Source organism: Chanodichthys erythropterus, chromosome 20, assembly GCF_024489055.1.
Source record: "Chanodichthys erythropterus isolate Z2021 chromosome 20, ASM2448905v1, whole genome shotgun sequence".
Lineage (NCBI taxonomy): Eukaryota > Metazoa > Chordata > Actinopteri > Cypriniformes > Xenocyprididae > Chanodichthys > Chanodichthys erythropterus.
The window spans coordinates 6,097,509-6,158,456 of NC_090240.1; the positions used below are offsets into that span (position 1 = coordinate 6,097,509).

At 39.0% G+C, this 60,948-nt stretch overlaps 2 protein-coding genes across 5 annotated transcripts; both read left to right on the forward strand.

Annotated features, from left to right (window-relative positions):
- The first annotated feature begins 763 nt into the window (after positions 1–763).
- LOC137008746 (netrin receptor unc-40-like) lies at positions 764–7,918 on the forward strand. Its single transcript, XM_067370466.1, has 6 exons — positions 764–878; positions 3,373–3,648; positions 4,627–4,881; positions 6,890–7,165; positions 7,532–7,668; positions 7,892–7,918. The coding sequence occupies exons 1-6, from the start codon at positions 764–766 to the stop codon at positions 7,916–7,918; spliced, it is 1,086 nt and encodes a 361-aa protein (XP_067226567.1).
- A 16,444-nt stretch (positions 7,919–24,362) lies between these two features.
- Positions 24,363–53,119, forward strand: LOC137009544 (Fc receptor-like protein 5). 4 transcript variants are annotated; one of them, XM_067371850.1, is made up of 22 exons: positions 24,363–24,447; positions 25,500–25,562; positions 25,931–26,014; positions 26,116–26,157; positions 26,244–26,507; positions 35,347–35,622; positions 36,085–36,339; positions 36,433–36,723; positions 37,023–37,277; positions 37,966–38,256; positions 38,574–38,828; positions 40,839–41,114; positions 41,481–41,735; positions 41,841–42,131; positions 43,031–43,282; positions 44,687–44,953; positions 45,172–45,273; positions 46,616–46,672; positions 47,009–47,062; positions 47,317–47,385; positions 50,565–50,612; positions 52,430–53,119. In XM_067371850.1, the coding sequence occupies exons 3-22, from the start codon at positions 25,984–25,986 to the stop codon at positions 52,435–52,437; spliced, it is 3,639 nt and encodes a 1,212-aa protein (XP_067227951.1). In that variant the 5' UTR covers positions 24,363–24,447; positions 25,500–25,562; positions 25,931–25,983; the 3' UTR covers positions 52,438–53,119. The 4 variants fall into 4 exon arrangements, 3 of the variants coding, with proteins under 3 accessions (XP_067227951.1, XP_067227952.1, XP_067227950.1); XM_067371851.1 differs by having other exon boundaries at positions 24,379–24,447; positions 25,838–26,014; XR_010892922.1 differs by lacking the exon at positions 24,363–24,447 and adding an exon at positions 48,203–48,321 and having other exon boundaries at positions 25,471–25,562.
- Positions 53,120–60,948: the final 7,829 nt, after the last annotated feature.

Genomic DNA, 60,948 nt, shown 5'->3' on the forward strand with positions numbered 1-60,948 from the left:
GTTGGACAACCTCTGTTATGTGGTCTAAAGCACACAAATAAATGGTCTGCTCTGTGGACATATGTGTCCAGTGGTCGCATCACGCTGACGCTATCACGCTGGGGGCGGTATCCAGTGACGCTATCACGCTGGGGGCATTCCCAAAGTGTGTCCAGTGCTCGCACTGGACACAGCAGATTCAGTTTCTCCTGGTCTGGGGTAACAAATGGAAGAGGACAAAAGGCTTGCAACACAATAGGCCTTAGAACATTAGTTAAAACCTTCAGAATATACCCAGGTTTGGGGTAAAGAAAGGCTTTGACCATCCCCGGAGCAAACTCAAGACAGGTCGGGGATGCTGAAAGGGCCTGAAGGTCTCCTACTTTCTTCAGGGATGATATGGCGAGAAGGAAGACAGTCTTAAGTGTCAGGAACTTATCTGAGACTGATTCAAGTGGCTCAAAAGGAGGTGTAGATAGGCCTTCTAACACAATAGCCAAATCCCAAGCAGGGACCCTCGTGCACATCGCAGGCCTCAGCCTCTTGGTGCCACGGAGAAAACAAATGACTAATGGGTTCTTCCCAACAGTATTACCATTCACAAGGGCATAGTAAACAGATATAGTCAACACATAACCCAGATGAGAAGCGGCACTGTAGGAACTCAAGTACTGAACCTATCGGGCAGTAGACTGGATCCAACTGTCGTTCTTGACACCAGGAAGTGAACAATTTCCACTTCAAGGTGTATAGTTTCCTCGTTGAAGGAGCTCTGGATTGAAGAATGGTCTCTAGAACCTCAGTTGAGAGACCAGCCTCTATGAGTTTGACCCCTGTAGAGGCCAAACCCACATTTCTAGATGGGGATGAAGAATCGCACCCCCCGCCTGAGAAAGGAGGTCCCTCCTGATCTAAATCTTCCAAGGTGAGCCATCGAGAAGAGCTATCAGGTCCAAAAACCATATGCGGCTCGGCCAGTGAGGTGCTACTAGCAATAGACTTATCCCTTCCTGCCGAACTTTCTCTAGAACTCCCGGGAGCAGAACAACTGGGTGAAATGCATACAGACGCAGCCTCAGTCACGTCTGTACCATGGCATCCAGTTCCAGAGGAGCTGGATGTGTGAGGGAGAACCAAAGTGGACAGTGCGTCGTATCCTGAGACGCGGACAGATCCATTCCCGCCTGGCCATAAATTTCCCATATGAGCTTCACCACCTCTGGGTGAAGTCTCCATTCCCCTGGCCTCAGCCCCTGCCTCGACAGAACATCTGCTCCAATATTCGGAGTCGCTGGAATATAGATAGCTCTCAAGGAGGGCATCTTCCCCAGAGACCACAGGAGGATCTGTTGTGCCAGTTTGTATAATGGGCGTGGCCCCCCTGCCGATTTATATACGAGACCACCGATGTATTGTCTGTTCTGACTAGCACATGATGGCCCCTCAGGTCTGGAAGGAAGAACTTCGACGCATTGAAGAAGCCATCATCTCCAGGCAATTTATGTGCCACGAGAGCTGATGACTCTTCCACAGACCCTGAGCTGAGCAGCCTTCCATTACTGCTCCCCAGCCTGTGAGAGAAGTGTCCGTCGTCAGAGTGACATGACGACATAGAGCTCCTAACACAGGGCCCTGGGACAGGAACCAATTTTTCTTCCATGGTCCATGATCAAGGCATGGAGATAGCGTCACGTGATCTTGATCATACGAAGTGGGTTGCCCCTTGGGGAAAACCCTTTGGTTCTGAGCCACCACTGTAAGGGTCTCATGTACAGCAGGTATCATATTGGACGCTGCTGCCATCAGACCCAACAGTCTCTGAAACTGTTTTACAATGCGTGACTGGCCTAGCTTTAATTCTTTTACGGCTGATAGAATAGCAGTGATGCGACATGGAGAGAGACATGCTCGCATTGTCACTGAATCCCAAACCACGCCAAGAAAAGTGGCCCTCTGTTGTGGAGTAAGCACGCTTGTCTTGGCATTCAGTCTCAACCCAAATTTCTGAATGTGTGCGAGAACAACATCTTGATGCCGAACCGCCATCTCCTCTGACTGTGCTAAAATCAACCAGTCATCAATATAATTCAGGATGCGTATACCCTACAGCCTGAGCGGGGCCAGCGCTGCATCTACACTCTTAGCCCGGATTTTATATTTACTTAAACTATATAATTACAATATACTTAAAATATTTAAGTTTGATTGCATTACTTATAAAATATAAGTATATTCTACTAAATTGTGGATGTAATTAGAATGTGTTAATAAATTTAAGTTAAATGCACTTAAATTATTACGTTTTTCTCCTGACCACGCCTCTTACACATTGGTTTACGGCAGGTAATGACGCCATTTTGTCGTGTTGTGTTTGAATTCAAGGAGCTGTTGATGAGAAGTTGGAACATTTGTTTTGGCAAGTTCTACAGACATTTTTTTCCAGACATTTGCCTTTTTATTGTTTCCCCCCCTGAGAGACTGTGAGCAGTAAAAATCGTTTGTTAAAGTTTAAACGACGGAACTGTTTTCTCCGGTTAGCTAGTGTTCTCTCTCGCGTGCGGTGGATCACCGTGCATGAACCCCTGATCGGCGAGTTCGACGCGCGTTATTTCGTCGTTTGTTTCTTTTTCACACGAGGAGCTGTTGTTGGGCGTGTAAACTTAGTTTGAAACCTCTGGCTGTCGGCGAACACAGCGGCCGCACCCGCGCCCGCGCTCCCAGCAGAGAGTGTCTGAAATGTCTGAAAAAAAGTGATGTTAGTTGGGTTCATGACCTCTGACTTTTGAACATTTTTTTTTTTTTTTCATTGGTTACTGTAAATGTGTGTTCTTTAGGATACATTTGTTATGTCAAAAAAGAAAAAGAAAAAAGAATCCAAGAAAAAGATGTGATCAGGTGTTGTTGGTTATGTTTTGATTAAGACATAATCGTCATGAACTGTTATCAAAAATGTATTGTATTAATGCACCTTAATTTTACATTACTACCACTGTGAAGGTACATAAAGGTACAAAAGGTACAAAAGATCAAGCAGTGCTGAGCAATCAGCAATGAAGAATTTTTAAATTCATAATTTACAAAAAAAAAAAGTCTACGGCAGCAACTAAACACACACAGACATCAAGAATCAGTGTATGAATCTCATCAAAATATAAACAGATCAACTCTAAACACTCTGACCAAAAATAAATTCTAAAACTTATATGCTAAATGTCTGAAAAAAAGTGATGTTATCTACAGCAAGAACAAAATGTCGTTGGGAATTACTGATTTTATCTACACATAACATCATCAACTTGGTCATAAATAGACTCAGTGTTAGTATTAGGCTCTGTGTTGTCTATCTGAACACATTCACTTTACAGTTTGGTTCATTTTCCTCTCTCCCTTTAGATCTGCCTGAAGCACAAGTCCAGTCAGAATGGACAGAAGCATTTCTTGGTGAAAAAGTGTCTTTGCAGTGTATGATTCCTATATCTGAAAACTGGATTTATAAGTGGTTCAAGGGCTCAGAAAATGTTTTCTCCAGTGATGAAAGAAGCATAAAAGACAACACTCTCACTCTCTCAGTGAAGTCCGGTTATGAAGGAGAGTATGCGTGTCAAGCTGAGCTGAAGGGCAGGACGGTGACAACCGCAAAAAGCAAAACACATTTGTTAACAGTTCATGGTAAGTTTAAAAAAAAAAAAAAAAAAAGAAAAAAGAAAAACTGTCAGTTTAACTAAAAGCAGCATGTCAGGACTAAATCATAATCTGTTGCATTGTGAAATACAGCCATTTTTAAAAATTCTTATTTCAGAACAGAGCTCTTTATTTTTTGCATAATTCATAACCTTGTTTATTACATAATGTCAACATTGTGATCTTGTGATTATTCAATATTGGGTTTTGGTACTGTTTATTACCAGCCTCAATTTAAGCAAACTTTCCAAAGGGCTTTCATTGAAATCATAATTATAATAAATGCCGGAATATAAATGTATTATTTTATAAATAAATGACCAGTTCTCTTACCTTATTACGGTGTTTATCTCTGCAGAGCCGCCTCGACCAAAACTGTCAATAGAGTCTGAATGGAAAACATTTTACCCAACTGAAAAAGTGACACTGAAGTGTTCAATTGATGGAGGTTCAAATGAATGGAGCTATGAATGGTTTAGAAACAGAGCCCGGCTTTCAGTTGATGAGGACATTTCCTTTTCTGGAAACACACTCTCAATCAGCTCAGCAAAAGCAAGTCATTCAGGACAGTATACCTGCAGAGGAAAACACTTGAAGAGAACACCAGTGACTACAGGACAAACAGAAGCTTTGCAACTTGATATTTATGGTAAAACTACTTATGAAAATATGATGTTCTATTATTGATAAATGTGAAAGAAAGAATAATTGGCACCCAAAAAAGTTCAGTGAAGAAGCTGTTTATATTTTAAGATATTTTTCATTTGCATTGGCCTCTATCAATGTACAGTGGTTCATGTCAGCAATTTCCTGCCTATTCTTGACAACAGGTTACAGAAGCCAGACACTATTAGCAGCATGTGTCAATTTAGTCTCAGATTATGAAGAATAACAACCATAAGCAACTCAGGCAGTTATTGTTTGAAGAGAGTGCATTATTACTAATTCTACCCCTGTGATTCTTAGATAACACACCAAAACCAGACATCACAAAACATCGGTGGTTTGATTTCTTCTACACTGGGGAGAAAGTCCAGCTTGGTTGTAATATGTCTGGTGATGGATGGAAGTATGACTGGTATAAAGGCTCAAAACCCTTGATCACAGATCCAACCTTCAATATCAGCTCAGCATCTCTCTCTGACACTGGTGTCTATCACTGCAAAGCAAAGAGAGGAGACTTCTCAGTGGACAGTGAGACTCTACGAGTGCAAGTTCAAGGTGAGTCCATAATTTACCTCTTTACAGTGATTTCTATTGTGGAATATTTTTCCCATTGTTCATTCATTGACTTTACAATGCCTCAGTAAAGTTCCCAGGAAATGTACAGACTGATTAAATGTAGGCCCACTTTGGAAGTGTCCGCCAAATGTGTAAATGTAAATAAAATGACAGAGTCAAGAGAGTTAAAGGGTTAGTTCACCCAAAAATGAAAATTCTGTCAGTAATTACTCACCCTCATGTTGATACAACCATGTAAGTCTTTCTTTCATCTTCGGATCACAAATTAATATTTTTGTGATTAAATATGAGCGATGGAATACTCCTCCATTGGCTTTAAGGGGGCACAAACTTGCCCGTCCAGAAAGTCAGTGAAGAAAATGTTTAAATAGTCCATGCCACTACAGTGGCTCAACCGTACATTTCTCAAGCAACGATAATACTTTTCGTGCGAAAAAAACAAACAAAAGAACGACTTTATTCAACTATTCATTTTCTCTCTTGTAGGCCTCTGATGTTAGTTCACGAGAGCTCCATGACGCATGCGCGAGAACTAAACTGACGACGGTTTTCTTCTACTACTACTTGTTACTGGCTGCTCACTCCTTAGGAGTATTACCGCCACCTAGTGTTCAAGATGAAGTGCTGGCATAGCCGGAAGCGCTAAACTTTGTTTACAAGCAGGTGAACGCGCACGCTGTATGTAAAAAACATTATTTGTAAATATGTCGGCAGATTTTGACGTAGATGAAGACTTGAATTTTTTAACCAACCTTACTTATTTGAACCTGAATACACAGACATTGAAATGCAAGAGATGGAAGAGGCTGCCGCTGCAACACAACCACAGTCTCAAGCTTCCGAAAGACAGAGAGCATTGGAGAGCTGGTGGTGTAAATGTAATCAGTGCCAGGCGATGCCAACTGAACAGGAGAGCATGTGCTGCATCGATTGGGACATTGTCATGCCACAGCTTGAAAGTTTGGATAACGCAGACAATGGGACAAGTGTATTTCGCTGTATAACCGAGGATCACGGTTTTCTGCCCCTGCTAAGTCGAAGTGTTTTAGAAGTGTTTTTTAATTTGCCTAAAGTGAACTGGAAGAGACGTCCGAGGCCAGAAGGACCGGCTGGCACTTTATTTATGGAGTAAGTAGGTTTGTTTTGACTGTAGAATAATTACACGTGCAGCCTAGCTTTTTACAATGTGTTTTCTTTATCATCTATCCTTATGTGTGTAAACACTTTCTATTTCTTTTTTTTTTTTGTTTACAGTCAGTACAGTCTTCATCTACGTCAAAATCTGCCGACATATTTACAAATAATGCTTTTTATATACAGCGCGCGCGTTCACCTGCTTGTAAACAAAGTTTAGCGCTTCCGGCTATGCCAGCACTTCATCTTGAACACTAGGTGGCGGTAATACTCCTAAGGAGTGAGAAGCCAGTAACAAGTAGTAGTAGAAGAAGACCGTCGTCAGTTTAGTTCTCGCACATGCGTCATGGAGCTCTCGTGAACTAACGTCAGAGGCCTACAAGAGAGAAAATTAATAGTTGAATAAAGTCGTTCTTTTGTTTGTTTTTTTCGCACAAAAAGTATTATCGTCGCTTGAGTAATGTACGGTTGAGCCACTGTAGTGGCATGGACTATTTAAACATTTTCTTCACTGACTTTCTGGACGGACAAGTTTGTGCCCCCTTAAAGCCAATGGAGGAGTATTCCACCGCTCATATTTAATCACAAAAATATTAATTTGTGATCCGAAGATGAAAGAAAGACTTACATGGTTGTATCAACATGAGGGTGAGTAATTACTGACAGAATTTTCATTTTTGGGTGAACTAACCCTTTAAATATGTATTTTAGATTAATTGATTTTATAAACAAGAAACAGTTAAGCTACACATAACAACATTAACTTTGACACACATTAGACTTTGTACTAGTATCAGGCTCTCTGTGAACACATCCACCTTAAAGTTTGGTTTGTTTTCCTCTCTCCCTTTAGATCTGCCTGAAGCACGAGTCCAGTCAGAATGGACAGAAGCGTTTCCTGATGAAAAAGTGTTTTTGCAGTGTGTGATTTCTGTATCTGAAAACTGGATCTATAAGTGGTTCAAGGGCTCAGAAAATGTTGTCTCCAGTGATGAAAGAAGCATAAAAGACAACACACTTACTCTCTCAGTAAAGTCTGGTCATGAAGGGGATTATGCGTGTCAAGCTGAGCTGAAGGGCAGGACGGTGACAACCGCAAAAAGCAAAACATATTCGTTAACAGTTCATGGTAAGTTTTGTCACAGAAGAATCTATTATCAGTTTAGATAAAAACAGCATGTCATGACTAAAACACAAACACAGCTCTTTATTTTTGCATAATTCTTAACCTCATACTTATTATATGTCAACATTGTATATCTTGTAATTATTTATTATTGAGTTTTGGTTCTGTTTTTTATCAGCCTCATTATAGACAAAATTTCCAAGGGGATTCCATTGAAATAATAATACATGTATTTTTAGTCTTTAAATTATTTTATAATTATAAAGGATGATTATAAGATATAATATATATTATATTGTATGTATAAAAACAATTACACATTATTTTATAAATAAATTATTATTATTGTCTATTTTTATCATTCTAAAGGATCAAAGCCAACAGTCATTCTGAAGCAAGATCCACCATACCCAGAGATCTACACTGGGGAACAAGTCAAACTCATTTGTACCATTAAAGAGAAGACATCAAAATGGCAATACCAGTGGCAAAAACATTCAGTGCTAGTAAACAGTAGTACTTACACTATCCTAAATGCTACACTCGATCAAAAAGGGGAATACAATTGTAGCATAAAAAGGAGAGAAATGACATATGCAAATTCCACAAAATTGAATATAAGAGGTAAGATTAATCTGTTTTATACATACACATAGATACATTGCATGCATAATACAATGTCAAAACATAAACAGTTCTCTTACATTAATATTGTGTTTATCTGTCCAGAACCACCTCAACCAAAACTGTCAATAGAGTCTGAATGGAAAACATTTTACCCAACTGAAAAAGTGATTCTGAAGTGTTCAATCGATGGTGGTCCAAATGAATGGGGCTATGAATGGTTTAAAAACAGAGCCCGGCTTTCAGTTGGCAAGGACATTTCCTTTTCTGGAAACACACTCTCAATCAGTTCAGCAAAAGCAAGTCATTCAGGACAATATACCTGCAGAGGAAAACATCTGAAGAGAACACCAGTGACTACAAGACAAGCAGAAGCTTTGCAACTTGATATTTATGGCAAGTGAAATTACTTCCTGAAAAATTTTGAAGACAGAAATGAACAAAAACTATTCAGATAGTGACAGCCAAGTGTCTTAAAAAGGTCAATGAGGATTTTGCTTTCCATAGAACATTTATGTTTAGCTGCTTTATTGTTGCACTGACCTTTGTATATATATAAAAAAAAAGATTACTGTCAGCATTTACAGCTTCTGGACTATGTTCATAAGATTTTTTTCAGTGAGAAAATTATTGTGCGTTATTGTTTGAAGGTGGTCCATTATTTCTAATTTACCTCTGTTGCTCCTAGTTGACACACCAAAACCAGACATCAGAAAACATCGGTGGTTTGAGTTCTTCTACACTGAGGAAGAAGTCCAGCTTGGTTGTAACATGCCTGGTGATGGTTGGGAGTATGACTGGTATAAAGACTCTAAACCCTTGATCACCGATCCAACCTTCAATATCAGCTCAGCATCTCTCTCTGACACTGGTGTCTATCACTGCAAAGCAAAGAGAGGAGACTTCTCAGTGGACAGTGAGACTCTACAAGTGTGCGTCAAAGGTAAGTTAGTCTCTTGTGCCCACATAAACTACTTCTTGTTGCAATTTATTTTATAGAATATGACCATGGCAAAACATTTAATTAAATGAAAATATGAGTTAGTTACATGGAGATTCTATTTGCATTTACTCACCCTCATTCCCTTAAGACTTCCTTTCTTCTGTGGAACACAAACTATAAACTAATTTTAACAAGGAAGTGCACTTTAAATAGTTAAAAAACTAGTAAAAGTGAAAGCACTGATATTATTGATTAGGATTAATTAGAAAGTTCAGTATGAAATAAATTTTATAACAAATTATTTATAAAATAACCTTTTGTTTTGTTGTAAGCACGTCCACCTGCAGTTCTGAGTCTGGAGACTGAATTGAGCGACATTATGTCTGGAAATATCCTGACCCTCAGGTGTAACATCTCAGATGGCAAACAGTGGAGCTACGCCTGGTTCGAGAACGGACAGAAGCTCAATGGGTCGTCACATATGTTCAAAGTGACAGCAACTGAAGAAACTATTAAAAGTGAATTCAAGTGCAAGGGAATAAGGACAGAGAGACCACTGTACTCTGCTCTGAGTGAGGGCTTCACAGCCAATAATATTAGTGAGTAATGTGAATAATAATTACTAAACTTCTTTCATACAGTGTATAGATGTGAATGATTTAGATATGAATGATTTCTGGATTGGAACAATGTCAAGTTATCAGGTTTTTCAAGATAAACATTTTAACATTGTGATAAGCATCCTGTTACCATGACAGACAACAACAACAACAACAAAAAACAAAAAAAAAACAAAAAAAAAAACTTTTATACAATTTCTATATAAATTTCTGTAGGGAATTGTAATGATGGGTCAACAGAGTGAGGATCCATTTCCAGCTTTTATTAAAAGCAAACACAGCAGAGAAGGGGTAAGTCAGAGGTGTAAACAGGGACAGGCTGAGATCAGGGCAGGCGGCAAACAATCAGAGTTCAAAGACAGGCAGAGGTTAGGGCAGGCAGCAAACATACACAGTCCAGAAACAGGCAATGGTCAGGGCAGGCAGCAGATAATCAAATGCAAAGAACAGACCAGTCAAACACAAGAAAAACAATCCACAATAACACTCAGAAATGATCACCAGGACAAATCAAGACTTTGCAATGTATGTATGTGTATGCTACTTATAAAGTGAGTGAGTGCAATGAGGTGCAGGTGTGTGCAATCAGTCCCAGGAATAAGGGCCTCTGAGAATTGAAGTCAGAATGAGCAATAGTCAATACTCGGGTGAGGGCTCCCTACGGTGGTGTGAGGAGGGAAGTGTGGGAGCCTCACTTGTAATAGGGAATTTCATTTAACTTGATTAACTTTATAATTTCCCTCATTATTACAGTATTAAAAAGAAAAATTCTGCTGGCCATCTCAGGATGTCTTGTGTGCTGTATTATAATTCTGATCATTGGATGCCTCGTTCTAAGATTCACCCGTAAACCAGGTACAAACAAATGACAATTCATACACTTCTGAAATTAAGCATTTTGATTGATGATAGTGGTCTCTTTATTAAAATACAAGCAGTGTCTATTTACACCAAGCACCAACAATCAGCCTTGTGTCACCCATTGCTCAGACTTTCTTCAAATGCTGTTTTGCACTTTATATATATATTGCTGTTTTTTTCTTTTGAATAGTATCCATCAATGGATGTAAACAGGATTCCATTTGTTGATATTGACAGTTGGTGTAAACAGTGTCTCCTATTATTATTTACACTCAGGGTAAACACTGTTTACCTTCTAGTACACCTAGTGTAAATTGGTGCTGCCTAAAAATATAAAATTGCTTTTAAAAACATAAGCCATTGACATTTGTTGTCATATAATGCCATTCAGTTTGGGTTTGGTAAGATTTTTGAAAGTTTTTAAAAGTGTTTTTAAATATATATTAATATTTTACATTTAATTACTTCTTACAAAACGTTTGTTTATTATCATTATCTTTAGAGAAAAAAGAAACAGTACAAGAGGACTTGTTTTTCTCAATGGCAGATTCCAAGAACCGTAAGTTTTCTGTGATGGGTGTGTGTGTGTGTGTGTGTGTGTGTGTGTGTGTGTGTGTAATCCACATTTATATTTATATGAGTCTTTAATTACTCTGCAGAAACTGCTTCACCCCTGGAGGAGTACATGGACAACAGTCCCATAGAGATGGAAGGTATAATGTGCTTTTTACTGTGTTTGGCTGACATTACAATTAAAAACACATTAATGTACTCATTTATTTTAACAAATGGTACTATTTTATATCGCAATTCTTATACTTTGTGATAATATATAAAAAAAAAAAAAAAAAAAACTATTAGTGACTCAACAAATAAAGTTTTCTGGCATTTTGCATGAATTTTCTTGTATTACAAGCCAGAATTATGAGTTTGGATTTTTAAATTAAAAGAAATTGCCAAACTCTCTGTCATTCAGAATGTGAGGAAAAAGAAGAACTGGTCAATGATCGTGTTTCAGCTCTTCATGAAGATGGTGTAATTAAAGGTAAGAGATCTAACAAACATCTACAAATGTCTATCATATAATAATATCTGTAACATAAATCAATTATTTCATTTTCAGTACACTCTAAAAAGTAAGTTGCGGGACCTTAAAAAGTTACAAATTCCAATTTATTGATGTGATTCTATATTATACAACAAGTTGTATATAACAAGTTCTGTTGACATAATAATGTTGATCATTACATTAACTTAAAGGTAGGGTAGGCAATTTCGGAGTGGCACATGGTCCTGTATTGGTCATTTAATAACGTTCCCGAAATGAGTTTAGGGGGACGTTCTATTTTGGTTATTTTATGGTCATGCAAGAATTTTACAAATAGGACATTTGGGAAGTTAACAGTACGTCCTCTAGTAATAGTCCCCTAAACATTCCCAGAACATCCTGAATGTTCCCTGAAGATCCACCAAATAATGTTCCCCAAACCTTAAAAGAACTCCACATCGTGACCATCTCTGAACGTTCTAGGAACGTTACTAGGTGACAGGTTACCCCGCTAGAAATTTTATGTTCCCAGAACATTCTCAGAATGTCCACTGGTACTAAGGATGGTCATGATGTGTGAACATTCAGGGCATTCTGGGAATGTTTAAGGGACTATTACTACAGGACATTCTGATAACTTCCCAAATGTCCTCTTTGTAACATTATTGCGTGACCATAAAATAACCAAAATAGAATGCAACCCTAAACTCATATCGGAAACATTATCATATGACCGTGTGGCAACATTCAGTTAATGTCCCAAATATCCCCTTTGTAACATTCTTATGTGACCATAAAATAACCAAATTGGAATGTTCCCCTAAAATCATATAAGGAACCATGAACTGCAGCACTTTCATTACCAGGATAAAGAGAACGTTTTATGTCCCAAATGTTCTGTAAAATGTCAGAATTTTTGTCACTTTTAGAGAATGTTTTGGCAAAGTTGTGCAAGGTCATGAGAATGTTGCCTTCTACGGGGTGTTTTATAGAAAATAATAAAGTTTGAACTCAGAGTTAATCGGTTTATCTGAAAATTTTGTCACCATTGTTGAGGATCATATGCAGAATCTTGATGTCTGTGTGAACCTACATGATCCTGTCTGAATAATTTCTGCACAATGATAAAACATGCATTATCACAGGACTATAATAACATGAGAAAATACAATATTCTGAGATCAGTGAATAAGGCCACTGTATAATGATATTATCATTAACAATGATCAACAAAATCCATTTGATCAATTTTTTTTTTTTTTTTTGTAACAAAGCTTTAGAAACACACAGTTAAAACAATTGGAGAAAAAACAAAGTCAAAACGTCAAGGGTCAAGAGCCCAACTAAAGCAAGCGCTTACCTCCGTAATGGTGACATCTATACATTTTGATAAAACATCAACACCTCATTAAGAAGATTTGTATGAAAGAAACAAGTGAGAGTGGTTTGTGAAGATGCAGAGATCTAGAGAGATCTGTTAGTGTTTAATGTTCTGTTTCTGTTGTCTGGGTTTTGTGAGGTTACCATTGTGCTGGAGAGTAGAGCATGTGCTTCAGTCAGTGATGATCCAGAAACACTGATGCTCGGCTGCTTGTTGCTTTATTTAACTGTAACTGTGTAGTTGCTGATGCAGTGATACAGCAGTTACATTAGTAATGCATGTGCTGTTGTCAGCTAATAACTTACTGCAAGAGATTTGCATTTTAAGAAAAAGGTTTCATAATAGTAATCCAGAAATTACCTGTACGTTTTTTGTTTGTTTTTTGTAAGACATTTAAGAACAAATAGTTTTTGTTTGAACAGCCACTTTTTGTTAGTCAATTTAGCTCTAATTTTCAATTAAATTTTTTTTGACAAGGGCAGCAGGGACATTCTGAGAATATTTTTAAATAAAGTATGGTTCCCTAAACGTTCAGATAATGTCTTGAATGTTCCCTGAAGGTCCACCAAATAACGTCCCCCAAACCTTAAAAGAACTCCACATCATGACCATCTGTGAACGTACTGGGAACGTTACTAGACAACGTCCTAACACCAGTGGGGACGTTCTGAGAATGTTCTAGGAATGTAAAATTTCTAGCGGGGATAACATTACAATAATAATGAACATAAACAACTCACAGAACTGTGCTTGTACCACCTGACTGCTTCAGATTAGTTTCTCCATTGATAATGTTGACATGGAAAAAAATAAAGGAACAGAGTCTGAGGAACAGCTCTGGGTAGAACATCATGGGTTGCCATCTCGTAATCACGGTTATGATGGTAGCATAAGATCGTTGTTTTGGTTCAAGAGGAACTGTAAAAGATGGCTGTTAAAAATTTGTGTTTGTTACAATTTTTTTATTTTTTTATTGTTAATTACATAATTTAATTCAAAGTTGTCATAAAAAGACTGATGAAACATGTTTTGTTGTTGTTGATCCAACACATTGTTTTAGAGTGTACATTACACTCTTAATAATAAAGGCTCCATAGTTTTTTTGTTTGTTTGTTTTGTTTTGTTTTGTTTTTTTTTACAGTGATGAAGAACCAAAGAACTTTTAATGATTAGTTCTTAAAAGAGTCATTTGTGTTAGTGTGGAAAACATTTTAATAAACTCATGAACCCTTTTTGCACTATAAAGAACCTTCAGCGCAACGAAAAGTTTCCACTGATGTTAAAAGTTCTTCATGGACCCATCAATGTCAATAAATAACTCTTATTTGTAGGAGTGTACATAAAATACTGGAGTATAATAATGTTTCTGAGCAATAATTACACAATCTCAGAAATCAGATCACAAATGACTTTCACAATTTTTCTCTTGAAGATGAAGACTCACCAGCTGCAGAAGCTAATGGCCTGACATCATTTAAAGGTAGTTAAATTTCACAAATTTTTTTTGGTCTTAAAAGTCTTACCTCTTGGTGTTAAAAAGTGTTTCACACTCAGTTAACATCTTTTAATCCTATGTCATAAAAACATAGTAACGTCATAAATAAAAATCAATGTTATTATCCCTGTAAATAAGTAAATAAAAGTCCCATCCAGGGTTTATAAATGTACAGAGTGAAATATCAAAACCTGAGATTTCAGGCCCTAGTCTAGATTAACAATTTCAAGTATGATAAACCCATAAAAAAGATTTTGAACTTATTGTCATATTTCTGCCTCTCCAGGGCTCTGAAGCATTATGTCAGCAATCAACATCATGATGGAGTTTCTATATTTGCACTGAGGCAGCAAAATGGCTTATATTAATTGCATTAGCACACCGCTTTGTCTAGTAGCAACTGCACTTTTGTATACTTTTAAATGCTGAAAACCAGATTGTTTGCAGCAATTATCAATTAAATACAATTATCAGAAAGAATCAAAGTTATAGCTGCACCTTTGTTTCATTTGCTACTTGCAAATACAAATATTACAAGATGACATAGAGTCTACTGTTGTCACAAACTTTTAGTTTAGTTTTCATTTTCATGGACTTTTAAATTATTGCTTGTCATTATTTCCTGTTCACATTTCCCACCACATGTTTGTTGCCATGGATATTCATTTAATCATCACTGCTGTTCATATGCGTTTGTTATCATTATATACTTAAAGGTGGGTGCACACTGTGCGATTTTGGCCACAATTTGGTCATCTGAGACAAATTTTGAGAATCCTAAAAGATTCCTATAGTCCTGGGTAAAAATCTATAGCCTTTAGTCGCTAGTTTGACATGTTCACCGACAGCAGATTAATGACTGTTGTGATCAAATTTTACATCCAACGAAATTCTGGCAGTTTCAGAAGATTTGGGGCACAGTCCTGCAGTGTGACTTCTCCTACAACAAATGTAAAATTGTCAGTTAATGCTAGAGATTTCTTTGTTAGCCACCATTTCAGTCCCCTGTGTAATGTAGCTCACTCACCAAATCTGTGTTGGTTGATGATGTAAAGCTCTGGACAAGTTTTCAAGCGCATGTCCGTTTTTAACAGGTCTTGACTGTCATACAGTCTGACATATAGGACAGCTGAGATCCAACAGTGTGACATGAGGATCATGTTCATACAGTCTGACAAGCAACAATCATAAAGGACTATTATAAATCGCACAGTGTGCACCCAGCTTAAGTTTCTGTGTTTCCTCAGTTCATGGTCGGTTATTATTTGTGTTTCACATGCTGTTACATTTCTTGTGGACTATCTAAGTGTGTTTGATTAAATACCTTTTTTTTTTTTTAATTAATCTTCCTTGGATCTCCTTCTGTGGACTTTATCCTCCCCCTGTGGACTTGGACCACTTTGTTGGTGGCATTGTTTGTGAACGCCTTCGCCTTCTCTTGCCTGCTCACTGTGGATTAAGCTCGCTTCTGGCCATTGAAGAGGCAACGCAGCAGACCAGCTGAGCCCTTGCACTCTGCCCACTCTTGAGCCACCCGCTTTGTCGCTTCCGGTTTCTCAGTGCTTCTCTTGCTGCCGTCCAGCGAGCGATTTTAAAGACCTATTTCCAGCAGTTTTAATCGCTTAGTTTCTCTACTCTACTCATTACGAGAGTGAGCTTATTCTGACTCTCAGCTGAATTTGACATGATGCTCTCCCCTGACTTAGGTGAGTCTCATGATACATATTCAGTCTGAAAGAGTACATTTCTCTGACGTTTGTTGTAAATGCCAAGTCTCTCAGAGCGTTGCTTGCAGGTACCTTTCTCAGAAGCCGCTTTCATTGAGAAATATGACATGACGCTCTTCCCCGACTCAGGTGAGACCAATGTTATGTATTCAATTTAATAGAGCATATTTCTGCTGTGTTTGCCGAATTTCTCAACGCGTCACTTTTGCTCCCGCAAGCTACGTTCACTGATAATGAGCGTTCTCACAATGAGGGTGCAAGAGCATATTTTATTGGCATTTGTTTTAAAATGCAGAGCCTTTCATAAGCGAGCTCAATGCTCACTTATGCTCAGCTGAACATGATGTATGCTCTCTGTTTATTATGCTGGATCTCTGTGCACGACTCTTGCTGGTCCCGCCCCTGCAAGCTGCGTTCATTGAGGAAGCGCGGTCTCACATCTGACACCACTCAGCTGAATATGACATGATTCTCTCCCGACTCAGGTGGTACTTATGATATATATTCAATCTGAAAGTGCACATTTCTGCTGTGTTTGCTGAGTTTCTCAGCGCGATGCTTGCCGGTTTTGCCCCCGCAAGCCACATTCCTTGAGAATGAGCGTTCTTGCAAAGAGTGCGTGAGAGCAGATTTTTCCGGTGTTTGTTTTAAAGGGCCGAGTCTCTCAATGCGTCACTTGCCGGCCCCGCCCTTGCAAGCCGTGTTTCATTGAGAGTGAACGCTCTCACTGACAGAGAGAGCGAGCTCAATGCTCATTTATGCTCAGCTGAACATGACATATGCTCTCTAATGTCTGTATTATGCTACACCTCTGTGCGTGTCGCTTGCTGGCTCTGCCCCCGCAAGCCCCATTCATTGAGGACATGTCTCACCTTTCTGCGTTCATGGAACACTTTTTCTAGAAAGTGTCTATCTCCCTTGTTTTCCTTTGTTTTTCCCACTAAGTGAGCACTTCCGGTCTGTTTCCGCGTCTCTCACTGTCACGGATGCACACAGACAATATGTTAGGATCCAGTTGCAGCATTTATTGGTGAATCCAAAACATAAATCCCAAGAAAGGCAAAGGTCAAACTCCACGTAGTCAGTTCACAAACAAAAGCCAGAAATATAACGTGCATGTAACAAAACAACGAACCACAACCAAGGACAGACACAACTCAGTATAAATAGACAGACACTAATAACATAATACAGTCCAGCTGGGTGCAATGAACATGGATAATGAGTCGGGTGAGTGTGTATGGGAATTGTAGTCCATGTAACGGGTGGAAATGAGAGTCCGGGATGGAGTGCCCTCTAGTGGCTGATAGGGAACTCTCACTGGTGATCGTGACATTACCCCCCCTCAAAGGAGCGGCTACCAGACGCTCCACCAGTCCAAAAAAAAAAAAAAAACACACAAAAACTCAGGAGGGAGATGGACAGGAGGAGGATCAGGGGGAGGGATGGCGGGCCAGATCCAGGGTCCCCAACTGATAGCCAGGGTGGTGCTGGAGGAACTGACCAGGCTGGTTCCAGCGGTTCTAGAGTCCTGGCTGGGTGCCAGGGTGGTGCTGGCGGAACTGACCAGGCGGGTTCCAACGGTTCCAACGGCCGGGGCAGTGGCAGCAGGGCAGGAAGCCTGGACGACGGTGGCAAGACAGACGGCTTGGTTGACAGCAGGGCTAGCCAAGGGTGCTCTGTGGTCGTATCAGGGAGAGTGGGCAGCTCGGTGACGGCCTCCGTGGCCGTATCGGGGAGAGCGGGCAGCTCGGTGGCGGCCTCCGTGGCCGTATCGGGGAGAGCGGGCAGCTCGGTGGCGGCCTCCGTGGCCGTATCGGGGAGAGCGGGCAGCTCGGTGGCGGCCTCCGTGGCCGTATCGGGGAGAGCGGGCAGCTCGGTGGCGGCCTCCGTGGCCGTATCGGGGAGAGCGGGCAGCTCGGTGGCGGCCTCCGTGGCCGTATCGGGGAGAGCGGGCAGCTCGGTGGCGGCCTCCGTGGCCGTATCGGGGAGAGCGGGCAGCTCGGTGGCGGCCTCCGTGGCTGTATCGGGGAGAGCGGGCAGCTCGGTGGCGGCCTCCGTGGCCGTATCGGGGAGAGCGGGCAGCTCGGTGGCGGCCTCCGTGGCCGTATCGGGGAGAGCGGGCAGCTCGGTGGCGGCCTCCGTGGCCGTATCGGGGAGAGTGGGCAGCTCGGTGGCGGCCTCCGGGACGGCAGCGGGCTCGGGCTGCTCCGAGTGCATCCTCCAAGCATGCAAGGCCGCCAACACATAAAACGTGTGGACAGCCCTCTTGGCCATCACTGGACTGATAGGGAGAGCCTGCAGAACTGGAGTGAACTCACTGGCTGGAACGGGCTCACTGACTGGCGTGGACTCACTGGCTGGAGCGGGCTCTGGAGTGGACTCACTGGCTGGAACGGGCTCACAGGCTGGAGTGGGCTCACTGGCTGGAGCGGACTCTGTAGTGGACTTACTGGCTGGAGCGGGCTCTGTAGTGGACTCACTGGCTGGAGCGGGCTCTGTAGTGGACTCACTGGCTGGAGCGGGCTCTGTAGTGGACTCACTGGCTGGAGCGGGCTCTGTAGTGGACTCACTGGCTGGAGCGGGCTCTGGAGTGGACTCACTGGCTGGAATGGGCTCACTGACTGGCGTGGACTCACTGGCTGGAGCGGGCTCTCGAGTGGACTCACTGGCTGGAGCGGGCTCTCGAGTGGACTCACAGGCTGGAGCGGGCTCTGGGGCAGACTCACTGGCTGGAGCGGGCTCTGGAGTGGACTCACTAACTGGAGCGGGCTCTGGAGTGGACTCACTAACTGAAGCGGGCTCTGGAGTGGACTCACTAACTGGAGCGGGCTCTGGAGTGGATTCACTAACTGAAGCGGGCTCTGGAGTGGACTCACTAACTGAAGCGGGCTCTGGAGTGGACTCACTAACTGAAGCGGGCTCTGGAGTGGACTCACTAACTGAAGCGGGCTCTGGAGTGGATTCACTGACTGGAGCGAGCTCTGGAGAGGCCTCCGGGTCTTGGGGGATGGAAGCCTTCCTCCTCCTCTTCCTCCTTTTAGATGTGGGAAGCGGAGACTCAGTGCCAACCTCCTCTGAGGCCTCTGAAGCGGATTCACGGGCTGGGACGCACTCATGGACTGGAGCAGGCCTTGGAAAGGACACACGGGCTGGAGCGGACTCACTGGCTGGAGCGGACTCACTGGCTGGAGCGGACTCACTGGCTGGAGTGGACTCACTGGCTGGAGCGGGCTCTGGAGCGGACTCACTGGCTGGAGCGGACTCACTGGCTGGAGCAGGCTCTGGAGTGGACTCACTGGCTGGAGCGGACTCACTGGCTGGAGCGGACTCACTGGCTGGACTCACTGGCTGGAGCGGACTCACTGGCTGGAGCGGGCTCTGGAGTGGACTCACTGGCTGGAGCGGACTCACTGGCTGGAGCGGACTCACTGGCTGGAGCGGACTCACTGGCTGGAGCGGACTCACTGACTGGAGCGGACTCACTGACTGGAGCGGGCTCTGGGAAGGCCTCTAGGCCTTGAGGGATAATTGAAGCCCTCCTCCTCCTCCTCTTACGTGAGTGAAGAGAAGATTCAGTGCCCACCTCCTCTGTGGCGGCTGGAACGGACTCACGGACTGGAGCGGACTCACGGGCTGGGAAGTCTCTTCGGTAGGGTTCAGGTTGACCAGGTGTAGCCCACTGGCTTCTATGACCGAGATATTTGATGAAGCCCCAAAAATCCAAAATCTGCAGCCCATCCATCTCCCATTGAGGCAGAGAGTCATTAAGACTCTGGTTAAATATCTCCTTCAGCGCAGCATCATTATATCTTAGCCCCACCGCCATTGTCCAGAAATACTGGGCAAAACACCCTACCTCCTCTTCTCCCTGTCGCAAGGCCCTCACCGTCTCCAGCAAAGCCACACGCTCCCTGCCCGTGGCTGGCGGAAGAACCCTCATACTGCTGGATCCTTGTAGTGGTGGTTCGTTCTGTCACGGATGCACACAGACAAGATGTTAGGATCCAGTTGCAGCATTTATTGGTGAATCCAAAACATAAATCCCAAGAAAGGCAAAGGTCAAACTCCACGTAGTCAGTTCACAAACAAAAGCCAGAAATATAACGTGCATGTAACAAAACAACGAACCACAACCAAGGACAGACACAACTCAGTATAAATAGACAGACACTAATAACATAATACAGTCCAGCTGGGTGCAATGAACATGGATAATGAGTCGGGTGAGTGTGTATGGGAATTGTAGTCCATGTAACGGGTGGAAATGAGAGTCCGGGATGGAGTGCCCTCTAGTGGCTGATAGGGCACTCTCACTGGTGATCGTGACACTCACTTTCTCTGCACCGAGGTATTTTCCAGTGTTACCACACTGACCGTGCTCAGCCAGAATGCTCCACTGACAGCTCTATGACATGACTAGCTCCCCTATAGCTATCAGGTGAGACTCATGGAATATATTTCTTCTAATAACATTGTTTCATCCTTTATGGTACATTATGAATTCTGGGGCACCGCCCCACAAGCCGCCTCCATGGAAGATAGACGCTCTCACACGAGTCCCTTACCAACATACAGTCCTTCTCCTTGGGCTGTCCCTAGCTCTGCTCACTTTTACAAAGTGTATGGATGCGACTCTGTCCCCTCTGAGTCATATGAGAATCTGTGTTTCGAATTACCTCGACGACTGGCTCATATTGACCCAGTCTCAGGATGAGCTAGCATACCACAGATCCGTGTTCCTCAGCCACTTGTAGTGCCTGGGACTCAGAGCTCACTGCTCCCCAGCCAATGTATACTGTTCCTGGGAGCTGTTTTTGACTCCAAATGATCCCCAAATGAGGTTGCACATCAACTACTTAGAGATGCAAGCAGTTTTGTTGGGCCCCCCCAAAACCTTCCTATAGGTCCTGATAAATCACCATGGCAGTCTTTCATCCAAACATATCTATGCACTCTTGGAATGGGTGCTGTCCAACCTGCGATCGCTGAGAGCATCGCACATACCGGGCAAAATGAACCTGGGAGCAGACATGCTGTCTCGGAGCAATGTCCCCTCAGACGAGTGGACACTCCACCCCTAGAGAGTTCAAATCTGGGAGTTCTTCAGAAGGCTGACGTTGACCTCTTCACCTTAGAAGACAACTCTCACTGCCCAATCTTCTTTTTGAAGGACAGGGATGCACTGGCCCACGTCTGGCCCAGCCTCCTCCTCTATGCTTTTCCCCCGAACACTCTGATCCCTCAGGTCATCAGACAAATCAGGGAAGAGAAACACAAAAGTTTGCCTGGTGTCCCCACTCTGGAGGAACCAGCATCGGTCCTCAGAGTGCTCAAAGGCCCTCCCTTTGAACTGCTGCGGTCAGCTGACCTTCAACCCCTATCGCTTAACACAGCTCTGCTATTGACTCTAGCACCAATAAAGCGTGTAGGTGATCTGCAGGCCCTCTCCATGAGCCCTGCATGCCTCAAATTTGGGCTTAATGACTCGAAGGTCGTCCTGAAACCCAGGCATGGCTACGTTCCTCAGGTGCTCTAGACTCAGTTCAGAGAGCAGGTAATAACCTCTTGGCGCTACCTCCCTCAGGGGACAAGCATGAGCTGGACTTACTCTGCCCTGTTAGGGCATTGAGGACTCACATTGAGCAATCCGCGCCCTTTCGGCAGTTGGACCAGTTCTTCATGTGGATGGTGGCCGCACCAGGGGGATTCCGGTCACAAAGGAAAGACTCTTGCATTGGATTGTGGATGCTTTGTTACTCCTCTATGGGCCTGGATCCACAAGAGATATGGTCTCCTCATGGGCCTGGTCTAGTGGTGTCTCCAACAAAGATATCTATGAGGTGGCTGGCTGGTCCTTGCCGTCCACTTTTGTCAGGTTCTATAACTTAGATGTTTGGGCGTTACACACTCGGGTCCTTTCAGTATGATTTGAGGGCCTCTAGTAGCCCGTCGGTCATGTTTGTTACTTAAGGGAGCCAGCTCCCTTTTTAGCATGTGTAACATGAGGGTACGACAGCTTTTGCATCCCTACTTATGCTCTGGGCCCCTCTGGTGCCCAACATAGGTTCAGTCGTTCCCTCCAATAGCACGAATGAAATATCGAAAGAGAACGTTCTCTGTCACGAATGTAACCTCGGTTCCCTGAGATACGGAACGAGTACTGCGTTTGCTGCCATGACATGGAGCTGTACGACTCAGTGTCGTCGCTTCAGTCGATTTACCTGAAATCCTATCGCGAAATTCTCGCTTATATAGCCAGATGCCCCGCCCATTCTGGCAGGCTTTGGCATGCTGCATTGCCATAGGCTCGTCATTGGTTCAAAAAGTTTCCCAGTTTGAACCAATGGCCGTGCAGTTACACTGCGTTATTGAAAAAGGCTTCAGTATCAAGGAAAAAGTTTTTCCCTAATGCAGTACTCGAGGTTACGTTTGTAACCAAGTATGTTTACTATGGGAGGAAAACACAACATTTAATTAAACAAATTGCGTTATATATCTGCATTGCTGTACATCGTATGCTTTATTATGATGTTTACTGAGTTTGGTCTGTTAATACCACTGTCTTAGCTCATTAAGCCATGTTAAGCGTTTTTCACTTTAAGCGTGAAACACACCCCAGCATATCCGGTTAAAAAAGTCACCACTATATATTTCCAAAAGGAAAATTGTTCACAAATGCTACATGTAGGCCTATAAATGTAGATATACTATGTTAGTATCAATACAAAGACTCATACACTAAAATCTATTAAGAAAACTGCAATGTCTTGCATACTCTGTATGTCATATAAAATAGTATAATATACATTCTAGAATAAAATAAAATTGTAAAACAGTCCTTGGAATCAATACTACTACTGCTACTACAACAACTAATATTATTAATAATAATAATAATAATAATAATAATAATCTTTTATTTCCCGTCTGCCAGCAGTAAATACTGATAATCCTCTTTCTCATTTGAGAAACCTTATTCATTTCAACAACAATAAAAGAGTAGACGTCGCCATCTAGCGGTGAAATACAGTAGCTTACAGAAACAATAAACTGCTAAATACTGCTTATTAATAGTTAGTAAGGTAATTCAGGTTAGGTAGGATTAAGGGATGCAGAATATGGTCATACAGAATAAGGTATTAATATGTGCTTTATAAGTACTAACAAACAGCCAATATCCTAGTAATATGCATGCTAATAAGCAACTAGTTAATAGTGAGACTTGGACCCTAAACTAAAGTGTTACCCCAAATTTATATACAGTGACTTGCGAAAGTATTCAAACCCCTTCTTTTTTATTGTGTTATGTTGCTGCCTTATGTTTAACTAAATTACTTTTTTCCACATTAATCTACAATCCATACACCATAATGACAAAGCAAAAAAAAAAAAAGAAAAAAAAAAAAGATTTTTCATTTGAAGAAGATGATAAAATATGCACATATTCACTGTGCTGGTTCATGAGTATATGAGATATGTCCTAAATAACTTAAATCTTACTCTGGTCCATATATGATCTATTATCCAAGTGGTGAGTGTTGTTAAACTCATTGCGTTGTTCCGCACTGAAATCACTATCATGCACGCTCCGCATTAACTTTCGTTTATGTAAAAACATAATCCACCGCATTTCATTTTCCCTGTTAACTCCATGATGCGATCTGCTCTAAACAGCTGGAAGCCCGGCAGATGTAGTGCGTTATCCGGAATAGCTTCACTCCAGATTTCAGTAAAGCACGATGTAACAGATTTTGAAAAGTCTTTATTTGTGCGGGTGAGGAGAAGTAGTTCATCTGTTTTATTGGGAAGGGACCAGAGATTCACTAGATGGATACTAGGTTGTGCTGCTCGGAAGCTGCGCGTATGGAGCTTATCCAGCTTGCCTCTGACCGAGCGTTTGAACAGAACCGTGGTCCCTCCGACTAGAATGTCCAGCAAAACTTCAGAATAATCAAAAATTGGAAAAATGTTGTCTGGTGTGTGTTGCCTAATGTCCAGTAGTTTGTCTTTAGTGAAACAAATAGGAAAAAAATGACTAAACAGAAAACAACAACAACAAAAAAACAACAACACAATAATCGAGGTGGCGATACACATCTCTATCTTGCCATATTTGATTGGCAAGGTTGAGGTCCATCATCATATGTGGAAATGGAAGAAACTTACAGAAGGACAAACATCACTCCAACACTCCACTGATCTGGGCTTTATGTCAGAGTGGCCAGACTCAAACCTTTCCTCAGTGAAATTTGTCTATCCCCTGGCACTGCTATGCTATTTTCGTTGCAGAACACGTTTACGTCCGAACGCAGGCTTGCATGCGTCGTGCTGCTCACGTGACCAGAGCCGGCCAATACTGAGCCCGTGTCTGGACATAAACACGGAAGCTCTGAAAACAGCATAGCAGTATGACAGGGGACAGACAGATTTGTTGAATAAAGTAATTTTTGTTTTGTTTTTGCGCACAAAAAGTATTCTTGTCACTTCATAACATTAAGGTTGAACCACTGTAGTCACGGTGATAATATCTTAATTTGTGTTCTGAAGAAAACAAAGGTCTTACGGGTCTGGGACGACATGAGGGTGAGTACTTAATGACAGAAATGTAATTTTTGGGTGAACTAGCCCTTTAACTTTGGCATATTCAGTGACATGCTAAAACTATTTGAGACATCATGATTTATGACATCATATATATATACGGATTATATTATATGGGTTCATATACTTAGTACTTAGTGGTATTTACTGTAATGTAAGTGATGTAAGTGTTATTTACTGTAATGTAAGAACTGGGTGTACGTGTTGGTTGACATTCAATAACCACAAGGCTACAGCTAACAAAACTACTTTAAAGAGTTAACACTGCATCATTGTGTTGACCCAGTAAAAATAATATAATATAATGTATAATATAATATAAATGTATTCAAACTACTGTTGTTCCCATCAGCCACTGGGTTTTCAAATATCAACCTCCTAGTATAAATTAGCTATTATTATTGACATCATTGGTGGGCTGTTTTTTGAGAAAACGGTTTGAGTTTATTGCAGCCCCACCTATAGCTGAATTGTTAAAGCCTCTGCTTACAGGATGTTGGTTCACCACATGTCACATCAGGAGGCTGTGACTTAGACAGACTTAGACAGAAAAATGACTTTCCCCCTTTAACTGTTTTAAAAAAACTTCCTGATAATAACTTCTGTCAGATATAATAATGTCAATTGTGGTTTAAAACTGAAGAAAGTTGCTATACAAGACATATTGTAATTTTATCTTTTTGTGTAAATGTGCTGAAAGTGCACATTCAGCTGCAGTACACTTCAGTACATCATTCATTTTTCAAATACATTGTACTGTGAACCTAAGTAACCTATTCTTTAAACTTTTCTCAAGTCCTTCCCCTCTATCCGTTGTTGATGTGTACACCTTTTAGAAAGGTACTCTTAATGCTCCTCAGGTTCAAACTGAAAGTATATCATAGCTAGAAATATTTGTTGTGATATTTGTTTGTGATTTTTGTGTGATACCGTTTTGAATGCATGTCATAATCCAGCAGGGCTATTTGGTACTGCAAGGTTGGAGAAAAAAGGAAGTTATAACACTGCATTCATCAATTTTTTTTTTTTAATAGTGCATTTAACCACACCCACACTGCTTAAAACAGAAACCAGAACAATACAGAACTTCCGAACTGGTAAGTATTTATAATTTAAGAATTTATATAATTTTACATTGGCACCAGGTGCATTCTAGAGATTAAAAATAGCTGCATGTAAATTGAAAACTTTTTTCATGTATCTACAACTAATTTTTGTTATAGAGTATACTGCTAGCTCACTATCTGCCTCTCACACACACAAAGAAACACACAACGCTTGGATAAGCACATACTTGCAAGGTTCACTGAACATCCTTTTATTACAATTAAAAACGGAAATAGGTGATTCAAAATATCAAAAATGTATTAAGCTTTGTAGGTGAAATGGAAGCAGACAAGACGTCATAATTTCCTGTCAGGTTTCCATTAAAAGTGGTTATACCAGGAAGCTATTCTTGTTGCAGAGACTCACGCAAGATCTGTGTTCACTGAGGCTGTACTTTCACTGCAGCTGCAAATGGAAACATTTAAAATCATCCTTTTGACAGGTAGGGTGCCTTTTTTAATATTAATTATATTTGAAACCAATAAAACTAGCAAATCACTATACTGTAACCCAGCTTTTCACTGAATCTATTTTAAATTATAGTGGCAGTCTGTGTGCAAGTAACATCTCAAGAGAGCACTGGAGGTATGATTTATTTTTATATATAATCTAAAAAAGTAAAAAAGTGTTAGTATTTAGCCACTCTAACCTAAGGATTATTCATCCTCTAGACTCTTCGACTCAGATTCCCAAGCCCAATATAACTCGCAATCCAACTCACAAGGTGCTGTACAGAACAGAGACAGTCACTCTGCACTGTGAGGTCCCTGAAGGAGCATCTGAGTTCCAATACGACTGGTACAAGGACTCCACTAATCTCGAAACTGACCATCAGTCCAACGTCACTGTGAAAGAAGGTGGAAAATATGAATGCAAAGCAAAAAATGGAACTTCTGAGTCTGAAAATAGTGATGCATACACTTTAACTCTACAAGGTGAGTGGATATCATAATATAAAATATATCTTCAGTAATATTTTAGTTACACTTTATTTTGATGCTCCCCAACAGGCATTCTACTGACTATAAGTAACTTTGCAACTACATGTCAACTAGCAGCCATTACAGTAATAGACTGTTGGTTGACTGTTAGGTTAAATAAGTTGTCAAATAAGTTGACATGTAGTTGCAAAGTTACTGAAGTAGAATGTCTAAATTGGACCATAGAAATTAGTGGTACCAATATTTTTATGATAAAAAAAATATGCAAGTGTGTGCTGACCTTTTTTTTTTTTTAAATTTATTCATTTTTATAGACTTTCTCATACGCTGTAATAGTATACTGGATATTTGCGTTTTAAATTTCTCTATTTACTATAGCAATCCCAATACCAACACTGACTAAACCAATGTGGACGGATAATTTTTTTTACTGCCTATTTTGGGGCATCATTTAATATGAGCTGATTTATGCTGTGCGGCCCCTTTAAATCCTGACGCTTTCCGCCCACGGAGCTTGCTCTTGCCTTAAACAGTGCCTAAACAAAGTTTACACAGCTAATATAACCCTCAAATGGATCTTTTTCAAAGTGTTCGTCATGCATGCGACATGCATGCGTCGGATTATGTGAGTGTTGTATACTGTTATATTGTTTACATTTGATTCAGAATGAATTTGAGGCTATGCTCCGTGGCTAACGGCTAATGCTACACTGTTGGAGAGATTTATAAAAAATGAAGTTGTGTTTATGAATTATACATACTGCAAGTGTTTAAAAATGAAAATAGCGACGGCTCTTGTCTCCGTGAATACAGTAAGAAACGATGGTAACTTTAACCACATTTAACAGTACATTAGCAAAATGCTAAGGAAACATTTAGAAAGACAGTTTACAAATATCACTAAAAATATCATGATATCATGGATCATGTCAGCTATAATCGCTCCATCTGCCATTTTTCGCTATTGTTTTTGCTTGTTTACCTAGTCTGATGATTTAGCTGTGCACATCCAGACATTCTGCCCTTGTCTAATGCCTTTCACAATGTTGGGAACATGGGCTGGCATAATATTGGGGGCGTATACCCCGACTGTTACGTAACAGTCGGTGTTATGTTGTGATTCGCCTGTTCTTCGGAGGTCTTTTAAACAAATGAGATTTATCTCACTGTTGTGTCATTTCCATGTACTGAACTCTTGTTATTTAACTATGCCAAGATAAATTAAATTTTTCATTCGAGGGCACCTTTAAAACATTTCTAATATATTTGTTACTACATTTATCTATTACTATATTAATATCACCAATAAATATTGTATCACTACAAAAACTGGTTTGAAAATCAACATTTATAGGATAGAATCCAGGATTTTGTAATAGTGATACAACTCTTTTAGGGATTGCACCAAAGATGATAGCATATTCTTTTGCCCTCACAGGAATCATAAATTTGTTGAGAAATTCAGAATATATTAAGAGTAAACCTTGTTCATTAAGCAACTGACTAACAGTAAGAATTCCATTGTCGTACCATGTCTGATTAATTATTGACTTTTTTTTGTACAAGATATCTTTGTTATTCCATATAAAGTATTGATGCAGTGAAAAGTTATGTTTATAGATTAATTGCCAAGCCAGCAATGCCTTGCCTGGCAAGCCAGACTGATATATCTTCTACAATTTGAGTTGATTTGAGTCAACTCCAAACAACTCCAAATGAGAGTTGTTTATTTCAGTGACGCAAACAGTGTCACTCTAGTGCGGCGAAAGTCCCTTCAATATCAACAAAGATTGCGCACGGGAGACCCGAGAGTTTGTTCTATTCAGCCGTGAATTCGGTTTTAAATGACCAGAAACACATTAATTATTTACTTTTCGCTGTTGAGTCTCTTGTCGCTTTGCTAACGTCATATCCGCCCTTCTCTGATTGGTTTACTCCGCTTCCTGTTTGCTCGGATTTGCTCCGCCCTAGAAATCAAATTGATTCAATGGCCGACCAGACTCATCCACTGGTACAGTGGTGAGGCTGGATTTTCCAGGCAAAGCAATGCCTGCTTATGAAAGTTTGCCAGTTTAGCTGGGACTTTTTCAACCGAAAAGTTACATTTTAAAAGAAAATGAATGCCACCCAAAGAGTTAAATATGTAATTGGGGAAAACATTCCATACACTATCTTTATTTTTAATAAATTTGATTATCCATTTTATCTTAAACACATTATTAAGATCTGCAAAATGTAACACTTCAAGGCCACCAAAGACTCTATTATTATTTAGTATATCTTTCCGTAAATAATGTACTTTCTTCCTCCAAATAAAATCATAAAGAATCTTATCTAATTACTTGACAGCATTGTTTGGAACATCTGCAGACATCGATATATAAACAGATCTTGAAATCCCTTCTGCTTTTGAAACAGAACATGTCCATTCAGGGACAGATCTCTCATAAGCCACATATTAAATCTGTTTTTAATTTTCTCAATAATGGGCTCAAAATTGAACCGGCTTCTTTGATTCTAATCTTTACACACCATTATCCCAAGGTATGTAACATTATCTTTGATTGGAATCCCACAAATTTCTTACAAGACACAATCTTTAAGAGATAATAGAGTGGACTTATTCTTATTCATCTTTAATCCAGAGATTCTAGAAAATGTTTCAATACATTTAATAACTTCATTCAATTCATCACTATTTTTGAGTTTAATCTCTTTTCCAAACACTGATATTCCTTGAAAACTTGCTTTTTTGACATGCGCAGCCATGACAACCAATATGAAAAGAAAAGGTGATATAGGACATCCTTGTCTTATCCCACGGCCCTCCTTGTCTTATCCCACGGCCATATCAAATCTCTGACAGGTACCGTGCAACAACTGGACTGAACTATTAGAACCATTATAAAGTGTACAAATTCTGAAAAAAATGACCAAAACCAAAGAAGTCAATAACTTTGAACGAATGTTCAACAGTGTCAAACGCTTTATAGAAATCAATGAATAATATAAAAGAATCATCTGGGATAAGGTGTCTATAATCAATTAAATCTAAAATTAATCTAATATTATTTCCAATATAACGGCCTTTCAGAAAACCTGACTGCTATACATCAATTATTTTATTACAATATTTCTTAAGTTGTTTTGCAAAGATTAAAAAAAAAAAAAAAAGTATCTGTTACGGTTGCTGGTGTATAAAGCACACGACGAGGAGAAATATACATAAACAAGTCTTTTACTGGAATATCCACAGGAGAGTACAGGAACAGGCAGGAACATACACCCAACAATACAAGTACAATACCGGACAACACAGGACTGGAAACACTGGGCTTATATACAAGGGATAACAAGCAGGGTGATAAGGAACAGCTGGGTGTGATGATTAGTTGCTATGGTGAATGACTAGTGGCGGGAAATAGGACAACAACAAGTCCAGAGTGAGTCCAACACAGAGTGCACATGTAACATATCGCCCCCTCCCGGAAAGGCGCGTCCTCGCGCCGTGGAGAGTGGAAGAAGAAATGGATGGTGCTGATGGTGTAGGAGGCGGTTCGGGAGGCGGACGGCTATCTGGGAGGAGGCGAAGTGCAGGAGTCCAGGGAGGTGCTGATGGAGGAGAAATCCAGGGAAGTACAAGTGGTGAAGTCCAGGGAGGTGCCGATGGTGGTGAAGTCCAGTGAATGGCCTTGAGCAGAGGAGACCAGATGTTGCTCCAGGCCACAACCAGGACGGCGACCCAAGGCGGCGTTGCTGGAGGGAGGAGCCGAGGTGGTGAAGCGTTCCAAACCACCTTGGGGAGGCGTGGAAGCAGCGCCGCCGAAGAAGAGGGACCCTTAGGCGAAGACAGAGAGCCGAAGGAGTGGAGTGATGCCGATGACCTCTGAGTCCGCGACGACGTCCTCGTGACGGCCCCCCGAGGCAGCAGCAGTGTACTGGAGGGCTGAGGTGGAGCTGGAACGACTGAGGGCCAAGGCGGAGTCTGAGGGAAGGCGGAGCCCAACGGAGCCGTAGGGGTTGAGGGTCGGAGAAACTCGAACGACCCGTAAGTCCGTGGCAAAGTGAAGGCGATGACTGACCCAGGCGGAGCTGCAGGACCGAGGGAGTCCAGTGGAGCCGAAAGCTCGATGGTCACTGCTGTAGACGAGGGTGGCAGGAGCAGAGGCGGAGGAGTCAGGACGATGAGTCGAGGTGGAATGACGTGATCTGAGGCCGGAGGCGGAGCCACAGGATCCTCATCGCCTGAGGCTGGCTCACAACAGGCCCCAGGTGTAGCCACACCACTGAGAGGAGGCTGGAGTAGAGCTGAGGGCGTGATGTGAGACAGTAAAGGCTGGGTAGCAGGCAAGGTTGTGGGCTGGAGAACAGGCAGAAAAGCAGAGGGACTAGGACAAACAAAGTCATTAACGGGGTTTTGGAGAGGAGGTCGGAGAGGGAGGCTCTGCGGGACCATTTCATCCAAAATGAAAATGACAGTCTCAGGAGGTACTAACACAGGTAAGGAATCTTCTTCAAAGTCATAATGGTCTATAGTGCTTGCCTGGAACTCACTCTCAGTGGCGGGAGTGTGGGCGGGGCTCCCATCCAACCCCTCGTCTTCCACACTGTCTCCCTCGGCAATGGTGACAGCAAACACACACACCTGGTCAGACACGCTGGGCTCCGTCTCCGCGGCGATGTTACGCTCAGTCGTTCCACTCATCGCTGGCTCTTGCATCACGATGGAGGCGGGCTCTCTGTCTTCGGTGGCGCTGCGCTGTCTTTCCACGCCCTCAGAGGGTTCCTGGCTGGGCACTGGAGTGGGAGTGGGACTGGCGTAGCTGTCGCAGAAATCCACGGTCATCGACGATCCACAGGACGCCAGTACCCACTCCACGTATTCAGGGAAGCTCCCTCGAGGTCCTTCCCCAGACAGCAGCGCTTTGGTGGCGGTGTTCAGGCCGGCAAACAGAAAGTTGCAAAGGCTGCTGTCCGGGAAATGTGTCGATGGTACAAGAAACAGAAAGTCATTCAAATGTTCCTCGAGGGAGCGGTCCTTCTGCTCAAGGCAGATTAACAGAAATGCGGGTGTGTACATAGTGACGGGGAAGAGGAGTGAAACATGAAAAACACTGAGACGGAAAACAACAAAACACTAAACACGCCGCAATCTGTTTGACTGTTTCGGTCCGGTATTCTGTTACGGTTGCTGGTGTATAAAGCACACGACGAGGAGAAATATACATAAACAAGTATTTTACTGGAATATCCACAGGAGAGTACAGGAACAGGTAGGAACATACACCCAACAATAAAAGTACAATACCGGACAACACAGGACTGGAAACACTGGGCTTATATACAAGGGATAACAAGCAGGGTGATAAGGAACAGCTGGGTGTGATGATTAGTTGCTATGGTGAATGACTAGTGGCGGGAAATAGAACAACAACAAGTCCAGAGTGAGTCCAAAACAGAGTGCACATGTAACAGTATCATTATTTAACAAACTAATTGGTCTCCAATTTACTAAGAATAGTTTATCTTTATTAGGCTTGGGTATAAGCGTAATTACCCCTTGTTTTAGTGATGCAGGCATTTCTCTCAAATCAATTGCTTATTTAAAAACAGCAAGTAAAAAGGGTGCAAGGTCAATACAAACAATTTTTATAGAATTCCCTTGTCAAGCCTTCATTTCCAGGAGACTTATTGTCTTTAAGACTATACAATTTGTAATTTCCACAATATTTAATTCTTTGTCACATAATTTTTTGTAATCTGATGTAATCTTATTAATATTTGTTGATACATTATTAAGAAAAAAATCTGCATCAGTTAGTTGATTATTTGAACTATACAATTTACTATAAAATTGATTAACAAAACAAGAAATATCCTTGGGATTATCATTAGTGAATCAATTTATTATTATTTTGTTTTCAAAAGTTATTTCTTTTTTCTAAACCAAAAAAGTATTTAGTATTTTTTTTCTCCTGCTTCTATCCATTTTTGTCTAGAACTAACAAAAGAACCCCTAGCTTTCTCTTTGTAAATATTATCCAGCTCATTCTGCAATGTAGCAAGTTTTAATAATTCAGTGCTTGACATATTTTGGTTATTTCTACACAAAAAACATTACACTTCAATAAACTATTATTTAACTTCAAATATCCTCGCTTAGCTCTACTTGATTGACAAACTAACACATTAATTTTAATATATATGCCCTTGTGATCTGTAAAAACCGATGGTTCAATAGTAACAAATTCAACTCTCTCTTTTATATGATCTGAAATTAGCCAAAAATCAATACGTGACTGTTGAAATATGTCCCTATTACTCCACGTACAACTGTGGATTTTTATATCTCCGTGTGTCAATTATGTTCAGTCATTAACAAACATTGCTTAATTCACTTGCCATATTGTCAATTCAAGGTGGCCATCTATCTTGTTTTCCGTCAAACACCGTGTTAACATCACCACCCCAAATTACTTCAGCAGAGGGGACTTTTGAATGTAAATGATTAATATGACCTTCAATATCCTGAAAGATGAACTCGTTTGCTTTTTTATTATTGGTGGCATATACATTTATAATAATAATTTTAACTTGGTTTGTATCAATAAGTAGAGCAATCCAATGACCTTGATCATCTGTTTTATGGCTTAGAACCATCCCTGAGAACTTGTCCTTTAAAATAGCGACAACTGCTGTTCTGTTTGATGCACCAAAAGAAAACCAAATGTCACAACCCCACTGATTCTTCCAAAAGACCACATCATCTTTGCAGGCATGAGTTTTTTGAATGAAACAAAAATCTGCTTCTTTACCTTTACAAAACAAAAACAGAGCTTTTCTTTTTAACATGTCTTGTATACCCTTGGCATTAACTGAAAATAAAGTTATTGACATGAACTTGAACAAGAAGAAAAGATAACCTTAACAGAACAGTTAGGTTAACTGATCAAATTAAGGTTGAAAGTGTTGAGAGTGTATAAAGGGTAATCTTACTCCCATCTTTTCGAGAATCAGTCACAGTTCAGTAGTCAATTTTTACATCCTGTTTGCTTCACTGAGTAAGAAACAAAAAATAAAAAAGAACCTCATGAAGTTGTAATTTCACATTACGAATATAAGCAGCAATAATAATAAAAAAACCTTTATAATTCGTTCAAGTCTTTAAATAATAATAGCCTAAAGCAAATAGACTTTTCATGTCACAGTAATTATAATTCAGAACCCAAAGTGAAGAGTGTAGTGGTTTACATTTTAATTTCTTTACCATCTACGATTGCCTTGATTCCCAGTCATTTCCCTTTGCTTCTTTCCATGTGAGGTCCCTCGCTGTTCTGGAAGTGAATCTTATTATCACTGGCCTTGGTTTCTTATCCTTGCCGCTATCTGCGCTGCGTCTTCCAACTCAATGAGCAATGTCCACATTGTTTGCCACAAAGTTACAATCTACCTCAACAACCACTGCTTTGCAGATTTCCATTACCCGAGTCTTGACATTATCCTCTGCGCGTTCGGTCAGCACCTCCAATCGAAGATTCCATCTCCGACAGTACCGATCCTGATAATTTATTCAGTCCTCTAAATCAGAGATGCACTTCAGGTTTGCTTCGTTTTTGTTTTTCAGATCTTTGTTCTCCTTCCGAATGTCGAAAATTTCAGAATGCACCACTTCTAGCGCTTCTTTCAACAGATTGATGCTGTTCGAATTTTCTTTTACCATGTCTTTTATTTCTCCGGATGACTGTCTAATTATTTGAATGATGTATGCTGTACCTGACTTAACGTTAGTTCGTCCATTGTATCACCTTTCTCATGCTTTTTCGACGGAGGCGCTTTGGATGGTGTATTTGGAGTCGAATCACAATCTCATCCCTTTTTCTGTTGACAAGTGTAAGAAAGAGTTTGGCTAATAAGTATTTTTTTCCGTCGTTCTTTGAAGTTCGATATCCATCTCTCCGTGGGCTGACAAGTCCATGATAACTTCTAGACTCTTCTAGATCTAGTCTCAATAACCCCTAACAAGTGTGACTTATTTCTTACATAAATATTTGTAAGAAATACCCTAAATTGATGTAAGAGCTATAACATGTGCGTCTAATCGAGACGCCATCTTGGAGCCCTCTCCCGTGTGAGTCCGCTAGAACTACTTTAGCCGTGCGTTTCCCTGAAAATAATTGCACACCTTATAACATTGGTCAACCAATCAGATTCGAGCATTCAGCAGCCCCTGTTTTATAAGCTGGAATAAAATGTTTTAAAAAGGAAAAAGTTAAAGTACAGTTATGAAAAATGAATACCTAAATAGGAACATAGTACTAATAAATAGTAAACTATAATTATGATCAATTAAGATTAATTAAGATCAATTAAGATTAACTTAATACTTGCAGTATAAAACTACTACTTTACTGAGAGTACATTTCAAAGTGTACTTTCATATACTAAAAATGTACTACGAGTATTAAAATAGTAAACTACTAGTATATTTATAAGTTCAGTTGTACAGATGAAGAACAAAAGAGAAATGTATAGTTGTGAACTAGTTGTGCACTTAAAGTTTACTACTGTTACACTTATAGTACACTTAAATTTATACTTTTTATATACTAAATTGGGCCAATTTAGTCCCAAGCAGTACTGAAATAGTCCATTTACAAGTCTACTACTAGTACATTGATACTAGTATGCTTACTACATAAAGTATAAAATATATACTTGAACATTACTTAAGTATACTTCATAAAATTAATTTGAATTATACTTCTTTTTCATGAGGGTAGGCTCAGTGTTAGTATTAGTGAACAGTTTGGTTTGTTTTCCTCTCTCCCTTTAGATCTGCCTGAAGCACGAGTCCAGTCAGAATGGACAGAAGCATTTCCTGATGAAAAAGTGTCTTTGCAGTGTGTGATTCCTGTTGATGAAAACTGGATCTATAAGTGGTTCAAGGGCTCAGAAAATGTTGTCTCCAGTGATGAAAGAAGCATAAAAGACAACACTCTCACTCTCTCAGTAAAGTCTGGTCATGAAGGGGATTATGCGTGTCAAGCTGAGCTGAAGGGCAGGACGGTGACAACCGCAAAAAGCAAAATACATTTATTAAAGGTTTATGGTAAGATTTGTCACTGAAAAAAAAAAAAAAAATCTGTTTTCAATTTAGTTAAAACCAACATGGCATGACTAAATCATAATCTGTTACATTGTGAAATACAGCCATTTAAAAAAAGAAAAAGAAAAAAAAATCTTATTTCAGAACACAGCTCTTTATTTAAGCATAATGTTTATTTTATAATGTAAACTTTGTTTATCTTGTAATTGTTTACTATTAAGTTTTGGTGCTGTTTATTACCACCCTTAATTTAGGACGTCCCAAAATTTATAATTATAAAATTATAATTATAATAAATGCATGAATATAAATGTATTAATTTTTAAAATTATTTTTTTAGTTATAAAGGATAATTATAAAATATAATACACATTATATGTATTAAAACAATTACACATTATTTTGTTAATTAAAAATAATTATTTTAATTACAATCTTTTTTTTTTTTTTTTTATGATTCTAAAGGATCAAAGCCAACAGTCGTTCTGAAGCAAGATCCATCATATCCAGAGATCTACACTGGGGAACAAGTCAAACTCATTTGTAGCATTAAAGAGGAGACATCAGAATGGCAATACCAGTGGCAAAATCATTCAGTGCTAGTAAACAATCACACTTACACTATCCCAAGTGCTACACTCGATCAAAATGGGGAATACACTTGCAAAATAACAAGGAAAGAGATGACATACACTGAATCCACAAAATTGAATATAAGCGGTAAGATTAATCCTTTTTATACATCAAGGCATAATACAATGTCAAAACATGTCTGGTTCTTTTACATTATTATTATGGTGTTTATCTGTGCAGAGCCGCCTCGACCAAAACTGTCAATAGAGTCTGAATGGAAAACTTTTTACCCAACTGAAAAAGTGACTCTGAAGTGTTCAGTCGATGGAGGTCCAAATGAATGGAGCTATGAATGGTTTAAAAATAGAACTCAGCTTTCAGTTGACAAGGACATTTCCTTTTCTGAAAACACGCTCTCAATCAGCTCAGCAAAAGCGATTCATTCAGGACAGTATACCTGCAGAGGAAAACACCTGACAAGAACACCAGTGACTACAAGACAAACAGAATCTTTGCAACTTCATATTTATGGTAAAACTACTTATGATATTCTATGATTAATACATATGAACGAAATTGACAGGCACCCAAAAGAAGCTGTTTATATTTTAAGTTGTTTTTCATTTACATTGGCCTGTATCAGTGTACAGTGATTCATGTCAGTGTTTGCAGTTCCCTGTCTATTCTTCATGACTTTAGCCAGACACTATTAGCACCATGAGTCAGTACATTTAGTATTGAATTATGAAGAATAACAAGTATATGCAACTCAAGGCAGTTATTGTTTGAAGAGAGTGCATTATTACTAATTCTACCCCTGTGATTCTTAGATATCATACGAAAACCAGACATCACAAAACATCGGTGGTTTGATTTCTTCTACACTGGGGAGAAAGTCCAGCTTGGTTGTAATATGCCTGGTGATGGATGGAAGTATGACTGGTATAAAGACTCAAAACCCTTGATCACAGATCCAACCTTCACTATCAGCCCTGCATCTCTCTCTGACACTGGTGTCTATCACTGCAAAGCAAAGAGAGGAGACTTCTCAGTGGACAGTGAGATTCTACGAGTGCAAGTTCAAGGTGAGTCCATAATTTACCTCTTATAAATAAGTAATTTATATTGTGGAATATTCTTCCCATTGTGCATTCATTGACTTTACAATGCCTCAGTAAAGATCCCAGGAAATGTACAGACTGATTAACCCACTTTGCAAATGTCAGCCAAATGTGTAAATGTAAATAAAATGACAGAGTCAATAGAGTTAAATATGTATTTTAGATTAATTGATTTCATAAACAAGAACAACATTCGTTAAAGGTCCATGGTAAGTTTTGCCAAAGAAAAAAAATCTGTTGTCAGTTTAGCTAAAAGCAGCATGTCATGACTAAATCATAATCTGATTCATTGGAAAATACAGCCATTTTAGAAATTTATAATTTTAGAACACAGTTTTTGGAATTTTGTATGTTTCATAAGCTCACTATTTTAGAATTTCAACACTGTATAGTTTTTAATTTAGTTTTGGTGCTGTTCCAGCCTCAATTTAGGCAAACACTTCTTGGCATTTTCATTGAAATCATAAACAAAACCAGCATAAATATTGTTTTACTAGTCTTTAAATTTTTTTATGATTATAAAATAATTATACATTATTTTTTATAATTATAAAGGCTCAGAGCCAACAGTCCTTCCGAATCATCCATCATTCACAGAGATCTACACTGAGTTCACTTTGTTACATTATTATAATTGTGTTTATCTCTGTAGACCCACCTCAACCAAAACTGTCAATAGAGTCTGAATGGAAAACATTTTACCCAACTGAAAAAGTGATTCTGAAGTGTTCAATTGATGGAGGTTCAAATGAATGGAGCTATGAATGGTTTAGAAATAGCACTCCGATTTCAGTTGATAAGGACATTTCCTTTTCTGGAAACACACTCTCAATCAGCTCAGCAAAAGCAAGTCATTCAGGACAGTATACCTGCAGAGGAAAACACCTGACGAGAACACCAGTGACTACAGGACAAGCAGAAGCTTTGCAACTTCATATTTATGGTAAAACTACTTATGAAAATATGATGTTCTATTATTGATATATGTGAAAGAAAGAATAATTGGCACCCAAAAAAGTTCAGTGAAGAAGCTGTTTATATTTTAAGATATTTTTCATTTGCATTGGCCTCTATCAATGTACAGTGGTTCATGTCAGCAATTTCCTACCTACTCTTGACAACAGGTTACAGAAGCCAGACACTATTAGCAGCATGTGTCAATTTAGTCTCAGATTATGAAGAATAACAACCATAAGCAACTCAGGCAGTTATTGTTTGAAGAGAGTGCATTATTACTAATTCTACCCCTGTGATTCTTAGATAACACACCAAAACCAGACATCACAAAACATCGGTGGTTTGATTTCTTCTACACTGGGGAGAAAGTCCAGCTTGGTTGTAATATGTCTGGTGATGGATGGAAGTATGACTGGTATAAAGGCTCAAAACCCTTGATCACAGATCCAACCTTCAATATCAGCTCAGCATCTCTCTCTGACACTGGTGTCTATCACTGCAAAGCAAAGAGAGGAGACTTCTCAGTGGACAGTGAGACTCTACGAGTGCAAGTTCAAGGTGAGTCCATAATTTACTTCTTTACAGTGATTTCTATTGTGGAATATTTTTTCCCATTGTTCATTCATTGACTTTACAATGCCTCAGTAAAGTTCCCAGGAAATGTACAGACTGATTAAATGTAGGCCCACTTTGGAAGTGTCCGCCAAATGTGTAAATGTAAATAAAATGACAGAGTCAAGAGAGTTAAAGGGTTAGTTCACCCAAAAATGAAAATTCTGTCAGTAATTACTCACCCTCATGTTGATACAACCATGTAAGTCTTTCTTTCATCTTCAGATCACAAATTAATATTTTTGTGATTAAATATGAGCGGTGGAATACTCCTCCATTGGCTTTAAGGGGGCACAAACTTGTCCGTCCAGAAAGTCAGTGAAGAAAATGTTTAAATAGTCTATGCCACTACAGTGGCTCAACCGTACGTTTCTCAAGCGAAGATAATACTTTTTGTGCGAAAAAAACAAACAAAAGAATGACTTTATTCAACTATTCATTTTCTCTCTTGTAGGCCTCTGACGTTAGTTCACGAGAGCTCCATGACGCATGCGCGAGAACTAAACTGACGACGGTTTTCTTCTACTACTACTTGTTACTGGCTGCTCACTCCTTAGGAGTATTACCGCCACCTAGTGTTCAAGATGAAGTGCTGGCATAGCCGGAAGCGCTAAACTTTGTTTACAAGCAGGTGAACGTGCGCGCTGTATGTAAAAAACATTATTTGTAAATATGTCGGCAGATTTTGACGTAGATGAAGACTTGAATTTTTTAACCAACCTTACTTATTTGAACCTGAATACACAGACATTGAAATGCAAGAGATGGAAGAGGCTGCCGCTGCAACACAACCACAGTCTCAAGCTTCCGAAAGACAGAGAGCATTGGAGAGCTGGTGGTGTAAATGTAATCAGTGCCAGGCGATGCCAACTGAACAGGAGAGCATGTGCTGCATCGATTGGGACATTGTCATGCCACAGCTTGAAAGTTTGGATAACGCAGACAATGGGACAAGTGTATTTCGCTGTATAACCGAGGATCCCGGTTTTCCGCCCCCGCTAAGTAGAAGTGTTTTAGAAGTGTTTTTTAATTTGCCTAAAGTGAACTGGAAGAGACGTCCGAGGCCAGAAGGACCGGCTGGCACTTTATCTATGGAGTAAGTAGGTTTGTTTTGACTGTAGAATAATTACACGTGCAGCCTAGCTTTTTACAATGTGTTTTCTTTATCATCTATCCTTATGTGTGTAAACACTTTCTATTTCTTTTTTTTTTTTTGTTTACAGTCAGTACAGTCTTCATCTACGTCAAAATCTGCCGACATATTTACAAATAATGGTTTTTACATACAGCGCGCGCGTTCACCTGTTTGTAAACAAAGTTTAGCGCTTCCGGCTATGCCAGCACTTCATCTTGAACACTAGGTGGCGGTAATACTCCTAAGGAGTGAGAAGCCAGTAACAAGTAGTAGTAGAAGAAGACCGTCGTCAGTTTAGTTCTCGCACATGCGTCATGGAGCTCTCGTGAACTAACGTCAGAGGCCTACAAGAGAGAAAATGAATAGTTGAATAAAGTCGTTCTTTTGTTTGTTTTTTTGGCACGAAAAGTATTATCGTCGCTTGAGAAACGTACGGTTGAGCCACTGTAGTGGCATGGACTATTTAAACATTTTCTTCACTGACTTTCTGGACGGACAAGTTTGTGCCCCCTTAAAGCCAATGGAGGAGTATTCCACCGCTCATATTTAATCACAAAAATATTAATTTGTGATCCGAAGATGAAAGAAAGACTTACATGGTTGTATCAACATGAGGGTGAGTAATTACTGACAGAATTTTCATTTTTGGGTGAACTAACCCTTTAAATATGTATTTTAGATGAATTGATTTTATAAACAAGAAACAGTTAAGCTACACATAACAACATTAACTTTGACACACATTAGACTTTGTACTAGTATCAGGCTCTCTGTGAACACATCCACCTTAAAGTTTGGTTCGTTTTCCTCTCTCCCTTTAGATCTGCCTGAAGCACGAGTCCAGTCAGAATGGACAGAAGCGTTTCCTGATGAAAAAGTGTTTTTGCAGTGTGTGATTTCTGTATCTGAAAACTGGATCTATAAGTGGTTCAAGGGCTCAGAAAATGTTGTCTCCAGTGATGAAAGAAGCATAAAAGACAACACACTTACTCTCTCAGTAAAGTCTGGTCATGAAGGGGATTATGCGTGTCAAGCTGAGCTGAAGGGCAGGACGGTGACAACCGCAAAAAGCAAAACATATTCGTTAACAGTTCATGGTAAGTTTTGTCACAGAAGAATCTATTATCAGTTTAGATAAAAACAGCATGTCATGACTAAAACACAAACACAGCTCTTTATTTTTGCATAATTCTTAACCTCATACTTATTATATGTCAACATTGTATATCTTGTAATTTTTTATTATTGAGTTTTGGTTCTGTTTTTCATCAGCCTCATTATAGACAAAATTTCCAAGGGAATTCCATTAAAATAATAATAAATGTATTTTTAGTCTTCAAATTATTTTATAATTATAAAGGATGATTATAAGATATAATATACATTATATTGTATGTATAAAAACAATTACACATTATTTTATAAATAAATTATTATTATTGTCTATTTTTATCATTCTAAAGGATCAAAGCCAACAGTCCTTCTGAAGCAAGATCCACCATACCCAGAGATCTACACTAGGGAACAAGTCAAACTCATTTGTACCATTAAAGAGAAGACATCAAAATGGCAATACCAGTGGCAAAAACATTCAGTGCTAGTAAACAGTAGCACTTACACTATCCTAAATGCTACACTCGATCAAAAAGGGGAATACAATTGTAGCATAAAAAGGAGAGAGATGACATATGCAAATTCCACAAAATTGAATATAAGAGGTAAGATTAATCTGTTTTATACATACACATAGATACATTGTATGCATAATACAATGTCAAAACATAAACAGTTCTCTTACATTAATATTGTGTTTATCTGTCCAGAACCACCTCAACCAAAACTGTCAATAGAGTCTGAATGGAAAACATTTTACCCAACTGAAAAAGTGATTCTGAAGTGTTCAATTGATGGAGGTTCAAATGAATGGAGCTATGAATGGTTTAGAAAAAGCACTCCGATTTCAGTTGATGAGGACATTTCCTTTTCTGGAAACACACTCTCAATCAGCTCAGCAAAAGCAAGTCATTCAGGACAGTATACCTGCAGAGGAAAACACCTGATGAGAACACCAGTGACTACAAGACAAGCAGAAGCTTTGAAACTAAATATTTATGGTAAAACTACTTATGAATATATGATATATTATATTATTGATATATGTGAAAGAAAGAATGATTGGCACCCAAAAAAAGTTCAGTGAAGAAGCTTTTATATTTTAAGATATTTTTCATTTGCATTGGCCTTTATCAATGTACAGTGGTTGATGTCAGCAGTTTCCTGCCTACTCTTGACAACGGGTTACAGAAACCAGACACTATTAGCAGCATCCAAATTTGTCAATAGCATCTCAAAGGAAAACATTTTTGTTTTTTTACCCTAATGAAAAAGTGACTCTGAAGTGTTAAGTTGATGGAGATTCTAATAAAAGGGGCTATAAATGGTTTAGAAACTTCTCAAGGATAAGGACATTTCCATTTGTAAAAAAAAAAAAAAAAAAAAAAAAAATGTTAATCATCTCAGTAAAAGTGAATCGGGATTGTATACTTGAAGAGAAAAAACATGGAAATGGAAATGAAAATGTGAAAGTCATTTCAGAACTTAACAAAATAATTCAGATAGTGACAGTCAGGAGCCTTAAAGAGGTCAATGATGATTTTGTTCTGCTTTCTGTTCACTCAAACAGTTATTTAGGTCTATGGATTACACGTTTTTAACACAAACTAACAAACTTAATGTGATGCATATTTGTCAGTCATACATAAATGAAACAAGTAAGAATGAGATTTGTGCAACATGATTCATGTTTTTGTGTGTAGGATTGATTTAGCTTCTTTACTGTTGCATCTTTGTATTTTCGAGTGGAAAGTGATTTTCAGTTGTAAATTCAGTTCATAGTCTTAGATTTCGTAGAATAACAAACATACTCAAAGTTATTGTTTGAAGGTGGTCCATTATTTCTTTTTTCCCCCTCCTTTATTTATTTTTTTATTTTTTTTATTTCTGTTGCTCCTAGTTAACACAACAAAACCAGACATCACAAAACATCAGTGGTTTGAGTTCTTCACTGAGGAGGAAGTTCATCTTGGTTGTAATATGCCTGGTGATGGATGGGAATTCCACTGGTATAAAAAGTCAAAACCCTTGATAGCAAAACCCAATTACACCATCAAATCAGCATCTCTCTCTGACACTGGTGTCTATCACTGCAAAGCAAAGAGAGGAGACTTCTCAGTGGACAGTGAGACTCTACAAGTGCAAGTTGAAGGTAAGTTAGTCTCTTGTGCCCATATAAACTGCCTCTTGTGGCCATTTATTTTATAATATATAACCCTGGCAAAGAACTCAATTAAATGAAAATATGAAGTTAAAAAGGATTAGTCCACTTTTAAATAAACTTTTCCTGATAATTTACTCACCCCCATGTCATCCAAGATGTTCATTTCTTTCTTTCTTCAGTCGAAAAGAAATTAAGGTTTTTGATGAAAACATTCCAGGATTATTCTCCTTATAGTGGACTTCAATGGCCTCCAGATGGTTGAAGGTTACAGTTTCAGTGCAGCTTCAAAGGGCTTTAAACGATACTAGACGAGGAATAAGGGTCTTATCTAGCGAAACGATTGGTCATTTTCGAAAAAAATACAACAAAATATCTTTATAAACACAAAATATCGCCTTGAACGTACTTCCGCTTTCCACATTCTTCAAAACGCTTACGCTGTACTTCTTCCCTATTCTACTTCTGGAACGAACGTGGCACCAGTTTCATTGTTTTCCGTAAGTAGAATAGGGAAGGCGTAGGACATACAGCGTAAGCGTTTTTAAGAATGTGGAAAGCGGAGGTACGTTCAAGGCGATATTTTGTGTTTATAAAGCATAAACAGTTGTATTTTTTTTTTTTTTTTTTCGAAAATGACCGATCTTTTCACTAGATAAGACCCTTATTCCTCATCTGGTATCATTTAAAGCCCTTTGAAGCTGCATTGAAACTGTAATTTTGACCTTCAACCGTCTGGAGGCCATTGAAGTCCACTATAAGGAGAATAATCCTGGAATGTTTTCATCAAAAACCTTAATTTCTTTCTGACTGACTAAAGAAAGACATGGACATCTTGGATGACATAGGGGTGAGTAAATTATCAAGAAAAAAATATTTAAAAGTGGACTAATCCTTTAATAGTTGTAATAATACTAATAAAGACATGAAAATCATATCAGTTTACTCATGCTTACTCACCCTCATGTCATTCCTGTACAACATTTGTTATTCTCTGGAACACAAAAGAAGATATTTTAAAGAATGTACTTATTTTTGTCCATACTATGAAAGTCAATGTGGACTAATGTTGTTTTGGACCCCACTGGCTTTCAAAATATCTTCTTTAATGTTCAATGGAAGAAATACAGGTGTGGAAGGACATTGGGGTGAGTAAATGATGGTAGAATCTTCATTTATGGGTGGACTATCACTTTAAGTGTAGTTTATTGCATTATATGCTTTGAACATACATGGTACAAACTGATTTTAACAAGTAAGTGAATTTTAAATAGTAACCCAAAGTAGTAAAAGTAAAAGCACTGATGCTTATTGATTAGAAGTGATCAGAAGGCCCTTTATGAAATAAATTTTAGAACAAATTATTTATAAAATAACCTTTTGTTTTGTTGTAAGCACGTCCAGCTGCAGTTCTGAGTCTGGAGACTGAATTGAGCGACATCATATCTGGGAATAGCCTGACCCTCAGGTGTAACATCTCAGACGGCAGACAGTGGAGCTACGCCTGGTTCAAGAACGGACAGAAGCTCAATGAATTGTCACATATGTTCAAAGTGAGAGCAACTGAAGAAACTATTAAAAGTGAATTCAAGTGCAAGGGAATAAGGACAGAGAGACCACTGTACTCTGCTCTGAGTGAGGGCTTCACGGCCAATAATATTAGTAAGTAATATGAATAATTATTATTAAACTTCTTTCATACAGTGTATAGATGTGAATGATTTGTGGATTATAAATCAACTTATAGTCAAGATTTTCAAGATCATACATGTAGATTAAAACTGAGGGGGGAAATGCATAAAAGTTACATTTCTACATAAATGTTTGAAGGGAATGTTCATTTCACTTGATTAACTTTATAATTTCCCTCATTATTACAGTATTAAAAAGAAAAATTCTGCTGGCGATCTCAGGATGTCTTGTCTGCTGTATTATAATCCTGATCATTGGATGCCTTGTTCTAAAATTCACCCGTAAACCAGGTACAAACAGAAAACAATTCATATACTTCTGAAATGAAGTGTCTTAAAGGATTAGTTCACTTTCAAATGCAATTTTCCTGATAATTTACTCACCCCCATGTCATCCAAGATGTCCATGTCCTTCTTTCTTCAGTCGAAAAGAAATTAAGGTTTTTGATTAAAACATTCCAGGATTATTCTCCTTATAGTGGACTTCAATGGCCTCCAAACGGTTGAAGGTCAAAATTACAGTTTCAGTGCAGCTTCAAAGGGCTTTAAACGATACCGGATGAGGAATAAAGGTCTTATCTAGTGAAACGATTGATCATTTTCGAAAAAAATACAACTGTATATGCTTTATATAAACAAATGATCACCTTGCACACGCTTCCGCTTTCTGTATTCTTCAAAAAGCTTATTCTGTATGTCCTACGCCTACCCTATTCAATTTACGGAATAAACGCAGTGCCAGTTCCATTTTTTCCCATACGTAGAATAGGGAAAGCGTAGAACATATACAGCGTAAGCTTTTTGAAGAATACAGAAGTGCAGTTTTGGCGGAACCACTTGGAAGGCGATCATTTGTTTATATAAAGCATATACATTTACATTATCTTCGAAAATGACTGATTGTTTTGTTAGATAAGACCCTTATTCCTCGTCTGGTATTGTTTAAAGCCCTTTGAAGCTGCACTGAAACTGTAATTTTGACCTTCAACTGTTTGGAGGCCATTGAAGTCCACTATAAGGAGAATAATCCTGGAATGTTTTTATCAAAAACCTTAATTTCTTTTCGACTGAAGAAAGAAGGACATGAACATCTTGGATGACATGGGGGTGAGTAAATTATCAGGAAAATTTTATTTAAAACTGAACTAATCCTTTAATTAATACTGATCTTTTCATTAAAAAAACAAGCAGTGTCTGTTATACCAAGCACCAACAACCAGCCTTGTGTCACCCATTGCTCAGAGGTTCTTCAAATACTGTACTGCTTCTATTATACTTTCTTTGAATAGCATCTGTCAATGGTTCCAGTGTAAACATGATTCCATTTGTTGATATTTACAGCTGGTGTAAACAGTTGCTATTAAACACGTAAGCCTTTGACGTGGATTCGGCCACTTTGAGTTGTTGTCATACACTACCATTCAGAAGTTTGGGTTTGGCAAGATTTGAAAGTTTTTGAAAGAAGTCTCTTATGCTCACCAAGACTGCATTTATTTAATCAAGAATGCAGTGTAAAAAAAAAAAAAAAAAAAAAACAGTAACATTTACAGTAGCTTCTGTGTTTTTACTTATATTAGTAACATTTTATATTTAATTACTTCTAACAAAAGTTTTGTTTCATCATTATCTTTAGGGAAAAAAGAAACCATACAAGATGACTTGTTTTTCTCAATGGCAGATTCCAAGAACCGTAAGTTTTCTGACCTTGTGTGGAAATTTTTTTGGTCCCTTTGAGGAAAACAGCTTATAAATTATATTAAGAGATGTTTTTTGAAAATGTAACAATGCAAAAAGTTTTCTGTGATGAGTAGCGTTAGGGTTAGGGGATAGAATACAGTTTGTACAGTATAAAAATCATTATGTCTATGGAAAGTTCCCATAAAACATGAAAACACAGTGTGTGTGTGTGTGTGTGTGTGTGTGTGTGTGTGTGTGTGTGTGTGTGTGTGTGTGTGTGTGTGTGTGTGTGTGTGTGTGTGAAATGCATCCACATATACAATTATATGAGTCTTTAATTACTCTGCAGAAACTGCTTCACCCCTGGAGGAGTACATGGACAACAGTCCCACAGAGATGGAAGGTATAATGTGCATTTTACTGTGTTTGGCTGACATTACAATTAAAAACACATTAATGTACTCATTTACTTTAACAAATGGTACTATTTCATATCACATCTTATGCTTTGAGATAATATTATATGAAAAACTATTAGTGACTCAAGTAAAGTTTTTGCTGGAATTTTGCATGAATTTGCTTGTATCAAAAGTCAGAATTATGATTTTGGATTTTTAAACTAAAATAAATCACCACACTCTCTCTAATATCATTCAGAATGTGAGGAAAAAGAAGAGCTGCTCACTGATCATGTTTCAGCCGTTGACGAAGATGATGTGATTAAAGGTAAGACCTAACAAATGTATATCTACAAATGTCTAACATATCATAATATTTGTAACAAATCAATAATTTCATTTTCAGTACACTCTAAAAAGTAATTCAGGGACCTTAAAAACTTTATTGAGTTAATTAAACATTTTAAGTTATGTTTACATAATAATATTGATCATTACATTAACTTAATATTGTCTGTAATTTAAACTCAAATTTTGCCGTTACTCAGGTAGTTGGAGTGAATACATTTTTTTGAGTAATCAACAAATTTGTGTTTGTATTACAAATTATTGAAGGTCCTCTACATAACTTCCTCAAAATAATTTCATTCAAAGTTGTCATAACTCAAAAATAATGATGCAAACTGTTGCATTAGTTGTTGAGTCAACACATTTTTAGAGTGTACATTACACTCTTAATAATAAAGGTTCCAAAAGGGGTTTTTCTTCTCAGTGATGAAGAACCAAAAATTTTTCTTAGTGTATTTTATTATTATTGTTATTATTAAACTAAAGATTCTTTTTCACTATAAAAAACCTTTAGTGCACTGAAAAGGTTCCACTGAAGTTCAATTCAATTCAAATTTACTTTTTTATTTTCACGATACATATCATTTCAAAGCAGCTTTACAGAAAATGGATGTCAACATTACAATTTAAAGAATGTAGTTAGCAAATAATATACTTTAGGTAATTACAATCACTGTTAGCAGTTTAACTGAAGGTAGAAGTAATGAGCTCCTGGAAAATGAATTACATTAACAATAAATTAGGATATAGAGATTGTGCAATGTGAATGTTGATCTAGATGATTGCGTCTCCTGAAGTCCTCGCAGGAGCTGGCGCCGTCTCTTCACAGGTGATGGTCATCTGAGGTCTTCTTAAGAGGCTGGATACAAACTGAAGCTGATGTACTCTCTAGTCACCTCAGGGCGGGTGTCCCGAGGTAAAACAGAAAAGCAAAAGGAGAACAATTAGCGTAGCTGCTGTTCATAACTTTAAGCAAAGATAGTCACGTGCAGTTGATCTGGTATGAGATGCGTTATGTGAACGCTTGGCTAAAGAGATGCGTCTTTAATCTAGATTTAAACTGGGTGAGCGAGTCTGAGCCCCGAACATTATCAGGAAGGCTATTCCAGAGTTTAGGAGCCAAATGTGAAAACGCTCTCCCTCCTTTAGTGGACTTAGATATCCTAGGTACAACCAGAAGTCCAGAGTTTTGTGATCTTAAAGAGCGTGAAGGATTGTAGGGCGATAGAAGATTGGTTAAGTATACAGGAGCTAAACCATTTAGAGCCTTATAGGTCATTAGCAATACTTTATAATCGATACGGAACTTAATGGGTAACCAGTGTAGAGATGATAAGATTGGTGTTATATGATCATATTTTCTTGACCTGGTAAGAACTCTAGCAGCTGCATTTTGTACTAATTGTAGCTTGTTTATTGAGGAAGCAGGACAACCAGCTAATAATGCATTACAGTAATCTAGTCGAGACGTCATGAAAGCATGAACTAACTTTTCTGCATCAGAAATAGATAACATATTCCGTATTTTAGCAATGTTTCTGAGGTGAAAGAAGGCTGTTTTTGTAACATATGAAATATGAAGTTCTTCATGGAACAATCAGTGCCAATAAAGAACATCTCGTTGCTGATGTAACCCTTGATCCCTGAAGGAGGGAACAGAGACGTTACATCAATACTGACATACTGGGGTCTCGCCTGGGAGCCCCATCACCTTCAACCAAGTGGTAACTAAATGGGCCAATGGATATTGGCCAGTGAGATTTGCATGCCAAACCACTCCTACCCAGACATAGGGGTATATAAGGTCAGCTCGTAATCACTCATTCATGTTTAGATTCGGATCCCGGCCATTCAGCAGTAGTTCAGGGTTTTGGCAGGATGGACATAACGTCTCCGTTCCCTCTTTCACATCAGTAACTGAGACGTTCCCATTCAGTAAGTTACGTTTAACATTATATCGATACTGACGTATAGGGGTCCCTATAGAAAATGCCACAACCACTGAACTGTGTTACGAGTATCTGCGACACAAATGCTGGTAAGATGTAGTGTGCCCTTTTGGCAACTTCCCTCACACAGTCGTAACCTAACCAGCGCCCCACGTAAGCCCTAGGAAAATTAGTCTTCCATACAAATGGAATGGAAGGGACAGGGCTTACCCTCGGGATGGTCGTATCTGCTGTTTCTCTTATCGTGATATTTCACGAGAAAGAATTCTTCAGTTCTCAATTCCTATATTGCTCTGCACAGGGGAGAGCTTGCTTTTTTCCCAGCTGACCAGAAGTCTCAGATGGCTGAGGTGCCTGAACACCATGTCCCTGTGTTCATATAACAGATCTCGAGAGGGAGCTAGAATGAGCTAGTCTTTAAGATGGTTCAAAATATCCACCTCCCTGAGCGGGGCAAGTGCAGCCCAAAGGAGAGGACCTTGTACTGATATTCTTGACTCTCGAAAGCAAAGCGTAGGAATGGTCTGTGCTGAGGTAAAATTGAGACATGAAAGTACGTATCATTCAGGTTGATGGCTTCAAACCAATCCTGGGGACGAACGCACATGAGGATGCATTTCTTCATGAGCATCTTGAATGGGAGTTTGTGAAGTGCCTGATTCAAGACACGCATATCCAAGATTGGCCGTAACCCAGCGCTTTTCTTGGGTACGATGAAGTAGGGCTAGAGGGACAGACTCTACTGTGACCTTCGTGAGCAGGACCGCCATCTCTGCATGCAGGATGGGGATGTCTTTGTTTGCCACAGAGGACTACAGGACGCTGCTGAATCTGGGGGGAATCTGGTCCGAATGAGCCAGCAGGATGGGCTGGGAAGTGATCACTGCTCGCCACTCTGCTCCGAAGCAAAGTATAAATAAATGAGCCTTATATTCCTGTATATTTGGGTAGGAGCGGCTTGGCATGCAAATCTCACTGGCCAATATCTATTGATTCATTTAGTTACCACTCGAAGATGATTGGGCTCCTTGGCGAGACCCCAGTATGTCAGTATCGACATAACATTCAAACGTGACTGACTTAATGGGAACCTTTATTTTGAAGAGTGTATATAAAATACAGGAGTATACCGTAATAATGTTTCTAAGCAATAATTACACAATCTCAGAAATCAGTTATCACAAATGACTCTCACATTTTTCTCTTGAAGATGAAGACTCACCAGCGGCAGAAGCTAATGGGCTGACATCATTTAAAGGTAGTGAAATTACACTATTTTAAAGGTGTTTTGTACTTTTTATAAATTGGTAGGGCTGGACGATTATGGCCTAAAATCAAAACCTCAATTACGATTAATGAACGATTATTTTGTTTGTTTTTTTTTGTTTTTTTGGGGTTTTTTTTGGCCCTCGTAGTTCACTGACAAGGTTTGTACTGTAAATATGATTGACTATTAAAAGGTGGGATATTTTTTCGTATTTAAAGAGTGATCTGACAGCTCACTTTCAGCAGTTATTTTATCTATGCTTCATAACATTTCTTACATATTTCTGCTCGTTGTAAATCAGATAAAGATAAATTAGCACAGTACCAGTACAAGTGATTGCGTGTGAATTAGTCATACCGTCTCTGTTGATTGTGAAGCTGTGGGTTGTAGGCTAAATGGTTACTTCAAAAGTAGAAAATATATGCTATAAGATGTTTTGAGTTTCTAAGCTAGTTTTGTGATAAATCACTGGACAGCGCTGACTACTTTCTACGTTCCTCTCAGTGTGCGCGATCTTCACGTTTTGCGCAGCTACCGTTTGTATGAGTGTTCACGCCACAATGCAGCTGCACAAGCACGGTAGCTCGGAATAATAATACATCTGATCGTCTAATCGCTTGAATGTATAAACCTTAAAACAAATACAACTGACAAAGTTTAGTGAAGACGCAAGGCTCACCGCTCGCGCGCCATCACTGTGTTGAACCGGTGTTCACCTCCGTGTTTTGCTTTTATGCCACTGACTGGATGGGCGGAGTTGTGGCTACACATATGGTAATGTTTTTAAGGGGAAAGGATTAAAAAAAGAAATAACCGACATGGGAAAATTACATCGGTTAGAGGTTCTGAATTTCGTTTCGGTTACTTTTCGATTAATAGTCCAGCCCTATAAATTGGTCTTAAAAGTCTTACCTCTTGGTGTTAAAAAGTGTTTCACACTGAGGGTGTCTCAATCAGCTCTCTAGTTCAGTAATCAGGGTACTGATCAGGGAGTTGGACATTTTAAGGGCTGTCTCAGTCGCAGAATCCTTCCAGGGCACTGAAACGTCTGTACCAGGAAGCATCGATGCTCACTATTCTCCCTTAACGGACTTTCTGAAGCACACACTTTAAATCACATAAGCCAACTCACTACACACAATGGTGCACAATAGATGTTTTTTTTGTTTTTTTAAATACAAACCATTATTATTAGGCTATATTTCAGCATAAATACAGGTAATTAACATAATATAGCAAACACTTATCATTTATTTATGAAATGTTGCACGTATACTGTATGTAACAAGCAAAGTATTTATTTAAATAACATTACAAGTAATATAAGAAAGAAATCAGCTCTGCTTTTGTTTATAAATACCAGTAGTGATGTTGTACAATGAGGATGTTGTCACGTCGTCGTAAATAGAGTCATCAGTGTCCCAATGTATAGTGAGCCAGCGTTCTTAACTGTCCTTACTAGTCCTTGAATTTGTGTACATATTGATTCTTGAGCTCAGGAGCTAAGGAGCTGATTGAGACGCACCCTAAGCCTGTGTTAACATCTTTTACCTGGGTCATAAACTGCCTCAACGCTTTATTAAATATCCATGCACTTTGTACAGTAATAAAAACATAGTAACCTCATAAATAATAATCAATGTTATTATCCCTGTAAATATGTAAATAAAAAGTCCCATCCAGGGTTTAAAAATGTACACAGTGAAATCTCGAAACCTGCGATTAACCATTTCACACTCTAGATTAACAAATATGATTAAGTATGATAAACAGATTTTTAACTTATTGTCATGTTTCTGCCTCTCCAGGACTCTGAACCATTATGTCAGCAATCAACATCATGATGGAGTTTCTATATTTGCACTGAGGCAGCACAATTACATGCTTATATTAAAAAATATTGCCTTAGCACAGCACTTTGTCTAGTAGTTTTGTATACTTTTAAAGATGGAAAACCAGCTTGTTTGCAGCTTGAGAAAATGTAGAGAATGTTGAGAAAATGTAGACAGCTTACTGCCTTAAATGAAGACAGTGATTGTAGAGGAAGATAAATAATGAACAGAAAGAAATTATAATTATCAAAAGTAATCAAAGTTATATCTGTTATATCTGTCTACCTACTTTTTTTCTTTTTTTTTCTTTTTTTTTGGGGGGGGGGGGGGGTGTTACCTGTAAATACAACTATTAACATGACATCATAGAATGATTGTAATACAAATCTACTGGAAAAATGTTTTGTAATTTTGTAATTTCTTTGCATATTGAACAAAAGTGTTTTTTTCTTCTTTTTTTTTTTTTTCTACTGTTTGAGTACCACCTTCTGAAAGTGCCCCTATTGTGGATTTTTAAAAATTACCTTTCATGTGTGTAACATAGCTCTAAGTGAATGAAAACATCCTACAATCAGTGCACCGTATATAAAGTTATTGTCTCTTAAATGAGTCGTTTGTAAAAATGAATCCAAAGCTGTTTCGTTGTGACGTCACAACAAAACATTAGCATACCACCTGCCAATTAATTGTGCGGGCAGACACCAGGGAAAATTCATTTTTTCAACAATACCACAGCAGTACAATCTTTTGTTGTGTTCCCATCATTTTTTTCTGACTGCTTCTCAAACCTCTGGGAGTTTAACGCAGGATTCACAAAACTCTTGGTCTTAAAATATGGATCAATGGCAAGTTTATTTGGACCAGCTTGCTCCTCTGAAACTCAACCTGTAAGTATGATTAATAATTGATGTTTATATTTTCTAGCGATCGTTCAAAATTCGTAGTTTTATATGTTATGTTGTGTAACATACACCCTAGTCTGTATGTTGCCTGCTAACTCACATTTCTGTTGTTCTTCTATTCAGATGTGGATCCAATGTTGTCTAAAAATGTGTTGATTAATGCAGCTTGCCTGTCTTATTACTTGGAGTAATGATCAAGGATGGAGCACGACTTTTGTTTAATGCATTATTAGCTATTCACTTTTGTGCTCGGCTAACATGGGAGTTTACAGCATACAAAACAAACTGTTTTTCCTCTGCATTTTTATTATTACAGTAGAGTGGAGTGCTATCTGTATTGTAATAGGATGTTAAGATGCTCGCTAACTAGTTGAAGTATTCTTTCTGTAAACGGTAAACACCCATTGTAATGTCAAACAATGATATAGCCATTTTTCTTTGTTAATAGTTATGATGAAAATGTCTGTGTACACATCTGGCCTAAATGTTTATTTTATGTTAGAGATTTTCAGCTTCGCTTGGCATTCTGATACAGTTCCCACAGGTGCACCTACATAAAGTATAACAATGACACTGCTATCACGTCTTATAAATAAAAAACTAAGGTGACACTTACCATATAAGAAATGTCTACTTCAGTCGTGATTGTGAATAAGTTTCTGGTTGATCGACTACTTCAGAAGTTTCATTGGGCTCGAATTGATATGGTAAATTTAATGCTATCTTTTCTGTCGATACATTTCTGTCCACCATTGCAATGTCTTGTGAACTGATAGCTGTCATTCAGTTATGGCAATGGTTGTGCGGTGCTCACAGTAGACCAAGCACAAAAGATTGGGCTAACTGACTCACGGAGAGGAGGGGTTTAGAGAGATTTATTCATTGAACTGCTTCAAGTGAATCATTTACCAATCTTTGGTGAACTGAGGTGAAATTAAATGTATATTATGAGAAAACAAAAGTGTTTTTTGACCCTGCATGCATGTAAACCTGTTGTAGGAGACTCCCAAAACAATAGGAACCTTAAGAAAAGCCATAATAGGGGCACTTTAAAAATGTTGTACTTTACACATATTTTATATTGTTTTTGTGTGTGTTTGTGTATTCTGTTTTCAGTGTGGTGTTCTGGATTATTTACATTCAAATAAACATGTAAGACTAACACAAAGTTATACTTTCAATTGATCATCCAATCAGCTGGTGTTGAAAAGCCAAATACTCTCATTTTATGTGTTCTGAAGTCAAACTATGAGAATTGTTTGTGCACAGAAACCAATAAGTCCGTTTTAGTGATTAAGCATGCAGTATTCAGGTAAGGTGACAAGGCTGCTAGTCACTTCAAAAAGATGCGCTAGCTGAGGGGAGTTTCATAAAAGCTGATTAAAAGGCCGCGTTCACACAGAAGCAGAATACGGTTGTCAGTCCTGTATTTGAGTCCTTAATACGGTTACGTTCACATGCAGTATTATTATTATTATTATTCATGAGAGTGACAACTGCATTCTATAACCAGTCCCTCCAGAAAAACACAGATTTTTTTTGTGATTGTTGCGGGCAAAAATCCTTGATTTTGCGGCACGTTTTCTTAAAAAATGCGATGGAATATGCAGGATATTTTTGCAATTTTATGCTATGAAATTGCAGGAACTTGCAAAAACTGCGGTTTGATGAAAAGAGAAAAAAGGTGATTCCCCCAACACCCTGTTCTCACTAGGCTACTACCTTAATGTAAAGAGTAATTTCTTATTACTTCCTATGATAAGCAAGCATGCTAAATCACAGAATATTTAAGTTCTCATTCTGTTTTATTTCAGACCTTAATTAACACATGGCTCAAACTTCCGTCTGTGGTCCAACACGCAGTTGCACGGAGTGCAAAATAATTTGCCCCCACCGGGAAACTGCTTCACGCGGTCTTTTGCGCTTATTTTTGTTGGCAAATGAAAATGATTTGCGTGCTTCATCATGGTATCACTGGTTTCACCACAGGGTTTGCAAATGATGTTCACGTCACGTAATTACGTCACTTCATAAGGTTCCCATGGCAATAGGGGGGAAATAATGGCGCTTTACCTGTGTGAAGTAAATGCAACATTTTTCAACTTTCTGCTAAGATATATGTGACTTTTTTGCAGCAAAAATACAGGCATTATTATGAAATCATGCTGGCCCCACATATTTTGCTTGCTGAAATCTGCAATTTATGCGGCGAAAGTTCTGCATATTTGAAAAAACGCGACCCCCGCATAAATATGCGGACTTTGGCTGATTATGCATTAAATCAGGCGATCGCATAATCGCGTTTTTCTGAAAGGACTGTATTAGGGATCGACCGATTTGCATTTTTCAGGGCCGATGCCGATACCGATTATCACAGATCAAGGAGACCGATAACTGATATTTTGAACCGATATGTGTCTAGTGTAAAAATGAAAATTAATGTCAAAATTAAGAATAAAAAGGCCTCTGACAAAGACTCTCTTTAAATTATTTTAACACGTATTTAATTCTGAGAACTGTTCATAATAACAACATTAATATTAATAATAACAACAAACATAAAAAGTGCTGGGAGCATCCATCAGCAGCATTCTGTAAACTAAGTAAAACTGCATAATTCTGAATCTGTATGATAAATTATTTTGCAATCATGTTAGAATAAAGCAATATTTCTCCAAATATGCGCAATTTTTTTGACTAAGAGCCCTAACGGAACGGACGCTTTTCAGTGAAGCTATGTGAACAACACAAAAAAACCCCGCAGCAGACATGAGTGAATTAATTCGTTTTGATAATCTATTCACAATATAACGTTAAGTTGGCCGAGAGAAGTAGGTTTTAGTTTCACTATCTCAGCACTGCAGTGATATGCTTTAACGGATCATCACATCAATGACAGACATTGACCGGGAATTCACAGTATAATAACTGAACGGGGCTGGTCATCATAAATCGATTATATTTAGGTGTTTTGCAACTTCAGTGTAGTGATTTATTGCAACTTCAGGAACGTTTACTGCATTCTTACCTTCGAGAGATAACTTATTGATGTGTGATGATGCTCACTGAAGCAGCTCCTGTGCTTTCGGTGTGAGAGCGGAACATTTTCCAGCCGCGCCAGCCGTATTGATTGGCCAGGCTCGTGACTCCCAACAAATCAGACGGACGATGGGCGGGGCTTAGTCTAGGCCACAGAGCGGTGCGCTCTGACCATGGCTCTGACTGAGGTGGCTGGATCAGTGCCAGATCGCACATTTCAAAATAAAATGGTTTTATCGGCAAATCGGTTTTGAAAATGGCAGATGCCGATAACAATAAAAATGCTTAATATCGGCGCCGATAATCGGTCGACCCCTAGACAGTATAACCAAGATCACACCCGTAAATTTTCAGGACTCACAACTGCATTCTCAGAAATTCCGCACTGTGTGAACGGAACAGGACTGGACAACTAGTTGTCTGTCATGTCATACAGTGTGAGAGAGCCGCTCTTATAATGTGTTTAGTGTGTGGTTTCAGTACCTTACAGCGACAAAGATATGAACGTACACTTGTACACGGACTTTATAACAATTGTCACATCTGTCCTGTTTTACTCCTGGATGATGAGCTCCTTAAATGCCCTGATCTTTAATGGGGAGTGTTGCTCAACTCGTCTCTACAGAATCCCCCAACAGGCAATCAAGAGTGTTAAGATTGGGTGCAATACATGTCCACTGTGGACATATTTATACTTGCATTACTTGTAACACTTGAAATTACAGACCAAAAATAAAATCACATAATAGAAATAAGATAATAAAATACAACAATAAAATTAATCAAGGAAAGGCTCTAGTGAACAAAATGTGTTTTGAGAGACTTTTTAAAAAGTGCACAGTGAGTCAATTGCTTGTAGGTTATCAGGAAGAGAGTTCCATCGCTTGGGACCGAAATGACTAAATGCTGACTCACCAATTTGTGTTTTAGGCACAACCAAACAAATTACTATTTGATCTTTGGAGCGATCTTGCTGGAGTATATTTATTCAACAAATCAGAAAGGTATATTGGGGAAGTTCCATAAAGACATTTAAAAACAAATAAGAGGATCTTGAATTCAATTCTGAATGAGGCAGGCTGCCAGTAAAAGGATCTGAGAGTTGGGAGCAATGCTATTTCTGGTTTTAGAATCAGTTATCATTCGCGCAGCTGCATTCTGAACTTGTTCAATGTTCAATTGTTCAATATATTGGTATTTAAAAGTTTTGTTATGTTAGTGGTTTTAGGGGTTACCATTGTTGTAAAGTGTGGAGCTTGTCCTTGGGTTGAGGTATTACTAATAAGAATTCATATTGCTTTAATAATAAAACAACCGTTATGGAAGAGCTCTGGATGAAACCTGTATCACTTCTGAACTGTTTTAGTTTGTTACATCACAGGATTAAACAGGAAGCATTAATTGTATGATTATAGGCGTTATGCGCCTGACTTCCGTATTCTGTAAATCAGATCAGATCGCTTCCGGTTTAGGTCTTTTGTATGTGCTTCATGAAAAACCTAGCTGTTTTATTCAAGATAACTTAAATGGAGCAAGCAAAGATAACTGATGTCCCACAACTATGTAGTTTGATATTTAAAAGCTTTTTTTTTTCATTTTTCTTCTTCACACTAACATTTAGATATGTAAAAGATTAAAACCTATAATGTGAACTACGTAGTTACGCTTATTAACTTAAAAGTCCATAGATATGCCATAAGTTCATACTGAACAGTTTCCGGTTTGGTCATGTGACATTCGACATATACCCTATTTTATTGTCAATTTAAATGAAAATCATTTATTTACAAAAGTGGGGATCTATGACGTCAAAGGGCAGCAAGCACCGCCTCCGCAGAAGAAATCAACGCCTACTTCATCACTGCCTGTTTAGCCCTGCCCACCGTTTCGCACATGACATGCAATAGAATTGGTAGCCTAAGTAACACCGATCGAGCTACCAAGCAATAAACATGCCGTTGAGGATTAGAAAATAAGTAACTGTGTAATCATGCCTGATCTGAAATATATGTACAGTCAGATGTTGCTTGTCTGTGTGTCAGTAAATCAAACCCGTGACTTAATGTCAACTTGCGTTGTTTTTCTTAGTTCACATGACTTTGATCGGCTACACAGCATTCATCTCTGCAACCTTTCATGCCACTATCTAAATATAATGCCATAGATCTAAATGTAATGCAGAACTTTTCACAATTAGTTAACCTTGAGAGCTGTGATAGTAAAAACGTGGTAAAAGAGAGTAATACTTGGCTATTTCAAATGGAAAGATTTTAATAAAATAAAACAACAAAGTTCATGATCCCTTTGATCTGACTGTGACATAATTCTTTGTACGATTCACACTGATTAGATTATTTAAGAACCTCTTTTTTGTTTTGTTTTTATGAGCATGCCACCAAATATTGAATATTCTAAGATGAATATATTATTAAATGCAGCATGGTTACAACATCTCAGACACACTCACTGTCTGGGACTGCTGTAAGTGTGGTGGGAGTGGAGAAGATCCTGGTGTGCGGTACTTGCTGAGCTTGGTTAAAAGCCCATGCATACCATTCATTTCTTCAGACAGATTTCTTAAGAGGAGTGACAACTGGATGAAGGGGTGATTGTGAAGTGTCTTTATTTCAAAATAAACAGCAATTGACCCTTCGCTGTGAGTTTGATTGACAGGCGATCTAACCAATCATAATGCAGAATCAACCATTTTGTCCGACAAAGCAATCAGGGGAGTTAATAGATTAACGTTGGTGGATTTGAACTTGAAAAATGATGTGTACTGATATCTTTCTGTGGTTGAAATGTGGTTCATTCATGTTTATTTGATTATAAAAAAAAAAAAAAAAAAAAAAAAAAAAAACCTAGTAAGAAGAGATGATCAGTCCATGATCTGCTTGATCTGAGGTGCTACAGAGATCTGTCATGACACATTAAAGAGCCACAAAATTGTATTTATTGTTTAAATTTCTTTAAAAAATACAAAATTTAAAATTTAAGACTTCATTTCATATTAAAAGTAACCTGCTCTCTTGTCTGTCGATACATTGTCAGTGTCCTTTTTGCTCCGCAATGTATTTTTCACTGCATGAGAACATAATAGCAGCATGGCTAGTCAGACATACAGTAGCAGCAGTAACTAAAGGTGGCGGGTCTTTGTGAACGGTCAATTAAACAATAACTCACCACATCCAATATTTCCACACTGTAATACGTCAAGATTGATATCCACACAAACATAAAATTAACTGGATTCTTTTAACACATGTATTCCTTCATGAAATCTAAAAGGTTTTTAGACAAAATCAACAATTTACATTTATATTTCCTTCTTTTTAGAGAATTGCTCTAGCTTAATGCTCTGCTCTCACTTTGTTAGCTTGTGCTGCTTCTGCTGATTAAAACAGGGTGGAGTTTCTCAGTCTTCTCTTATTGGTCAATTCTCTAATACATATTAATCAAATTATTCCTCTTTCACATTTATACATGTTTTCCTTGCACACTATATTTCTGTTAACAATCATATAGCTATACTTTTTTATTTATTTCAACTTAAAAAAAAAAAAATATTATTATTAATCCTGAAATTAAGTCAGAGTTACAAAAGCACAGAATTTGCTATGTTTCTGATTTTAAAATGTCTAACGAATTTTAGTGATTAAATACTGCTGTCATTAACCTGTCTTCCTGTTTAAACACTATTAGGCAGTCCAAAATGGCTCTGATGGCTCTTGAATGCACCTTTCCTAAAGCTCCAGAAAACACCTGATTCTGTTGAAGAGAACTGTCCAAGATCTCGTAATGGGAAAGAGCGGTTCCCATTCAGTCAGACACGTTCAACGTTATGTTGATACTGACGTAATGGGGTCTCTCTTGGGAGCCCAATCACCTCCAAGTGGTACAAAACCAATGGGAATTGGCCAGTGAGATTTACATGCTGGGCCACACCCCCAGCATCCGGGTATAAATAGGACCGGCATATTCACTTCCATTCATACTTTTGCTTCGGAGCCAATCGGTTGTGTGATCGTTCTCTCACCTTCAACAAAGTGCATTTCTCAAAGAGCAAAAACAGCCATTTTAATTGCTTGGAGTGATTTCCACAACAGCAACTCATTGCTTTTATTGGTTTTGTTCTGGTGGCTGCAGCTCACAGAGCTCACATTGGCTGGTGGGAAGGCACATTCAGGGGTTGTGCGTGTGACAGCTCACTGGCATAGGACAGTGTGGCACTCATCCCTGGGTGCTTCAGCTAAAAGAGCAGTCACTCACTGCAAGGGCATGTCCATGTTGGCATTGCGATCGCGACTTTCCTTCTTTAACACGGAGGTACGATTTCCCTCTGCTGCTACCCAGTCACCTACAGCTTCAAAAGCTGCTGGTCTGGTTAGCACTCTGGGAGATCTGAGGGTTCACAGTGGGAGCTTCTTCGTAGGGTCTGCCCCCATGAACCTCCCACTCCTCTAGAGTTGCCGGCTGCTCTCCTCTACGGAGGTTCCCCGCATCACTATCGGTGCTCCGGATGAGGATCAGATGTCGACCACTGCATCAGGGAGT

Coding starts and splice junctions, on each gene's coding strand:
- LOC137009544 (XM_067371850.1), top strand. CDS start 25,984: ATGGAAACATTTAAAATCATCCTTTTGACAG. Junction 46,673..47,008: donor AATGGCAGATTCCAAGAACC/GTAAGTTTTCTG, acceptor ATTACTCTGCAG/AAACTGCTTCACCCCTGGAG. Junction 47,386..50,564: donor CGAAGATGATGTGATTAAAG/GTAAGACCTAAC, acceptor TTTCTCTTGAAG/ATGAAGACTCACCAGCGGCA.
- LOC137008746 (XM_067370466.1), top strand. CDS start 764: ATGGTCTCTAGAACCTCAGTTGAGAGACCAGCCTCTATGAGTTTGACC. Junction 3,649..4,626: donor ACATTTGTTAACAGTTCATG/GTAAGTTTAAAA, acceptor TGTGATTCTTAG/ATAACACACCAAAACCAGAC. Junction 7,166..7,531: donor ATATTCGTTAACAGTTCATG/GTAAGTTTTGTC, acceptor ATCATTCTAAAG/GATCAAAGCCAACAGTCATT.